This window comes from Colias philodice, chromosome 5, assembly GCF_061535455.1.
Source record: "Colias philodice isolate Cphi_HAF_F1 chromosome 5, ilColPhil1 Martin Lab GWU primary, whole genome shotgun sequence".
Lineage (NCBI taxonomy): Eukaryota > Metazoa > Arthropoda > Insecta > Lepidoptera > Pieridae > Colias > Colias philodice.
In genome coordinates, this window is record NC_143090.1 from 4,220,268 (window position 1) to 4,291,672 (window position 71,405).

Sequence of the window (71,405 nt, forward strand, 5' to 3'; positions counted from 1 at the left end):
TTTCTCGTCAAAATACCGAAACAACGTAATTATTGTATAGTAGTTGGGCGTGAAAGTAAAAAAACAAATGAAAAGTGTTTTCCATATGATTATTTATTAAATTTACGCGATTAAGAATAATTTCAACGATACAATTTAGTAACCGAGAATTCAGAGGATTAAAGAAAATACCTGCCTGATCATTTTATCAAACTCTAAAAGAATTATGGTTATTTCGCATCACTCGGTTTATTAGTTTGGTAATAATTATTAAAGGTAGTTACAACCCTAGCCATTGAGTCGAACGGTAGGCAACACAATATCGACTTTGTGCGGGTACATATGGTACATTTCTTCTTGCTGTGAAGCGTAATTATTATTATTAAGATTTTTTAGGCTATTTTGAATCAGCTGTTCTAATTTAATTCTAGAAATTTATTAAAACGTGATTTTTTTAAAAGTATATTATGAGTTTATAAATACCTCAACCAATAGTTATTGTGTCCTATCCTCATTTCTTTATATCTTGGTAGTTAACTAAAGTGTTAAATTTACATAACCTCAACAACAACATTTACACTGCCACTGCACTAAAACTAAACTAACTAGCTCTCTAGCTATAAGAACCATCCTCGTACTTCAAGGGATATAATAAAAAAAGAATTATCGAAATCGGTTCAGCCGTTCTCGAGTTATGCGCTTACCAACACATTTTGCGATTCATTTTTATATATAAGACTAGCGGTCCGCCCCGGCTTCGCCCGTGGTACATGTTTACGTTTTCTCTACATAAGAACCATCCTCGTACTTCAAGGAATATAATAAAAAAAGAATTATCGAAATCGGTTCAGCCGTTCTCGAGTTATGCGCTTACCAACACATTTTGCGATTCATTTATATATATATACTAGCGGTCCGCCCCGGCTTCGCCCGTGGTACATAATATTTACGTTTTCTCTACATAAAAACCATCCTCGTACTTCAAGGAATATAATAAAAAAAGAATGATCGAAATCGGTTCAGCCGTTCTCGAGTTATGCGCTTACCAACACATTTTGCGATTCATTTTTATATATAAGATAAGATTATGTGAAAATAACCAGGAAGGTGAAAAACATATTTACGAAAACATAGTAACATAATATGGCTGTCGCTACAATAATTATACTTCAATTTTATCTTTTTATCTTTTTATCTTTTTAGTAGAACTGGCCGACAAATAAAAAAAATCGTATTAGAATAAATACAATAAATTACGGAACAAAAAAAGGATTGTAACTGAATTAGGTATGTTTGTTTCTGGGCGCACCGTTTTCGACGACGCGACGCGCGACGTAAGCGTATAGGTATAGGTACCTACTTTGCTAAAACAAACTAATAAAATTGTGTGTCTGTCTGAAAATTCGGAAAAGCATATTTTGCAAGTTTGTAATTACTTTGATAGTTTACCGATTTATAATAATTGTAATTGTAATTGTATAATATATAATTTGCAATGTGGTGAAATTTCATAAAAATCACGGGCCAATTTTTTGTTTTGAATCCCACCGAAAATATAATTGCGTTATTAGAATAATTAATTACTATACCTACCCACGATCAATTATTACAATATAGTCTCAAATGCATACTAGAGAAATATTGCAATTTGATTCAATTAAAATGCATAGCATACAAAAATAAATTCACAACACAAGAAATTCCGCGCGCAAATCATAGCGCGTGTCAATGAAATCAAGAATGTTTTATATCAAGCCGACGCGGACGACGACGCGACGCCGAACAAAAGTACCTACGACGGACGACCACGCTTCGAGTTGCCAAACAACATGAGTAATAAATTGTTTACAAAAAAAACAAGTTTTCCATTTTTCTGTATGAGTAGACAGAACTTCAAAACGCCACCTGCTACGGTTTATATTATGAACGATTGTTATAAAATAAAAGTTATATTTGTTGGTGTAAACTATTTTATTGATCAATAATTTTGGAATTTAAAATTGTCAACATTGATTACAATAAAACGCAGTTTTATTTTATTACACTATTGTTTTTTTTATCAAAACATGTATTTGAAGTACCATATAATATTATGCTGATCCAAGCATTTTCACTCAAAACTCATATCACTAATGATTTGTAAAAGTAAATTATTTCAATATACATTTCATAACCAACAAGTAAGAATAATTATTATTATTCCTACCTACAACAACAAACCTAAAACACTATTTACTATGGGAAAATAACCAGGAAGGTGAAAAACATATTATTATTTACGATTTCGACGCACTCGACTTTTAGTAAAATATAGTAGGTAAACATAATATTATGGTTTTGATTTTTGCTACTAGTATAAGAAAACTGCGTGTTCAAACTACTTGTTTGTCTGTCTGAAAATTCGGAAGTACTTTGGTAGTTTACCGATTTATAATAATATTGTATATATCGTTGTTTAAAAAATATTCAAACACAATAAAATATGATATACTGATTTATCACTGGTTTCAGTGATGAACTGATGAGTCAATTATAGCCACTATACTTTCGTCATACGTGTGTATGATTGATGTGATTTGCAACGTGGTGATATTTCAGAAAAATCACGGGTCAAATTGTCCCACCGAAAATATAACTGCGTTATAAGAATAACTATACCTACGATAAATTATACATAATACAATATAGTCTCAAATGCATACTAGTGAAATATTTTATTTGAATCAATAAAATAAAAAAAAAATAAAAAATAATAATAATACAAAAATAAATTCACAACACAAGAAAATCCGCGCGCAAATCATAGCGCGTGACAATGAAATCAAGAACTTTCGAGCCGACGCGACGCGGACGACGAAGGAGCCTAACAAAAGTACCTACAATCATAGGCGGCTCGTGACAAAATTGTATGGCCGTGTTCACTTGAAATAAAACAACGAAAATAGGTACCTACAATAGCGTTAGCAGTACAAAAAAAATGAGCACCACATTATAAATGTCTATTTATACACTAAAAATTATAGAGTATTTCAAAACGAATTCAATTATTATTTAGCAATAATTAGAAAATCCCCGAATTTGCATTCGTGATCGTATTCATAGTGTTTGTCTACACTAATATTATAAAGAGGAAAACTTTGTTTGTTTGTTTGATTGTAATGAATAGGCTCATAAACTACTGGACATTTTACCAATGTTTGCAAGTTTGTGATTACTTTGATAGTTTACCGATTTATAATAATTGTATACTTATATCATTGTTTAAAAATATTCAAACACAATATGATATAGGTACTGATTTATCACTGGTTTCAGTGATGAACTGATGAGTCAATGTTAGCCACAATACTAATCACTTTCGTCATACATGTGTATGAACTATGATTGATGTGATTTGCAATGTGGTGAAATTTCATAAAAATCACGGGCCAATTTTTTGTTTTGAATCCCACCGAAAATACATATATTACTAATTGCGTTATTAGAATAATTAATTACTATACCCACGATCAATTATTACAATTTACAATATAGTCTCAAATGCATACTAGAGAAACATTGCAATTTGAATCAATTAAAATGCATAGCATACAAAAATAAATTCACAACACAAGAAATTCCGCGCGCAAATCATAGCGCGTGTCAATGAAATCAAGAATGTAATTTTATATCAAGCCGACGAGCGACGACGCCGAACTAAAGTACCTACAGTACCATTTACCTTCAGTGTACAATACAGTTTACAGACCTACGACGGACGAACAATAATGAGTAATAAATAAAAAAAAACATAGTTTCTAAGGTCATTAGTTTTATTTTATTTTATTGTTATTTTCTTTGAACGATTGGAAATGAAATTACTCAATTTTTACACAGAACTTTGATTTATTAGAATTATGCTCATTATGCATAAGATAACGAACGCGAATGCACGACATCTAGCGCGTCAATGTCTAAACATCGCCTTTCGTTTAGACATTGACGCGCTAGATCTGTAATAAGTATATAGTCTATGCGCTAGATGTCGTGCTTTATGTCGTGTTTCGCTTGGCAAAAGTCACGCACACTACTGTAGAAGTGTCAAATTTTTCCGGTATTTTACTGTTGTTTTTCTAAGTAAATATTGTAAATTATTGATTAAAAAGGTCGAACGCGCACACATTTCATTATAGAGAAGTGATAAAATGATTAGTTTTAAAGAAATAGTGTCTGTGTTAAGTGTTTAGAGGTAATCAAAAATGTATGGAGGGACGGTCGGAACATCAACCTTAAACAATACGTAATATTAGAAGAATGTGATCTACATGTAAGCATCATACACAAAAATACTCTCAACATAACATAAAGGCAAGGGCGGAAACGTTTGTTTTCAATATTTGACACACCCTCATATTGCCACGTCAGAAACTTGCGGTTCTGAAGTACATCTTGAAGAGCAAAGTTTATAATTGGATGTTATGTGTATGTAATATATTGAAATATATTGAAATATATTCAGAATTTTGATTCAAAGTGTCATTGTATAGCTCTATTTTGTTTAGGGCTAAAAAGTAATACCAACATAGAAAAATAGCATAGCAGTATGAAGAAGGTCATCAATTATTATTGACTAGGTAATGATTTGTATTCGAAATTAAGATTCGGATTATGCTCATATTTGATAATGGATACATACTTATTCTCAATCATGAAGCAATGCCTTAATATTAATATGCATTTAATAAAAGTAATTGCATGAAAAATTTTACATGCAAGCTCGATGTATTTATATCAAAACTCCCGTCTATATATTACATAGGTATGCACGCCTTAAGGAATGCAAATAAAAACAGGAATAGCTTGGCATATGCACATGTTCCCTATGAATTCATCGCCAAACCTCGAAGCGGGAGGGGAGCAAAAAACGGCGGCATTCCAACAAAGATAGGAAATGCAACCCGCCATCACAGAAAATTGGCTATACGCTCCCTGCCGAACGATTTAGACAAATCGATTTTTTTGTTCAAGACACAGATCAGAAATTGGGCAATATTTTAAATAAGTTTTCGATTTGATATTAATTACAAACAGATGTTAATGTCCTAAAAGATACAATAACAGTAAATAAGTCTAAAGGTAGGTATTAGATACATCGTAGAAAAGAGTCTAGATAAATTATAAAAACTTGGAATAAATTGACGTAGTTAAACTCTTAAATAAGTTCTTATTACAAAGTAGATATATTTAGAGGCAAAACAAGAAACAAATAACATGATCAAAGTCAGCTAAATAGGTTTTTCTTCTGTTGACAACTTGGAATACGAAACGCCTTAACTGTCCTGTTTGAACAGAGCAATTTATACTTTGTATTCATGGGGTAGAGTTTAAATTAGTTTCTCGGTAAAGTTAGAAAATCCAAAGTTTGATTAAGGGCCTGTCGTATTGTTCATTAAACTTGGATTAAGTTTGTGCTGAATAGAAGGAGCTAGCATCCAGTTAGCGTTTCAAAATATGCTAAGAAGGGGCGGCCTGCACTTGAACAATTCCTTATTCTTATCTTAATTAAAATTATTTTAAATCTAATTTTATATTAAATGGCGAGCTAATCGCATTCGTTATTGAGGTTTGCTATGGAAAGGCATTAGGAAAATAAGGATAGGTACCTAAGTAAAAATAAGACAAAGTTCAAACTATTTAGATACATAGTTCGCCATTGACACATTACACTGTCGTACCCATAAAATAGAGATATCAATTTAATATAATTTATAAATAAACCCATTGACTATGATATATCTTGCTCCAATGTTCATGATATTGCTAAGTGATGTAAGGACTAAGATATTTTAACTGGCTTAATTAACAAATCAGACGCTTACATTAAACTCTTGCTATCTGATTGTTGTTTGCATTGCATATTGCATTACATATCTCAATAATACCTAAATTGTTTTATTCATATTTGAAACTAGAATTTTCTGGTATGAATTACATTATATTACTTTATAGGTATATTCTTTTAATTTATAAGTGACGTAGGTCATTTGCCAAGAAATGGATGGATGCCTGTAACTTTTGTATGTACCTATGGCTGATCAGAACTGGATGCAATATTTTGGTCAGAAATAGATATCTTAGTGAACTTATTTACGTTGGTTACTAGTTATAGGGTTCCCACAAATGACTCTGCAAGTTTTTGAAATTATTTTAGGTGAGGAAAAGGTCCACATTATATATTTGTTTAAATGATTTTAAACTTCAACATAGTTTATTTTGAAAAGTTGGTGGAAGCGGTTATAATAAAGAATACCTTTTTAGAAGGCACCACTGTAAAGACTTATTTAAATTAGCAACACAATATTGATGGGTACATTAAGTTTTACCACATTTTGCAAACAAGAAAACGATATCCCTAACGACTACAAACCTGATGATGGTAACAAAACTCTGAAAATGTTCAATAGAAAAAGGACTTCGACTTTTCATAGGTACCTACAGCACCAATTAGGGCACAGTATTCATCAGTCTGGTTTACTCAACACATCGTCAAACAATTTACCGAACCAAATCAAACTTCAGAAGATACCGTCTATTGATCAAACAGCCATTGAACGGGTGTTCCCACCTTTTGTATCGCTCGTTGGGAGCTACTGACTCAGCATTTTTACCATTACAAGCATTGTGATCGTCTAATTCAATAAGAGCTGGACATTTTTGTTTATTTGCCGGCTCCCTTGACGGACTTACTGTTGTATTAGGATTACGTGAGTAGTGTTCTGTTTTGTTTTTGATGTGAAGATGATATGATAAGCGTAGGCAGTAGGTATGTAACTGATATAGTCAGTTATGGGTGCATACATGCAGGTCTCTTCTTTTTGTAGGTCAGTGTATTGCAATTTGTGTGAATTTTGTTTCACTGGTCTTATTGCGTTATTTTTGTGAGCTAAATTAGTTTGGAAATTGGTGTGAAGAAATAGGTTTTTTTTTAAACATACATTGTTAGTAAAATCATACTTATGTTGGGCAAAATATGTTGTCATTACCAAAGCAGCGATCTCATCTTACGACATGGTATATTCCTAGATATTATTGTTTCTTAACAAGAATTGTGTAGCATAATGTATTATAATATATAGGCTCTACACATTATGCTAGAGCCAATGTTTTTTTTTTATAATTTGATTGTAACAATTATAATATAGGATGGAAATTATAGGACTTACATAGGAGTAGGTAATAATATACTTACCAATAATATATTTAACAAGCGTTTCACAAGGATAATAATCAGCAGACGCTCATTCAGATGGGATAGAAGAGTAGGAAAATGGAACATTAAAATAATGCAGTCAGCTTATTGTACAGTAAGGAGGTATTTTTAAATATTACAATTAAATAACAATTTAGACAAATATACTTATAAATTAGCTGATAAACGATTTTGAAAAATTTAATATTGTTTAATCATTAAATTATTTGTTAAAAATATATTTGAATTGTCTAGCTTAACAGAATAATAATTTATTTATTATTAAATACGTTAAAGTTAAACATATTAATTAAAAATATAATTGGCGTGAATAACAATGAATCAACACAATAAAAATTATCCATGCGATAACTAGAACATATTATTACAATGCACTGACTATTAATTTACACCAAATTATAACTCACATTAAAATGACCCAAGCTGTTATAAAATAAAGGAAATTGCATATTAAATATTTAAAACGCCATGTCGCAAGGAACGAAACCATGTTCGTTCTGTATTATTATTAAGCAGCTTCTTAATCTACGCACTAAGCTTCTATAGTAAGCGCTATCCCTTTTTCGTAAGCTCAAAAGCTCTTATTAGAGAAAGAGACAGCACGACATTTAATGCGCTGTTTGCAAAATTCTCATCGATTATTCTGACTCACTCGCACGAGTCCAATTGAGATACGTGGAAGGGGGAGCAATGTTGTTACGGCTTCTTGCTCGAAGTTCAGCGTGAATTATAAATTGAGCTTTATTGTTAGACATGTAGAGTTTATAATAGTTTGTTCCGTTGTAGTATAATAGAGTTGAAAAACAGCTCCGCCTTAAAAATGGAAGGTGGTATGTAAAAATTGATGGACATGTATAGAAGTCCTTAAAGTGACAGAGTGCGCTGGCGTGTCGGGCAGTGTATATTGTCTCAAAATGTCGCGAGAGTGCGCGTTACAGAACCCATTGTTTATTATCAAAAAGTGATAAATCAAATGACTTTGCAATTATTTTCAGTACTTTGATATTGATGCTGTGAACTGTTTCAAACTTGAGTGCAAGTGAATTTAAAAAAAATTTGTGGACTAATTAATTGTAAGTGAATATAATATCTGCGTCGTGTTGTAATTTTCTTATTTTGAACAGAATTTTATGTTGTGCCGAATCATTGGTGTTATAAGTAGAGTTACTGAGTGTAACAGCAGCAGTAATAATTTATGAGTATGTATCAAATTAAGATATTCTTATTTTATTACAAAAGTAGAGATTTGATGATAAAAAATTAAAAAGTTTCAATAATAGAGAGCGATCTGTTTATTTGTATGTTTGCAAGTATAGAGTTCAGCATGAAAAAAATATTAACACATTTCAAACAGAGAATTCATTATTATATATTCAACAAATAAAACTATCAAACGAGAATTCTAGACACAGTAAAATTACATAACGGCGCAGAATAGAATTGTCACAAAAACATTATTTACAGGGAATGGGAAAAATGCGCTCACATGTACGGCGGCCATATTAGCGGGCGTGTAGTGTGATGCGCCGAACGAACCCCGCCCACCATGAGCTCCTTCCTCATGAACGGTGGATACCAACCGCAGCCGGACCCCAAGTTCCCACCATCGGAAGAGTACAGCCAAGCGGACTACATACCGCCAGGGGAGTACTACCAGCATCAGCTTCAGTATGGCTACCAGCATCAGTACCCTGTTCAGATCGGGACAGGGTATGGATACGGGGGGTACTACCACCCGATACCGCAGCATCCGCCGGTTGCTCCGCCACCGCGGCCGCCGGAGCCTTCCCATCCTTCAGACGCTGATCACGGCTACATTCCACCACACAGTGACGTCGCTCCCGGTCTAGCTGAACTAGGCTTGCGGTTAGAGAGGCATATTGAAGAAGCTGCCCCAGCAGGGAGAAAGCTCCAAGCATTAGGTCGGGAAGGCTCTCCTGTATCTGAAATGGATGATGAGAGACTCCTCCTAGATAGTCCGCCGATGGAAGACGACGACTCTTCAATATGTTCGGATAACACAGATCGGGTTATCTATCCCTGGATGAAGAAGATACATGTGGCTGGCGCGTGTAAGTTTTTTTTTTTTTAATTTTTGAGGGTAGTTTTTGAAGTAATTTAATAGATAGATAGATAATACAAAATGTTTTGAAAACCTTATGATATGTGCAACATTATATGTTGCATGACACGTTGTATCTAGAGATATGACTATATTTAGTGAATTATGCAACTGCTTATTGAGAGTTGGCCAATAACGACTGATTTTCAATTGAATCTAACCTAATCTAGACTTTTTTTTTTTTAATTCTTCCCATTAATAACGACTGTCATGAAACTTAAAGCACCTTATCGGTATAACATAACAAGCTACGTACTAGAATGAAAAGTACGTACAGTAAGTACAAGTACAAACGGTTTTTAAAAGGACAAAATATCTTATACCTAACTACAATATTTTATATAACATTCATAATATAATGGTCTTTCCACTCCTACCATTACAAACACCTAATATGAAGTTACTTACAAATTAGTAGTTTATTTAAATTCTTTCTCAACGATATTATCTCATTCTCATAGCAACTCTACACAAAAGTTTGAAAGCGCTGAAAAATTTGTTTTAAATTATAGGTACTACCTACATTTTTCTTACCTGTTCTTCTAAAAAGAAGCGAAATTCGGAATCGGTGTGAGTTTAAAATTTTTAGTCCAGTTATGTATGTTTATAATTATAAACTTTTGGCAAAAGTTTGCACGCAAAAAAATGTTTCAGTTTAGTGTTGTGATTTGAGTTTTTTAACATTTAATGACAAATTATTCATGTTTTTAACATTTAATGACAATTCATCAATTAATCATGTACCTAGTCTTATATACAGGGTGTACCAAAAAGTAGTGATGAACGGAAGCTGAGAGGTAGAGGACCTAGAGGGCTATCCGAATCACCCCCATCACCGTAAAAAGTTGTCTTTTAAATGTCTGAATGCCCTTTTATCATTTTTAATAGTTTCTTCTGCTACTATGAATTTCCGGGTTATTTCGTCCAAATTGTGGCAGTCTCTCGTCTTTGTAGTATCCCCACGGAAAAAAATCAATAGGGTTTATGTCCGGAGACCGTGCAGGCCAGGCTAAAGGGCAAAGATACCCTGAAAGATGGATTGGTCGTTGCAGCCTGCGCACGCGCCGGTGACGCCTGCCTTAAAGCCTGGCCTCTACGGTCCCTCGACCTAAACCCCATTGATTTGTTTCAATGGGAATACTAAAAAGACCTCGGCTACTTGAGAGAATGCCACAATTTGGACGAAATAACCCGGAAATTCATAGTAGCAGAAGAAACCATTAAAAATGATAAAAGGGCATTCAGACATTTAAAAGACAACTTTTTACGGTGATGTCGCACTTGCATTGAGCAACAGCGGGGTTATTTTAAAAAATTCTGGTAATTAAACACCTATTTATTGGTTTTAATGATCATCATGTTAATTCAATTTTTGCACTTACCACATTTAGATTTAAATTTTTCTATTGAAGCCTTCTGAATAAGTAAATGAAATTTTCAGGGTAGCTATCTGATAGATAGAGCAAGTTTTTAAAAGTCAAACGGAAACCTTTTTTATGTGATTTTATTTTTTTACGGGCCCTTGAAGTGGTGAACATACTGGGTAATTTTATCTTTCTTGCCATTTAATTTTCTTTTTATTCCATTCAAAGATCTAACGATAGTAAATGTTACCATACTGAATTGGCCTATCTTTCAGCTTAGCACACAAAAAAAATCAAGCATCTTCCGCAATCATTGACGTCAGCATGAGTGAAAATATCATCGTACTCGGCGATAGGTGAAAAATTGAAAAAAACGTCATAACTCCGAAAATACGAAAAATCGCATAACATACATGGGGGTGATTCGGATAGCCCTCTAGGTCCTCTACCTCTCAGCTTCCGTTCATCACTACTTTTTGGTACACCCTGTATAAAAATGAATCGCAAAATGTGTTGGTAAGCGCATAACTCGAGAACGGCTGAACCGATTTCGATAATTCTTTTTTTATTATATTCCTTGAAGTACAAGGATGGTTTTTATGTAGAGAAAACGTTAATATGTACCACGGGCGAAGCCGGGGCGGACCGCTAGTTATAAATAACTATAAAACGTTTAAAATAGGAATCATGTAATTTATTGATTCTGAATAGTTTTTTATATTGAAGCAATACAAGCACAGTAAAAATAGATAGGTAGGTACTTTGTTTATGTTGTGGTACTTTCTATTGAGTAGGTAGTTATAATATCGTATTGTATTCAAAATGTCAAGAAATGTTTATAACTGGTATTGATTGACTGCCTAATTATGTCTCTCTGTTCTCATATTGTGAGTATAATATTATTACATAAATATGACAAGAAGGAATTCTTTTCTAACACAATTATATCTCAATGAAGAAGAATATGTTTATAGAGAATGAATGAAAAAAGTCAATAATTATTTCATCTTAATCATTAGATACAATTTTGATATGAGCTCACTTTCGAAAATAAGTTTAAAATTACACCTGTTTATTGGCCCTGAAAATCATTATATAACCTGTTATTTCATTTTAAATATATTCTACTTGCGAACACATTTTCTTTACGTAGAGTCACGTAATAATATGTCAACAGGCAGTCAAATTTACATAGAAGACATGCCGTCAACTCTACAACATGTTTGTTTGCCCTATATTGGCATCTACTTTGAATAAATTTAAAATATATATATTTTATTAGCTGTTCCTCACATATATTATTTTATTTTGTTAAAGCCTAAATTTATTAAGATTCTTTTCTTTTGAATTATACTTATAGGTAGGTATCTACTAATTTGATCAATTAACTATAATAAGATATGGAACTAGATTCGTTTTTTAATTTATAACGACAACATTTCTTGTGGTTTAGGTATTTCTTATTTTTTTTTAATTTCTGTGGCATTGAGATACCTTATTCAGAAAACTCGCAGGATGTATAAAAATAATAAGATTAGTTTTTGAAATATATTCATCAAGCCATAAATATTGACAAGAAATTAATTTTATATGAATTTTTGAACTATCATTTTCTTAAAAATTGATTTAAATAGAATATGTCGTTATATATAAATATCTTCTAGTCTTCTTCTTTTCATATAAAATGTGACTTCTTCGGGTCAATTTGCGTCGGATTTTCCTTTGGATTCATTTATTTGTTTGTTGTAAATTTTTAACGATTCTGAAGAACCGTGTTTCTATATAGATCTTTCCAATTAAGCTTCTATTTTAAATCATACAGACTATTTTAAAAGTTCGTTTTAGAACGAAGAACATGAAAAAACTGTAATGCTTGCTAGTTCCGTAAGAGATTTCAAATAATAACCTAGTTTTTAATTTTTACAAAATGTTGTCAGGTCCCAGATACCTACCGGATAAAAATCGAATATTTAGGTTTACAGAGACATTTATTTTAAAGAATTTATGTTGTATGATTAGGTTTGTACATTCTGTAGTTAAGATTCATATTTCTCAAAATTTCATTAGTTACAGGAATATAGAATAGAATAATTTCGATACCTACCTAGTAAACAAAATATTTTCAACAACAATTACAAGGCGATTGATAAAACCGGATAAATTGGGGAAAATATAGTACAAGGTAAATGTCGTAAAATGTAATAAGAGTTATAATAATTTTATAAAGTACCTACCTATTTATCTTTAAATATAATTTTATCTCGATCATCTTTGATGCAGCAAAGAATTATTTTTCTTTTATTTTTTGTGTGTAGTGTGTGTTTAAAGTGTAGTACGAGCGTACTAAAGCGTTAGAATAGATAGTAAAATCTAAAATTCGTTTTTTTTTATTCTTTCACCTGCATAATACAGATTTATTTAATTTTAAAAATAGGTTACGTGCAAGTTCACAACAATAAGGGTTCCTTTTACATAAGCTAAGCAGTAACTGCAAAAATATTGGTCACACATGAAATTTTTGGCCACGACAAAGTTGCTAACTATTTTTATTTTTTGTTGTTATAGCAACAGAAATACATCATCTCTAAAAATTTAAACTTTCTATCACAGTTCATGAGATAGCCTTGTGAGTGGTGATCACGATGGTGACAGACGGACAGACAGACAGACGGACAGCGAAGTTTTAGTAATAGGATTCCGTTGCCCTTTAGGTACGGAACCCAAACTAGATTATATTATTTTGTGCTCTATTCAAACTTAAATTGGTACTGATGTTACTAAGTCGCAGTTTACGCTAGCCTCGCTAACCTAACCAAATAATATTCTTCATTAGATACCTATTAAAAATACAGGTCTCCGAAGATAACGTTCATATATTCACAATATGCATATTGTATATACCTTGTATGTGAACAGAGTAATTGGTATTATAAAAAATAAAAATTATAAGCTTGTATTTAAGTAATGCTAGAGCCAGTTTCTATTTTTAATGTGGTTACAATATTCTAGATCACTATAAATAGTACCTATCTAGTTCTTTTTTATCTAACTTTATCAATATTCTTCTAAGTAATATCCACAGGACTGATTTTGTTTTCCAAAATGCAACTCATCTTTTTGTTTACTTTCTGTAATCAGTTTTTTTTGGTTTCATTTTTATCTCCTGATTATTTTTCTTAGGTGGAATAGCAAACATTTATAAAACACAATGTAACCTATCTATTACGGTAAAAACTAAACATATAACTGATATAAAAATAATATAATTCGTAAACTCAATAATACGATTTATATCAGGCTCTACATACATAATTATGCCTGGAAAATTTATAATTAAATTATGGTAAAATATCAAATTGAATTTAAGTAAGCGTCTAATAAAAAAAGTGAAATTTATTCACATTACCTTGAAAACGAAATGGTCCGTTCAAAAAATCAGGCTTATAATTATTTTCATAAATAAAACATTTTTTGGAGACGTCTCATACACTAAGTTAAAGAGGCAAGCTTTAATGAGCTTTTTACAGAAATTAGATATCCATCTGTTCCTTTAGGGCAGCAGTCATGCGTGGGCTTTTTGAATATAGTAGTAGTTTGAAATTGGATTCGAATTAAGGTATCGACTTCTTTGCAGGCCCTTTACACTTTTAATACAGACAAATATAAGAAAAGCCCTATTATAGTGCAAAATATCATCTCTGTATATTAAATTTCGCCTTTCAATCAAAATAGAGAATGTTCTGGGCCTCCACTTAAGAATTCTCCTATTTTTTTATTTTTACACAAATATGGGTTTATCACCCGAAAAAAGAAATAAGGAAAGCGTAGGATTTTTAATGAAAATAACAGCACAGAGGTAGATTATAAACTGCATTAACATGAAGTAAAACCAGTTTTAGTATAAAATACCAAATGTGTCTTACGTGTCGATATTTCATAATGAACAACTTGGTTTCTTAATTAAATTTCATTAAATACGTATTCAATAAAACAGTAAATTGAAAAGCTAAAAGAACACACGTTACACGCCGTCGAAAAATATTAATGATTTTTAAATGAACTTAAATGTAAATACAAAAACTATTTTCAACTTCTCCAAGAGATTAATAGCTCACATTAATAATTCTGACGCTTAATTCGGCCATTGTTAGTAACACGAGTGCAAAAATCACTTTCAATAGCGTTTAAAGTGGCTCCGCGGTGCGTTTTAAAGAAATAAACAAATTGCATCCAATCAATAACGCCCAATGTTTACGAATACTTGAGTTCTTCAAGATCTTTTGATATGTTTTGACAGTTTACTAATGTGGTGTCATTAAGAAGGTCCTGTAAGACGCCAAGAGCTTTGTTACGCGACAATAGGGCATGAGGCTAATGAGTGTCATTTATTTTATAGTTTTCAAATAGATGTTTGTGGTCCGGAATTCGCCGCGGTGATTATTGGCTTTGTGTTGGTAACTTTCTGTCATTGTGTTTTTATATCAGCTGTTAAATTATTCAAGTGGCATGCAGCGGACAATGCATTTTAAGTGGTGAAAGATGCTGATCGTTTTTTTGTATTTTAATAAAAGTTTCTTTGAAAAAATTCACGACTCGATCTAAACTTAACGTCACTTACCATTTTGCAGGGAACGTGTAACTGATTTCTATGAACCCGCAAGCGTTTTTCTTCATAAATGTAAAAAAAAAAATAGAATTGTGCTCGGCCCGGTATTTTAAGGACGAAAAATATTTGCTCTTATGCCTAATTTTAACTGATCGTTTCTGTAAGGAGATCTTGGTAGTCTTTTGAATGTATTAGTGTTTAAAAAGTATTAAAATTAGCCATTTTCAATTTATGATATACAAAGCATTGGTCAACCAATTCCTCTAACCTTTCAATAAAACCATATCTCACAGGGCATTGCCTGCCACTTTGTAAACTAAACAAAACAAGTGATTTAACGATAACGTTGCAAAGTTTTCAATCCTATCGCTTATCGTGGGCTGTCAGTGGGCGAACATTTTTCACTCTATAATAGTGATACGGAGGATGTAATGAGGACCACCGAGCGGCGGAGATAGTGCCGGCCGAGATTGTTGATTAGCAGATCAGTTATGAGACCACACGGTCGCCAGGTAGCGGGTAATTCAATTCTGATTGTCATCGTCGATGACGCGTATGATATGGTTAACGAACGGCTGCTCGTTTTGCATCGGGTTGTGCACTTGTTTGAGCGTTGTTTTGTTTTAGTGGTTGTGGAATCGTACTTCCTTGGTGTGGTGACTTTCGAAGAATGAGTTGTTTGAGTTTTGAAAACTGAGATTAATTTTACATTTGGAACACTTAAATATTTGTAACATACATTTTTCGTTTCTTGTTCCAATATTTTCCAAAAAAAATAGAGGTAAATATATTTTGTTAACACACTATCTAATCACGGTTATAGGAAAAGGAAAAAGTCTTTATTCAAACTCAAACTCAAACTCAAACATTCATTTATTCAATTAGACTACTATTTAGTAGCACTTTCGAATCGTCATTACATAGTATTTTTTACATTTACCACCGATTCGGAAAGCAGTATCTATGGAGAAGAATCGGCAAGAAACTCCATAGTTGCTCTTTTAAATAAAGTCAATAAATTTACATAATATGTAACTTATATCTACCTAACTACATAATATGCCAAAGAACTGTCCTGTGGTTTTTACGCGACAACCCTCCATGGGTCTTTATCGTCCATATATTCCTGAATACTGTAGTACGCTCTCTGAACTAGTACATTTTTTATGTAAGTTTTAAATTTAGAACTACTAAACTCTTTAATATTGTGAGGAATTCTATTGTATAAGCGTATACCTTGACCCATAAATGAATTTTTAACTTTAGCTAATCGGAAAAATGGCATTTCAATTCTATTCTTGTTCCTTGTGCCATAATCGTGTCTATCTCCTACTCTTGTGTGTAAGTCAGAGCTTTTGTGTACATGCAAAATATTATTAAATATATACTGTGATGGTACAGTAAGGATACCAGTATTCTTAAAATGATCTCTTAGTGAGTCCCGAGCACGTAAATTATATATAGAGCGAATGGCTCTTTTCTGTAAGATAAATATAGTTTCTATATCTGCAGCCCTGCCCCACAGTAGAATTCCATAGGACAATATTAATATTTATACCTACATCTCTCCAATTCGTACGAGTGTAAACAGAGTTAGCTAGTTATATATAGCCAGAAACCAAAGGACTGAACCCGGATCAATGCGATGACCACTAGAAATCTCAGCCGACCGCACATACCTCGCCCAAACCGCGATCCCGAGGCATTCCACCCTGGTATTTCTGTCCCTTTCTAACGGCCAGTGTCTTATCTTTTGTGCTGAATAGGATATAGTTTGCATCTTGCTGATTTATTCTGGAAATTCCTTCGCATCCTATGTGACCTTTTTGCTATGTATGTTTAATTCGCCTACATTCATGTCTAATGTAGGTACACCATTTACCTACGGGCGTTGGAGAATATTTTATTTCTAATCGGTGAACATAATATTGTAATGGATTTAGAAGACCTTACCTATTTCTATATTTACTTCCGTTAAAGTTGGGAAAATTTTAAAGAAAAAATTGGATTACGAGGCGGGATTCGAACTCACCTCCTCTGCCAAAATAATAATAGGATAAAATTGCTTACCTTAATTTCTCATCATTCTGCCATATCATTATTTCCTATTGAATTAAAAGCTTTTCCAAAAATATGAAGCTTTTATAACTTATGAAATTAACATTTCAACAGAAACTTCTACAATGACACAATAGACTACATACAGCAGTATAATGTCTTGGAGCCTTTAATTTCCGCTCTACTTCTGTATGGGAAATTGCCTTTGTATTTATACAAAAGATCGAGGCACAATAACGAATTAATCAGTATTCACACTATTGACTTATTTGTAAGCAAAAAATTGGTTATATTCATACGCTTTCAATTATTAATTAATTATTAAATATTAATTAGTTATGAAAAATTTGTCATTGGTTGGAGTTTTGGAAGAAATCAAAGCCTCAATTAAATCATGATTGAAAGGAAGACAACCAATATTGTTTCTACTAAATTAGTCATTTATCCACAAACATTGAATTTAGTCAAAATAAGGTTTAAATCGCAAAGAATTATAAATGTAAAACCATACAGCACATGTTATCAGTAAGTTTTTTTAACCTATTTGTTTCATATAATAATACCGACGAAGCGTCGAACTTTGAAGGATCACAACACAATAACACAAAAACATGTCTGACGGGTACAATCCAAGTCTGGACCGGCAAATTTATAATATAACCTACCTTTAATTTTTAATTACCAGTGTATTGTTTGTTCTTTATCGCAAATCATGATATGACCTTTATAGTCAATGTTTGTAGAGAACATATCAAAATGTTATAGTACTTAAGTTAGTTTTGCAAAAAAATTATGCTACTTTAAATTACTCAGTATCGTTTACTAGATTTTATGTTGAGGTATAAATAAAATTTGCTAGGTACGTTTTTTAGAAGTCGATTGTCTATAAAAAGGTATAATAACGATCCATTATTTGTAATCGATAAGTTACGTAATGAGAAAACAGCTGCCAATACATTTTCCTCCATATTGTGTTATAAACAACTAATTTGCTAAGCGCAATTAATCAAAGCAAAAAGGAAGCTCATGGTACAGTAATTATTATGCACATTAATTAACAGAGTGCCCTGAGAGGTTGTTACTAACGCATACATAATTCAGTACGGTCCCTGCACGCAACCTATTTCAAGTTTTATGTTCATTATTGGTTTCATGTTTACCTACTATGGAAAAGTAATTGGTTAAAGTGTGATGGGTAAACTCGTCATATTTTGTTTGAATAATATATGTTAGTTCTGATATTTAATATGAAAAGGTATACTTTAAATTATTATAATTTAGAATGATTGTCCATTTTATTACAATGTGCATGTGCACATTTATGGTTTTCCAAGATATATGATGAAAACGATATTTTTAGAATATCTAGATGTTATGTATATTGTTGTTACCTTTAACTAACCTATTTCTGTATTTACAGCGAACGGAACCTTTCAACCTGGAATGGAGCCAAAGCGACAGCGGACGGCGTACACTAGACACCAAATATTAGAATTGGAGAAAGAATTTCACTACAATCGATATCTTACTAGGAGAAGAAGGATAGAAATAGCGCACACTCTAGTCTTATCTGAACGACAAATCAAAATTTGGTTTCAAAACAGACGGATGAAATGGAAGAAAGACAATAAACTGCCGAATACCAAAAACGTGAGAAGAAAAACTAATCCCGCTGGTATCACGACGACAACAACGAAAGGAAACACACCAAAGAGTAGATCGAATAAGAACACAAATAATAATGACAAGAAGAAGTCCAATAACAACGGAAGACCAGACAGTATAGAGAATGTAACGGACAATATAATGAACGATTTGCACTGCGTGGGGGCGCAGAACATGTCGCACGATCCCGTGATCAGCCCGATGTCGCACCCGGGGCAGATGAACCACGGGCACTCGATGACGCCGCACCACCTGCACATGATGGGCATGCACGCCGGCATGGACCCAGCGCTGGTGGCCAGCCTGTCGGCACACAGCTCGCCGGTCGGCAACGCCGGCTGCGGGACCGGAGTCTCCAACCCTCCCCCCGTCATCAAATCCGACTACGGTCTCACCGCCTTATAATCTTTAGAATTGTAAAGAAAATGATATATTTTTCATTAACAAATTTTCTTTAACTCTTACCATTCCCGCGTGTTGATAATTTGTAAAGTGATTATTTATAATTTAAGATTTGTAATAAGTTGTGTAATTAATCCTAGTGTAACCAGTCATTAATTGAATGTTTGAATAGTTAAGAGGAAAACTTTACAATGTCAAAAGTGTGATTATTTTAGGGTAGGCATAGAATCTCATGAGTGTTGATTTTTGTACTTTTCTCTTGAAGTCATTGTCATCTTTAATTTATGTCTATTTTCTCTTCTATCTTATGTGTTTTGCATTAAAAGTAGTTTTAATAAATAAAATGTATTCACTAATGTTATAAACTGCGTACCTAATTCATTATTTTATTGTAAGCAAAAGCATTATTTCTTATACCTACTTAAAAAGAGCCTATAAGTGTTGCGGTTATAATAAAAAAAATGTACCAAATTTATTTTTAATTCAATTTTCTTTGGAACCAGTATTATACTTAAATGAAATACAAATGTAACAGTATTGACTACTTGACTATTGTTTAAATAATAATTAGTGATGTATTAGAGTACGGAAATGTATAATTCTTATGAATGTTTATATAGAGTTAAAAATAGAAAAGTTGAATTTTATTATTGATGCAACAAATTGTGTAATATTTGAAAGTGTACCGTGATATTTTCTAACACTTAGACAATGACTTAAGTTTAAGTACAAACTCTGAATTAATTTTAATAAAAATTGTTTTGTAATTAAAATAGGTGACTGTGAATACAAAACCAATAAAATATAGTATAATATAGCACTTTGTTTTCTTTATTTCTCAGCCACTATAACAAAGTCCATAATAAGTATGAGCAATGCTATCTTGCAAAGATTTGGTATATAAAATATTACATTCATTATTTGACAATATTGTACTTGCACTCCACTCAGTCTTGATAGATTTATACTCATCCAAATTGAACAGAAACACAAAATAACTTTCACACTTATCGCTTCCATTTCCAACGCTCGCCTTATCGGCGAACGGTGTAAGCATTACTTCTGTATCATAACCTTGCTATTCGTATCGAATGAAATGAAAGCAAAAATCGTAATGTATTCGTTGAATGTACGGTCATCAATCTCTGTCGGCTCATTGTGTGGCCGGCACGCAACCTCTCTGGAACTACGCAAGCCTTGACGCCGTAATACACACTTTTATCATTTGATTCGAAGCCATGTTTTGTGTTTTCATAAATGAGATCGTGAGATTCGTTTTCTATTTGTGGATCGGATATTGAATTCTAGTTCGGCTAGCGCAAATTATTAGATGAGGTTTGATGTAGAAAAGATTGAATAAGATAATAGAAAAGGAAAAATAGAAACAAATTACTTAGAATGTCAAAGTTCATTCAATAAGTTCAGAATATTCCAAATATGTACCATCAATACATCTCGAAGGTGTTTTTATTTTGAACTACGTGTGCCCTGCTGATAAAACAGACACATCTTAATTTTCGTACATTAAGCTCTAACACTGCAAAGTATGGAACTTTGCATTTGATCAAAAATACCCATACCAAACACTATTACAATATTTTGACTATTACAATATTGGATTGCAATAATTTGATCAAAAATACCCATACCAAACACTAATACATTCTCATCTAAACTATTAGTACAGATTTATACTTATTAATAATTTAACAGATTATACTTAATTTTAACGATGTAGAGCCGTTGTTATTAAAATATAATATCAACTAAAGACGGCATGACTAATGTAACAAGTACTGAATATAATATTTAAATAGATCTTTCTAAAGTAACAAATTACTTTGCGCTTTGTCAGATAGCATGCGACAAAAACCCTTTTATTTCGGCGCGTCAAAGGATTAAAATTTCTTGCAAATTTTTGCAAATAAACAAAAGCGCTTTGTGCCTGAAGTTGTATGCAAATAACAGGATTTGCTACCGTTGCTTTTTGACGGATTTATTACTCATTTTTTGCATAGACTTCTTATCCTGTTCGTCTCTGGAGACAGTTTTTGTAACAACCGGTAGCTATCCGTTTACAGTTAAGTAACTTCTGAATTCCTTGTGGGATCCAATTTTTCGACGTACCGAATATTAGGTACCTATCTCTTAGAAAATATTGCTTGGTAGTAGATGTGTAATTTCATGTACAGTTTAGAATTATTTAAATAAACATCTTATAAATATACAATCAAACACGAGCATGGCTGACTATGAGTTGTCTGTCTAAATAGTTCCTAGCTTCCAAGTGATATTGTAAGTGAATATTAATACTTGATTCATACCATCGAGTATGTTATATAGAGCCGCACGAAACAACACGAAAGAAAGCTTTTATTCCCTATTGTATTGCTAACGGCGTCGCACATTTATAAACTAATAAAAAGGGCACATCATCAATCCCTAGACAGGGACCTTGAAACAAAGGCGGTAAGTAAAAGGAGCCCTCAATCTTAGCAATTGGCAGGTGGGTCCCAGGTGACCATCCCTGAGGCTATATAGAAAGTATTGCAAAGGTACGCCTGATGACTTGCCGATCCTTTCGGTAAGAAAGCTTTTGCCGCTACATTTTGCAACTCGACATTTTTGTCTAAGGATAATAAAATGGTAACCTTTTTCCAATAATAAATTTAAAGATGTGTATGTTCGTAAATCTAGATATTTATTCACTTTTTTCTGGTTTTAGTTGTAATTTAGTTTACTAGATTCTATCTCTACAAATTGTGATATTATATGAATTAGAAGTACCTACATAGTTGTTACTGGATGTATCTCTACAGTAAAAAGATATCTACATTCTGTTTGATAAAACAGTAAAAGCTATTATTTCCTTTCCTCTGCTCATTATGCCTTTGTTAGCGTATGACTTAAAAACAGGAATCGACTATAATATTAATGTAACACTTTAACAACAAAACTTGCATTATAAAATTTCCTTGATAGGACGATCAAAGCAAGAGCCAGAACACATGATATAAAAGTACCTATATAGAGTTTTTGAAGACCCTACAAAAACAAACGATATAGCTATACTTGTAAAAATGCGTATTATATGCCGTGTATGATCCAAGAGGGGGAGGTAAGTACATGTAATCCGTTCAAGTAGATTTTGAGAGGAGCGTACGTGAGGACGCGAGGGCGTTGCGAGTGGATTGCTCTGTTTCAATTGCTTTCTTCGGCTTATTGTTTGCGTTTGTATTACGAATTTAATAAAAATATGTAGCTGGTAATATTATTAATTTGTATGTTCTTTAAATGATTTATTTTTAAGTTGTAATTGTATATTTTGCTACAGCATCACAGCCTATAGCGACACATATAGGTAAGCTTAGCTCGTTATTGTGTCTACAAAATATTAATGTATCTAATACCTTTATTAAGTCACAAGAAGTTAGGCACTTAGTTGTAATTGTAAATGAAGTATCCATAGCTCAGTTTATCAGCTAAAACTTCGTATAAATTAATGCAGTATGCAATTGATTTCAAGGTATTTAGGTGTGTCGAGATGTTATAAGAGATAGATTTACAGTAATGTAGGTACACAAATCTAAAGCTAATACTCAAGGTTCTCCTTAATTAAGTATGTATATTGTATAGGCTTCATATTTAGATCTATCACGCGATGCATAATATGTAATAAAAAAGTTCATAGGTTAAAAGAAAATTGAAAGTATAGCTAGTGTGGTACAAAAACACGAGAAATCTCTATCAGAAATATAACTAGATTAATTATCAAATGAATTAACTACTTGTCTTGATTTCATATCTATTGCTTTACTACCTAGTAACTATTTATTTTTTTACTTTAAGATTGTACTGTATACACTGTCAAAACAAAACTTATAGAGTATCAAATAAGCGGCGAATTCTTCCAAGTCGCGAGTTATACATAGCTACTATGTACGATATGGCTGTAGTCAGTCGCAGTCCCTTCAGTGGGGAACCATACAGTGTTCGTGCCTGTTGATGTGTGTGTTGATTTCCCGACACCGCCCGGTACGGTTCAATAGAGTAGGGACAGCAGAACAGATGATATGTAATATGTAGTTATTTATGATTATTGTTTTTGTTTGCCTATATAGAGGAATCCAACGTTTGTTATACATCTTAAATTTTGATCAGTTAAATTGCTAAGTTCGTAATGAAATTGATAATAGCTGTTGTTAATGCCATTTTTATATAAATAATTTTATATAAATTTATATCCCAAGGAGTTGCATATCATAATATTATCAGATATTATGCGTTTTCATTATTGGATAAAAAAAAATCATTTTGATTTTACATTCATTTTGATCCTCATAATAGAGATATTATGTGTTTTCATTATTGGATAAAAGATAAATGGATTATCTATTTTGATTATATTATTTTGATCCTAATAAATGAGAAATAAAATCGAAAATTGAACCTCTTACAATTAATTTTTATTATACTCCCTGATATTTGATTTTATTTTTCAAATATGTCGATCGATAATACTGATCGATAATACTTATTATGTAGGAAGTAATGTATTTTTTTATACAAATTATAAAATGTATTATTTATCTATAACAATATCAACTAATAATGTTTATTGAAGCATTTTTGCCGACGCTACTTCAGTTCGTCTACACGACTCTACCCAGCTGTCAGCCGTTTCGACGAGGGCACTCACACACCAACCGTCTACGTACGCACACAACCACACGAGGGGTGCGTCTAAGGGTGGCGGTGGGGACTGTATTAAGTTCCTTTCTTTTCTCTAAAATAATTTTAGGGGATGGTATTACTTCGATATTTTTTCCGAGGGTCCTCGACCGCTGCGAATGCGTTCAATTTGAGAAATGGCTGTTTTCATGCAGTATACTTTCTCGAGGTTGAGATGTCGACGACCGTGATAGGTATTTGTTATTTGATCAATTTCAGAATTCCACATTAGGTACGTGGAGAGAACTTTGAACTTTACTGTTAAAGAATCAGCTTTCATTTATATGTATATCAAAAAATGTTCTGTGTAATAATCATGTCACATGAAGCACTTCATAACACTATAACACAAAAAATAATATGAAAAACAAACGCCTCTTAACCTCCATGTACCTATCAAACTCGCAAGCTTTCGCTGAAATATTTTTAATCAAAGTTTTTACCTGATACCGGCGTCCGAATGAACCGACCTGTCAATCTCTCAAATGGTAGATTAAAAACATCATCTTCACTTTTTTAGCATTCGAAGGATCAGGGAATTATGTTTCTTTAAAAAAAGAAATGATTATATAGATAGTTTTGACGAAGGTCGACACCGATTCTTCGCTATGTTTTATTACCTGCCGGTGTATTTAACAATAATATATACTTGGGAAACTGTTGGAGGTGTGGGAAATAATCGTGGGTTCTTAATTGATCTGAGGAGCAAGATATACTGGCCTCTAATTATCTTTTCAGGCAAGCTTTGTTCATAAGAAATAAGCTTACAACGGCGCTAAACAATTGCTTGTAATAAGATCGTTCTCATCGTAATTAGTTAGTATGTCACATTGTTATCTCTTCTAAACTACCATCGAAGTTCTTATCAGACTTTCGGTTGTGGAAGTATTGACCTTCTGTCGTGGGAATAAGAGTGATATTGCGTTTCCTAAGGTTCTAAGCAGGTGGTTTATAAATTGCTGAGTCAGCGCAGTGGCACCGGTAGTTTGTGGTAGCGCATTCGAACCTCCGTCCGATCACGATTTACATGTCACTCGCGCCGCTTGATATCGGATTTTGTAGTCTAGTCGATTCTATGAAAATAGGATTATAATGCGGATTTAAATGGTTTTATAGACGCGATTATAGATAAGGTATAAATAATACAAGTTGTGATTACAATCTATGAATATGTAGGGTTTATATTAAGGACACTTATTAATATTCATGTAATCAATTGAACACATACTTATACAACTATATAGTTGTTATAATTAATAGCGAGCAAGCTTATATAATAACTACCTACAGCCTTAGAATGAATGCTATTTTATTTATATAATCTCACAACAAACTTAGCTAATCGGACAAAGGAAAACTTTAATATTAGCTTTAAAAAGCTAATAAAAGTATCATTTATAATCACTATATTACCACCAAAGCATTACAAATACAAAAAAACTCTACGCAGTGATTTGCTAATTTGAAATTTAGCGTCTTTATTGTATTTACGATAATCCGACGGCTTCCGTTATACAGACGGACATGTCAATTGTACCAATAACACCCACACTTGACGCACAATTACCGTCTGAAAGGGTAGGGTAAAAATAAAAATCGTATCTTTGTACATTTATTTATAAAATATAATGTATTATTTGTTGTTTTATGCAAGTAAACTTTCGAGAAGCTGAAAAATATTGCTTATAAAAGTATTCGCACATTTTCGTATCATCTAGATAGAAATTCTATTTGAAAAATATTTCAAAAAATACAAAATAGCTGTTAAAATGGTAAATTTCTTTAGAATAAGGCCTGCAGTTTTCATGATAGGCTTCTATTAACTTTGAAACCCAAAAAGTAGATACCTACTTTGTTAAATTTACATATTATCTACTTACAAGGGGAACATGTAGAAAGCTGCTGTAGAATTATTACCATTTCACATATTCTATAAAATGATAATATCTTCTTAAATTATAATCAAAGCATAAAATAAATAAAAATTGTATTCGTATCAAATACATGTTACGATTGAAACATCTATCTACGTATAGTAGGTACCTACGCAATACTCCGAAGTTAACATTGTCCGATCTTTATTCAATTTGCCTAACATCGCTTTCTTTTTGAAAGTCACGCTATAAAATATCAGTCTTCATTCATTTGACGTCTCAATGTTAGTAAATGTGAGATGGAGCTAAATTTTGATACTGACAGTCGAGCTTCTTAATTAAATTCCGATTTGTTTTCTTTACGTAAAACGAAACGAAGTTTTGTAAAGTTTATTTTCATTCATGGAAATATTTGCTGTTGTACATATTAAAATTAGTGCACAAAATATATCATGTTATGTAGTTATTAAAGCTTAAAGATATTATTGTACTTAGTTACGACAAAAAACAGCAAAATATCATAAATAGAAATAATAAACAGAATACCATAACTCCTTACAACGATGAAATTGGCTAGACAAAAAAATAGTAAATAAACAACATACCAGCATGTAGATCTCAAATCAGCGCACTAATAAAAAGTTCCTTACCAACCCAACGCCATCTGCTGAGTTATTACCATATTAATAGGTCATGAATTACAGCGATCTTATCTTTCATCGACTAATCACGAATTAGCATCTGCCTTCAGTAAGGCAGTAGGCACGTGCTCACATGCACCGTCATCGGGCAGCCATTATCAGGGGTCAACGGCCCGTTGATTACCTTTGAGCACGCCCTGTCGTTCATCATTAGCCTAGGTTAGGATGTTGGTAAACATTACTTTTTAAAACGGGTTGTACAGATGTAGGTCACTCATGGGAATGCAACTAATTTGCAAGACATTGAAACATGAAAGTGTGATGCACTTATAATGCTATATAAATATTCAAAGAAAACAATTCTTGTTTATTTACATCTGAAAAGTCGTATTTCAGAATTTATGTCAAAAATCAACTTAAAATAATTGGCCAATATAATTAATCAAAATCCTTCAAATATAATTTATAGATCAAATATAATTAATAGACTGTCGTTTTTGCTATTTGGTTATTATAAATTTACGTTCAAAATTTCAGATTTATGTTTCGAATACTTACTGTTATATATTTATCACTAACATAAACGTGAAGCGAAGATGCACTGAATTATGCTGGTGCAAAATTTGTATCAAAATATGTTTTTAAATTGAAGTACGCTATTTTGGTCTGTATTGCATGTCGATAAACTGTACATTTGCTTGAATTTTTCTTTTATTGGTGTAATAACTTGTGTTATCTACGGCTATATAGGTATTGACAGTTAATAAATCAAAACGTAGGGACTCGGGCGCACGATTTTGCAGTACAGCATATATTAAAGCAGCTTGGTGCCTCACGACTCCATGGAGTATCTACCCTTTGTTTAACCGGCGCTTTATTTAAGTGAATTTACGATCGTTAACCTACTTACTGGCTACTAATATGAAAATCAAAATAACTCAAGCAATGTAAGCAAGTATTTCGATTTGTGTACAAAGTTAAACGCAAATAATTTGCTTAAAACATGTTAGTGTTGTATTTGAGTCAATTCTAAATTATAACTTATTAAAACTAGTCTTCTTCCGTATATACTGAGCTTCTATCTTATTTTTAGATTTCATCTTGATCCCCAATTATCATGTTTCAAACAATGGAGCTGATGCTAACGCAGATGCTGTGGGCGGCGCGTCTCTACATTTACTAATTATAAAATTATACGATAAAATGCCGTGAATCCAAATTCCCACGGCTATCTACCTATATATTATCAAAATCAAATCTATCTACGAAGTATAGATATTATTATATGTAAATCTATATTTAAGAAAATGTCTTATAGCTACGCTAATTATAACTCTAGAACGATTGGACCAATTTTAATGATGATTGGATACGTGACGTACTAGAAAATGAATATAAAACTAATAAAAAATTGAAATTGAAAAAAATTAAAAATTAAAAATAGGATACTAATAAGTCGTGTAACTGTATAGGTAATTATAATTTAGTTTCAATAGCCAATTATAGGCCACAAAAGGGCAGATCTTTGTCTAAACTGTTATAATGGATTGTAGAGTCGACCTAGTCTTCTTGACTGTTTATAACTTATCGGTCAATCGACTTTTTCATCTGTTTGACTGTTTAATCGACTGCGCAAAATGACGGTGGTCGTCATGCCGTATCTATAATATGGTGTATATTTTTGTATCGAACGTAGAATCGCTTTTCAAAAACATATATAATACATCCGTATACCCGAATTTACCCGAATGTAAGTAGCGATTTCAGGATGCAAGGAAGAGATCGCTTCGTGATTGCTCACTTTGTTTCAGTCAATTTTAGTTAGTGATATTCTTTGTGAGTTATTAAACTGATGTACCTACAATAAAGAGGTTTTCTTTCTTCCAATCAATTTACATTGCCACCTATGCACCTTACCTCACACACCTCTCTTGTTTTTACTGTTAATCAACGCTCAAGTGCGAAATCAGCTATCCGTGTCGCATCATAATAACTATAGTCGAAATTCTTAGAACCGATAGCTCGTAGGTTTTAGATAAGTTATATATCATTCAGCTAGTGTTGCGCATACGCACGGCCGCTTTGATCTCCGTTACAATCGGCCATAATTGATGATTGCACACCGCTCCATACACGGCGAGACCAATCGAGAGCGCGTTTCTATGTCTAAAACCTTCGTGTAGGTATTTAATCAATTTATGATACATAGTTTATGACCTGAATGTTTCAGCATAGATGTAAAAATAATGTAGATTAAATAGTCAAGTAACTAATAGGTACTAAATATAAGTAACTAATCTTTCGGTGTAGAGCAAACGGGGATACCTACACAATTTTTTTTTTCAAAAGATCAGAATCACGGCATCTGTCTTTTAGTTTCTCTCATTGATTATTCTGAATTTTTTGAGAAGTAAATAGACGTAGCTAAATGGAAAAAAGTAGAAGTAAATGTCCTTAGAGTAACTAAATGTAAGTATGATTAGTAAGAGCGAACTAATTTAGTAAGATGTCGTCATATTCACCTAAAGCAATCACGGGACACAAATACCAAACAAAATTAACAATTTGCACAAAAAGTATAGTAAAATATTCGCTTATAAATACATTTTAATGAGTCCATTGAATTCATAATAAGATATGAGTACGCGATGATTACGTGTCGTAAGTGGATGATATAAAAACCTATAATTTTCAATTTTCTTGCGAAGTTTTACCGCGGTAATAATGCAGTCCTTGTGGTGGGTAATGAAGTCATAGCCTGCGCCATCAGCGTAATGGATAAACGCTTTTAAAACTTAATCGATCTTCGTAATAATGTGTTCGTAGTTACTTCAATAAAAAACACATTATTGATTTTTTCTCCAGCGTGTGGAAAGACTGGTGGCCGAGCATTTACGACATAAGTGTGCTAGTTATTGCTTCTTATTGCAAGTTTTTATGCTCCCTCTGTATTAGTGTCTTTCAGTGGTAATACACTTTGATTGATGTTATTGTTGTAGGAAAAACGAAGAATGTGTTATTGTCATTACATTTTTTTGGATTATAGACAACCGAGGACACAGAAGCTTTAATCTCATCAAATTATGAACAATGTACATAAATTATGTAACTAATGGTAGAATTTAAATCATAATAAAAATGTAAAGTCTGTTGTAATTGAAATAAAACATTATAGTATTGTTTCATGTTGGTAATTGAAGTTTGTCTGTCGTGTTGTGGGTCCGCTCGATGTTACCAAAAGTCGAGCACCAAAAATGTAATAGCTGTCACTGGTTATGATTAATGCAATTAATGCCACAATACCCGCAACGTTTGTAGCTACACTGCGGGACATACTTTAAAATGTTGGTACGTTTTTTAAAAATATTTTTAGACGTTGTCTGACTAACTGTGAAAAGGTAGATATAAGTTCTAATTAACTGAAATATATCTGTGTTCATCATATTAAACGCAAAAGTTTGTAAGAATGAACAGAATAAAGTATCACTATCTACATAGTATAAGTCACTTTCTCTGTCCCTATAATATGTAGGTATGCTTAAATCTTTAAAACTACGCAACGAATGTTGCTGCGTTTTTTTAATAGATAGAGTGATTCACGAGGAAGGTTTGAGTATATAATTTATTAGGTTTTAGAGAAAGCGGGCGAAGCCACGGGCGGAAAGCTAGTTAAGTATACGAGCGGCACAGCTAGTGATCAATGGGTTCAATTTTAATATATTTATAATAATCCATATTTATATTCAAATATCGGCAGTCAACTTTTATAAATATCTAACGCAACTTCAACTTAAGATGAGAAAAACAAATGCAATGTTCTTAGTGATGTTGAATTATTTATCCAAAAATTGATTCACAGAGTCTATATTATAGGCTCGACGCTTTCTCCTAAAATTATAATTAAACCTCGTGATGTGCTCACATTAATGCACGGCATTGTAATCAGATAGTTCGGGCTCGTACAGATAGATTTCATAAATAACGTGTAGAATTTTTGTACATAGATTTATTACGTTCGGCGAGCGAAAATGGTGGGAGATTGTTTTTCAATTTAACCAGGGGTCTCCTGCTGTGCGCCTGGCGGGGTCTGGCGGTACGGATTGGTACATACGAATGCGCTTGTACATGTAGATGTAGCTTTATACTATGGTAATGTCTGTTGTTCTAACGAACGCCGACTTAAGGGATTTAATTTATTGATTCTTTGAGAAATGCTAGCTGATTTATAGAAGGGAAGTTGTGATCGGTGAAATTCTTATTGTGTTGGTGTTTGTGTATGAGAATTGTAGGAATAATATAGCCTGGTAGCCACGTATTTACTCCCAAAATAACATATATTGTTATGTTAGAGGTACCAACATATATAAATATAGAAACTGATATAAATAATTTATAGTTAGTTAGAATTACTTGTCTTGATGACTAAGTACTAACTATTATAACGTATTAGTTTGACGGGTATCTAATTTATTCACTCAGTGGATTTACATCTGTTTCTCAACTATATTTATTTGACTAGGTACTGAAATGAATGTTAATAAGATATTACATTTTATTTAATGTAAACGGTTCTTTATACTCTACTTATTATTCATTTCGCACGGCTTCCGTTCAACTTGAAGTATTTTAATTATGAATGCAAAACTAGTTATTAACCAAGGGGAAAGGCGTGACCTTTGCTAAGTGAGAACAATTTTGAACCAAAATCTAATTACATTTAACCTGATATGAGTAACTAGATTTCAAACAACATACATTTAAAATATTCATAGATGAGCGAACGATAAATTGCTACTATTAGAACCAAATTAAACCTACCACCTATATTATGTAAAACTTGCAGTTTTTACTTTAGGATTAAAGACATTTATTCTCATTAAGACATTAAAAAATAACACGCTACAAGCACAGAACTTCCGCTGCAAAAGTTAAAAAGAAATGCTAGTTATATTACGTCAAATGTAATATAATAGAGTATATACTGTGGTATAATTTAATGTACAATTATTTGATAGCTGATAAGCGCTATAAGGGGCATCCGTGGAAAATCAATAGCTTTTCCTGTAATGAAATGTCACTTGGTAATGCGCACGGATTAAAACCCCTTATCAACAATCTTTAATCCAATTAACAGCTCTCTGGACGCAAGCCTTCCTGAATAATACAGGAGTCGTGGTCACACAACCAGTTTAGAAACAACCTGGCTATCAAACATTCTCTTACCTGTAAGGGGTCATTCGTAGTGGTCATTTAGGATTTCGATCAGAGGGTGTGGAAATGACCATTCCAACTCAAAGCCAGGGCTTAATGGACTCTCTGGGAAAATCTAACAATTAATTAATGCCTTGACCCGAGGGTTAGGCTTCATCCATTATTACCTGGCTAGTGTTAAAAGTTTGTGAGTTAAACTAAGGGCGCTTGTGCACTACAAGGAAATTTACTGTCCGGCATTCCGATTTTTTACGGTCCGGTATGGCATGAAAAAACCGATGAATTGCTTGTGCACCTGTCCGTCTTTACTCGGATCAGTGCGGTACAGTTCAAGGAAGTTTGGCGGTAGGTATAATGCTATCATAAATGATTGTTTTTGCATTTTACAAGAAACGAGTAATAAATATAGAAGATGAAATATTATATTACTTCGTTATAAAAAAAGTAAAGTTCCGACAGAGATTTAAAATGCGTGTTTCACTTATTTATTTTAATCGGTGACGAGGAGCTAAAGCTATTCCCACTTGAACTTTAGCTTACCAACACTTACTTAGATAATAATTATAGTTCAATGCTTGGTCAATGTATATAAAAATAACAATACCGACTTCTCAAATCACATTGCCAGCTAAAAGAAAGTAAAACAAGAGCTTGCTTTTAATTGGCATATGCAGTGAAAACAGTAAAATCCAAGCAAGTGGGCATTCGAAAACAATTATACCTACAGCGACTCGTAGACACAAAAAACCATCCGGAATAGGGAAAAGTAAAATGTCGGACAGTAAAATTACGTATAGTGCACAAGCTAGTATATAGATTAATGGCGTGCCATACCGGACCGTAAAAAATCGGAATGCCGGACCGTAAAATTCCTTGTAGTGGACAAACGCCCTAAGTTTGCTGTTTCGATTAATTTATAGCTTTGTTAATCTTGGTTAGAATTACATTCCTTTTCCAGCAATCAATTTGTAGGTGGTTGTTTTCTTTCAAGTACTTTATTAAAAGGTTCTATATTCACATGTAATGTTGTTATCAGTAGTTTTTTAGGTAGGTATATTTCAGAACAAGTTTATTTATCAGACCTTCCTGCATACACATTATAATCAAATGTTTAATAATAATTAGCGTTATGCCTTCATAAGCACAACAAAACCCAATTCTCAATATCTTACCTCTATATGACTGTAACGTTTCATACGTTATATATAAATGAAATACATTACAAAAAACGTTGTCAGTCCCTCATGTATGTTGAAATCTTCCCCAATCCCTGCGGCATTATCCTCGAAGGGGTGTTGATTGGTCCAGCTACACTGGATTACAGATGCGTTATGGCAGTTTTCCTTTAGGATTAGGATTGGTATTGGGTTTCTTATCAGTTTTGTTGATGATAAATAATAAGTATGACTTCACGTATTAATCAATGTGAATTGTAGATACCTACAGTTGAAAAAAGAATGCGTTTTAGTAATTTAAGAATTTTAGAATAGAAAATTTTAATTACTCATATGTTTATGATTACGTTTTGGTGTGAGGAATCTATAATTACACAAGCTTTTCTTATTTTATAAAGTTTAGGTACCTGGTATGACTGTGCACCACTAAAATAAAAAATAAAATGTACGATGTAGACATTTCGATAAACACACAATACCCTGTTTATTTATCTGTAAAATGTATCTTTCAATGCTCGTATAAAAAAACTTAGGTACTAACAATAATGGAAACGATGTGTTTTTTAAAAAAGAACACAGATATCATATCAAGAAACAAATCGATTAATAACATTCGCAACGGACGCCAGCCGATCGACGTTATTCCATCTCGCCTCGAAAATTTCTCGAATGCCCTGGCAATACTTTATGACGCGTGAAATTGTTCCATTCAATACATTCCGACACACGGACCGACAGTTTTTCCATTTTCACACCGACAATACAATTCAGTTTAGACATTCGTTGTTAATGATTGCGTTGACGTGGCTCTGAGGGGCTTTATTTGGTGGATTTTCAACAATCTATTGTCATATTGCGATTTAAAGTTTTTTAGAAAGAACTGATGAGGGCGCGTTTTTAATAAAAATGTAAGAGACGATGTGGGAATATATGGTAAAATACGTACTATAATATGTTTCGCTAAGGTTTTGGGGTAATCAATGTAATTCAAAAACTCTATATTAAACTCTACATTAGTAAATGTAATCATATGTCACAAGATGTAGCGATAGGATCTATGAGTATTATAATTGAAAAAGGTAAAAGAAATATGACTACTGTTTGAAAAAACTCAAACTACTAGGAAGTTTGTAACCTGAGTAAAGGAATTATAAGTATGTACCACAAAATATGTATTCCCTTTACACTAACTCTACATCTTACAGTAAATCTTATTTCAAGATTTTTGTATGGAATTGTTCGTAACAGCTCTTCTTACCTTGGCCGGGCAAAATAGGGAAACAGTATATTTTTCAAAGTTTTGTAACAACAAATATAATCCTTGAAAATACCATCTAACCTTTTTGACAGTTACCAAAAAACAATACACCATACAAATTCTCAAATCTGCAAACACAACTCAAACCGCGCATTGTGTAAAAATAAATAATTAACGTATATTTAGTATCCAAGATATAAAAAGTTAATGAGGCAAAATAAAGCAGAGTTTCGTAATTCTAATTATATTTATCCCTCTACGAAACCTGACGTGGCTTGAGTTTGTGATTAATAGATCTTTGTGTCACATGTCTTGAACTATGTACACTGTATAGTATAAATATATATTGTACGTATTTTGCTTTCATAGTCGACATACCTATGTGAGCATTATTGTCATTTGTTTAGCTATTTTGGTACTAATTCAAGATTAATTGTAGGTATTCTGTTGCTGTATGGACTAGGTTTTGCCTGTTATAATGTTATTATATTATGTATTGATTAATAAACTTTTTATTTACTCAAAATTTTATGGCATAAATACAGTATTTACTTAATGTACATATATTGTTTTGTTAAATCTCATGTTATTTGGAGACGTAAAATATTAAAATATAGCTAAATATAAGAAAAAGAACATGGGAATAATAATATTATATAGTTGTAAATGCACAAGATTTATTTATTTAAGCTGTAATTATATGGTTTGTATTAAAATTGTTACCTATTAAGTATCTATAAATATGCTTTTGGGTATATTATAGCAGTATTTTTTCATGCTGTTATGATGGATCGTCTGTACAATTAAAAGAAATCAATATACGCACTTTTATCATTGTTTTATTGCTTTCCATAATAAATTTACAGTTCTTGTACAGTATGATCCATTGTGCTAAACATTGCACAGCAACTTCTTTCGTACATTCACAAAAATTGGGGCTAAAATCGTGTGTATGTGTAGCCGTTGATTAAACTCATTACGTAGGTGTGTACGACTCATTCAAGAGGCAACTCATGACCTACATCCTTCAATCATTTGCGTGCGTTTTGTATTTAGTCTCTTGTATCGTGCTGGTTGAAAAATAGCTTTTGCGAATGAAAAACTTTGAGTTTTTGGAGACAAAAGGCGTGCGTGGGTGATTTGAATGCTAAGACGATCATTAGCCGGCTATTGTCGAAAATGCCAGGAGTTCGCAAGCAGCGGTGCTCAAACTGTTTTTGGTCATTGCGCCGATATCGCTGTGTGTCATTGTTAGAATACTATGACGTATAGTTTCAAATATTATATTACATCCATACACCTATAAACAAACTCTATCAACGCTATGAAGTATATATTACCTCCATTACCTATAACTAATTATAAAACTGTAAGTTTTGAAAGCTTACGGTTTTACAATTAGATTTTACTACTATCCAATCGCCAATGTTACTATAATCGCTTCATACTTAAGAGCCCATTATACTGAAAGTTTAGGCATTTTAGGCACTGCGAGACGGCTCGCGCCCGCGTTGCGCAGGAGCCGGCGCGGCATGAACTCCGGTGACCTATGAAGGCGGGCGAATACGCCACAGTATAAATAAATCAGTAGTTCGATTTTATTTGCTATCGTAGGAATGTATTTGATAAATAAATTTACTACTTATCCTATACCATTAAACGAGCAATATTTGCATTTTTATATATTTGTTTGTATATATACAGTGTGGAAGTTTTCGATGTGCCCTGAATGGAAAGTACTTGAAATACAGGGATAGCAAATTTTTCTGAAAGGTAACATTCCTTTTTCAAATTTTACTTTATTATTCAAATCGATAGAAACAATATAAAAGATAATTTATTGTTAATTTCTCGTAAAAATATTTGCTCTTAGAAATAAAAATATCATGGAATCTAACATTTTTATTGTAGAATCAACATCATCTCAACATAAAGAACGCTTCTGGTTTATTGGTCTATTTTATACATACATTTAAAGTTTAAAATTAAACTCTCGTTCTGGATACATTAATTTATTTTCTTCTGAAAATATTGGTAATAATAATTAAAAGTAAAACAAATAAAAAAGGCAAAATAATATGTAATTGAATATAAGCATGTAATAAGTATGTTAGTGTATTCAACCAACTTAAAAAAGTGTGACTATTTTACAACAAGGTAATTTTTAAAACATTTTACAAGGTAATTTTTTTAAATCACTACATAGTATAAAACAAAGTCGGTTTCACTGTCCCTATGTCTCTATGTCCCTTTGTACGCTTAAATCTTTGAAACTACGCAACGGATTTTATAGTTCTTTCGATTCCCGGTCGAAGAAAATGAATTTTTGAAAATCTTTGAATGCAGTTCTATTTCTCTTTAAAAATAAAGGAAATTTGCTATCTCCAGTATTTCTAGTACTTTCACCCAGGGCCCATCGAAAATTTCCACACTGTATTTACAAACAAATATATTAATATGCAAATATTGCTCGTTTAATAGAATAAGAAGTTAATTTATATTTACAACAATAATCCTAGGATAACAAACAAAATCAAACTACTGATTTATTTATACCGTGACGTGCTCGCCGTTTTACTCGCCGCTCGGTTCTAATACGCGAGCGGCGACTACAACGTGGTCGGGAGCAAAACTAGCACAGGTCCTCCTTCGATGACGTCCGGCTGGACTCTGGCGGCACTGACGTGGTGCGCGCGAGTCGCATTTTACGTATTATATTTTATATAGAAAAAAATAAGGGCTAAATTATAAATCTATCCAAAAATTTCCCTGTAAAACCTGATTAGTAAATGAAATGTAAAATTTTCATAAACATAGCGTTCCCCTAATTCTCATAAAACTGATTATGCTTTCAAAATCGATGTTACTTCTGATTTTTTTTTGATCGAGTTAAATGTTTAATATTGTGTTTTTATCCAAAAAAGTCACTAGATCAAACGTTTATCTGTGCTATATATTTTTTTAGGATTTTAAATATGATGATTTATATCCAAAAACCATGATTTAGAAACATACATTTTGAACAAGGGCCCCTTAATTTAATATTAGTAAATTACTTCTACAAACAAACTAAATAGAGTTCAAAGTGCGACTAAAAACAGACATGGCTGCGAAAATAGCATATACAAATTTATAATTCTAATTTCATTACATTTTTAGATTTTTCTCATTTCACAGATACGGAACAATCAAGTATTAATATACCTACAAGTAAAGGCAGGCAGTTCAGGGAATTTACAGGGCTGGAAGTTTGAGAAGCACAGACAGCTGTATGCCAATAAACACAATATCTGAAAGGGGCTCCAATAACTGACCTACAAAAGCGCATGACTTGCCAAAACAGCTACCAAAGACCACCAGTACACCCCATAAATTACAAGCCAGTAAAATTGTATCATTTGAAAACGGTAGTAAATTCGCAAAAGGGTTATTCCTTAACTGTATTGGCAATAAATCAATTTCTTTTGTCTAAATTTAACAAAACTGCGACAATGGCTTTGGAACAAACATGTCTACCGTTCAGGAGCTAATCCAATTTTGTAAACAGTTTTGCAATTTTTTTATGATGGTAGACTAGTTTTAATACATAGAATATGGAACTACAAAAAAGTCGGAGTTGTTTTGAAAATTCGTACACGTTAGCCCTTTCCCATACTATTTTCCATCCACTAGAAACTTTACCAATTATAATATTGATTGAGTAGAAGTTGAATAGTATAATATTAAAATACTTGTATCTATGTTTGTAGATATAATATGTAGAAATAAAGCATGAACCATTTTATAAATAAGTTAAGCGGCTGGGACGGGAAAACTGAAAAATCACATTTTTATGATAGGTATTATGCTTTATGTAAAAATATGTGGTATATCACATAATTTAATTATTGATCAACATCAAGCAAGCATTCAATTAACCCAAGTAAACTTATTCAATTATAATATAATACCTAAATATAGCGGTTATAATTATAATTAATAATGAATAGATATTTCGTACCAAAGAACATCTGACACTAGTCTAGGCTATGGAATTAGGCTTGTAAATTGTTCGTTCAATGTAATTGAACCTGATATGGATCTAGCTACTGTTGGGTGTTAATTCCGAACCAATGATGACTCAGCAAAACGAACAATATGACACGCTGGGGCGGATTATCGACAAATACGTTGTTTGTGCTCGTATCTTGATGATATTGTTTGAAATATTTTAGGTAAAATAATAAAGATAAGAGAGATATGTTATAAACAAAACCAAGTCAATTTTGTTAATCATACGAGCTTTATTGAAATTAGTTATAACACAATCACAAAATATATTTGTATTATTAAAATAGAGTTTTCATCTCTATAATTAAAGCTGAAAATGAAAAGTAACAAGTTACGCTTACTGAAGGAAAAAAAATGTTGTGTGGTTTTATGAAACCACGGTAAAAGTGAAACTGTTCGAACGGTTCCGAACACTGCTTTGTGTAGCGCATGTCGCGTGTCGGTCGGCTGCCGAGTAGGTATACCTACTCGGCAGCCGCGATACACGCGACATGCGCTACACAGACCAAAAAGTTTGAGACGATGTAATAAAAGTTTCACTTTAAAAATAAACTTTTGGTTTATGAAAAACCTTAATATTTTTTTGTTGCCAGCCATAGGTAGGTACATATTAAGGGAATCATGGAAAAAGACGGAATAGATTAAATGTATTTTCAGAACTCATTACTACAGGTAATTATTATATATTTTACATTTTGCATAAAGGTAGATAATTGAGAATGTAATTTGTATGTTTATTCTTACGATTCTGCAGAATTGAATCATCATGTGTTAGATTGTGGGGATTCTTGAAATCTAGTAATGATTGCATAATTAAAGTAGAACTTTATTCACTTTTGAAATACATTCTTACAATAAAACCAATGAAGATTCTTCTAATATGAATTTAATTTTAATTCATACTTGATGTAAATTTTATTATTTAACCTTTATTAATTATTATTAAGGAGGAACATAGGTATACAGACTAGCCAAACGAGGAGTCTAAAGAGCATTTTGTATACTGCATATTTGTATACATTTTATCACTATTTCATAGTATCATTGTCTCTATGTTTATTTTGTAAATTCATGAATTTTCACGTAAGAAAACTTCCGAGGTATATTCAACATCAACAGTATAACGAACAGTCTTTCCTATAACAAATCCATCTTGTAGGTAGCAAGTATGTAGCTACTTAATTGAAAACTTTGTATGTTTTATTAAATTTAAAATTAATCGGAAATAGAAGTAGGTATTAGTTAATTTCCGATGTTATCTAAAATCATCCACTTAATTCATTCGGTTCTAACCGTTAGATACACATTCATAAAGTTCTTAATATTAAACAGCTAGCCTAGCCAAAGTTTAAACCATCGTTTCCAAGATATCCCGATTTATAAGAAGCGTAGGATATACTCGTAGCAGTATAGTGCAGCGAAATGTAGTGATTAATGGAGAGCTGCCCACGGTGGGCGCCGGCCGACGACTGCGGACGATTGCTATAGATGCGGTAAGGTTTAGAGCGGTACGTGTTTCAAAATATATTTTTTTTAATACCATTTTAATAAGGTATTCATGATTACAAGAGAATGTGGCTGTAAACATTGAACAGTTAAATGTTAGTCTTACTGAAAATATCCTTCAAATTTTGCAAACATTATAAATGCCAATGAATCTTAGATTTTTGTTTTGCCTTGTTGGAGCCAAATGGTATCTGAAATTTCATTTCTTAATTCACAAATTAATTGTAACATACGTTTATAGGTAACGTACGTAACGGTAACAATTGTATAAGTTAATAATGTACCTATGGTTTTCTACGTGCAATTAGGGAACAACCTTCTTCTTACTTTTATTTAGATCTATCCCATCTAACTTAATATTAACAGAGTAGCACCACTACGGTTCTACTTACGTGGCACATCCACGTAAGTAGATGTAGGGACAAGCGATAATACATAACTAGCGATAACAATAGGGATAACTATATGACCGAAATACATAATTCTTACATTAGTGTCCTATTAATTCTTTTAGTATTAAGATTTCACCAACGTCGTAGAACTTACCAAATAAAAACATTTTCGTCTTCTCTGTCGCTTTATAAGTCTATGGTCATAGTAAATCGTTTCTCCAGGACTTGATTAAAAGTTCGCTGTGCAATGTTGCAATGGGATTTCGATATGGCAACTGCATTATTATAAGTTTCAAGACGGACCCCTTGGAACAATATCTCTCTAACTATTATCTTTTGTTTTGTATGGAACACTGGAATAGTGGTTATAAAACTGTTTGGTTATGTTATAACACTACTGTTCGTAGACTAGGTGTTCTCAATTTTATTGCAAATAATATTAAAGTGAAACTTTTATTACATCGTCTCAAACTTTTTGGTCTGTGTAGCGCATGTCGCGTGACGGTCGAACCGTACGATAATTATCGTACAAATACGATAATTTTGTGCCTAAGTTTCACTTTTACCGTGGTTTCATAAAACCACACAACATTTTTGTATCTATAAGCTTTATTTTTATTAATTAGATTTTTCTGATAAGGTATAAATAAATTTATTAGCTATACGCTATAATGTTTTAATTTAGGTACATTATAATGTTTTTATTTAGGTACATTAAAAAGCTGCCAGTATAAAACTTTCCTCTCTAAGCTATTGTAAACTTAATATTTTAAGGTAAATAAAACAAGAGTACCTATTCCATTTTCTTTACATTTACATACCTAGTTTACATTCAGCTAAAATTATGTTAGAAAATATTATATTTATTCACCGTACAATGTTAGATACCTACTTACTGATTTCAGTATAAAAAATGTAGTAAGAAAAATTTTAAAGATAATGGATAAAGACTATTGTACATCAAAATATTAATTAAATTAGCTTATAGAATTTCATCCCAATACATAATAGAGAGTTACAAAAAATATTTACGCCTTAAATTCGTTACGCCTTTCCTAAGCGGTATTTAAAAAATTGCATTTAGTAAAATTTTTAATTAATTCTCTAAAGAAGCCCTTTCATAGAAATCGTCGGAACTTTTCAAACGTAAACGGTATGAATAATAGTTTTAAATGTATTTGAATAAGCAGTTCATTAATTATGTGTCGGGGGTATAATAGTAATTTTTGACGTGGCCCTTCCTGCTTTCAATGCAGTTGGCTCAGTTACACAATTTTTGAGCGGGGACTATTTTTGCAAGCGTTCGATAAAATGGCGAAGTGCGAAATATTATCGAATGTTGTTGTATAAAATTGGATGTGATCGAAATTGTATAAAATATTGTTCATAAGAGAATGAAATGCAGGACCATTAAAAACTTTTTTATTTTAATTAATAGCTTTTTGGCTTCAATCTCGTTAATCATATTATTAAGTTCGAAAACGACTACCTATTAAAATTAAAATAGGTAGATACCAAAACCAACATAATTTTGAGAAGTGTCTCATGTTATTTTTATCTCATAAAAATCATTACAGAAACTTCGTGCAGAATTTTTTGTAAATGTATGTCGTATATATAATCCCTGTAAAAGCCATACGTGATAAACCACCCAATATATCGAGTACGTTCAGAATAACCACCAGTTTCGTTTTTTTAATGCACAGGTCGTTAGTTTTGGCACACATGCAGTAGATCCTTATGTCAAGGAGTGCTTATGTAAGAACAAGAAGGTCGCCACTATAGGTATGATTAATAGTGCTCATTACTTAGAAAGGTACCCTGGATACGGCAGATTTACATGTTCTAAATAGCATTAGTTAGTACGTACTTGGATCTCGTTTACGGATCTTTTTGGGTAATTAATTATGCTAGTTTAGTCAAGGGTTTGTGTATAGAATCTTTGGGAAATCTTCGACTGACTTATACCTACCCTGATAGTGTGCTTTTTAATTTCAGGTTTAATGAAATGAGGGTGAAGCATTCTGAGTAGGATAGGATGTGGAAATAATGGAACTGAAAATTAATAATTAAAAATGTTACCGCTTATCATATTTCCTACCGCCTTTCGTAGGCAGGTATCTACAGTATGCTACTGTAGATACCTGCCTACGAAACTTTTCCCTCATTTCAGACCATATAATCCTATTTAAGATAATCCTTTCAGCAACTTTCTGGATGCATGATAGGACTGTGTTTTGCCTACCACCGATTTCCCTTGCTTTACAGAGGTAAATATTTATAATTATAGGAATACAGAATAATTTTAAACAAACATTGTATATTTTTAAGAAATTTAATTTTGGATATAAATAGGTACATGGTGCTTGCATGAATTCATGATACTCAAATAAAATTTGCCTATTCGTTAATGATTGTTTTTGTTTATTCTACAGCTATATTCCCGATAGTCTTCCAACTATACCCCACTATTTAATACGGCTATAAAAGTTCCTGAAAGAAGCTGAAAGGGCGCGTACAGCGGGTCGGGCCAATTATGAAAATAGCGCACCTGCGCTTGTCAAACACCGCCGCGCTTGTCGACCGGCCTGCACTAATCATTAATCTTCTTCGCTCCTTATGTATTCCTGGTACCCGCTCCTTCGCCGATATGAAAATTATAAGTTTAGAAAATAATTGGATTTGCAATTATAGAAATTTTTCATAAATAAAGCTTTGTTTTCGGTGTATTTTCCTATTCAAAACCTGGAAAACATAGATTAATAAATAATATTGCAACCCATTGATCTGTATTTATTTTTTTATTCCTTCTGTGCCCTATTTCTTATGGTATAATTTTTTTAGTCACATCAAATAGCTTCCTAAGCTGCTGCAGTTCAAAACATTTTTAAAACAATTCCATATAGTCGATACTATCGCTATCTCTTGGTGAAAAGCTTTAGTTTTTGTTTGCTCGTGACCATAGAATATAGACGACACAAAAATGAATATGAAACAGCGCCATCTTGTGTTCAGTAGCTCGATATGAAATGTAGAGCAAAGCGTTACCGTATTGATTTTTTAAATAATATTGCTACTAATACATATTTTATGTACTTTTAACTTGTATTTTTATATATTCTTAGAAACAACAGAAATTTCCATAATGGCTCCATCTTTGAGAGCTTACACATAACTACTATTAAACTATAAATTTATATTTTACTATTAAACTCCTTTTTCTCTTAATTTTCCTTTATGATAGGGTACATAAGACTAAAATATTCTCTTTATATGTATTTTCCAAGTATTTATCACATATAGTACGTGAGCATTATGTAAAATTACAGTAAGCAGGCGCCTTAACTTTTAAGCATACGACACGGACTACGGTTTTGATACAAAATTTTTATTGACTTTTGCATACGATTAATTACTTCTGTATTTATTAAAACACAGTTGATATTGTATTTCTTAGAAGAAAATTTTAAAATTCAAAATAAAATGGCAAGCTAGGATTACCTTGCACCTTGTAGTATCTATTTCCATTCAAACTACATAAATTATTCAGATATTATTTTGTGAAAGTGATGCTTTTAGTATGATGGAATCTTTAAAAAAAGTATGAAAAGTAACTGTGAAATTATGGGAAAAATTACCTTTGAGCAGAATGTATAATTAAAATTCATTGAAATTAACACTTTTTGCAAAAGACTGGAAATTATTGATAGATCGTTGCTTTATTGGCTGGTTTAGTTCGAAATCTTATCATATTTTAATATGCAATCTAATGAAGGTTTAATGCGAAAGAAATGAAACAAAAAGATTGTGATGGTATTTTTTATTATTTTATGTAAAAAAAATCAAGAATGTATATGAAGACTTATAATATGTATTAGAAACAGACAATCACATAATAATTTGTAGGAAGCTTAAATTTACCCGCTAGAATATGGACAATTTTACCAAATAAACCTATAAGTAATACAATGTTTACAATATGATATAAAGGAACATTCAATTATTAACTCTAAATATTTGTAGGTAAATGATACATTTTTATAAGAAGGTACATATCTGTAAGTTAATATTGTTAATATTTTATTAAAAAATACCTACCCGTTCAATTCAATATAATACACAGTTAGGTACACTAATTCGTATCGTTATTATTCGTATAGGTATTATAACATAGTTGATATAAAAACCACGTAAATAGATAATCAAAATACCACGTAAACACATTTAAGGGCACATAATATATAATCTAAAAAAGAAATAATAATATAATAATTGTAGAAGGAGATGTTTTTTTATGTCTAGTACATTTTCTATAATAATAACATGAAGAAGTAAAGAAAAAAAATACTTAACGAGTTCAAGTACCTATCATTGAAGTTAATTATAATATTTGTATCTGTGATTTGTATATTGCTAGTCTTCCAAACATTATTAGTGTATTAATGAGATCATTTTAATTTTAGATTTAGTGTATTTTCTCGTATTAATATTGTATTGTATCTCGTATTATACTTTAAGCTCGAAGAACGGAATATTTCGTGTGAATAAAACAAGACAACAAACAATAACACTTAACACTTCATAGAGCAAACTTTACTTAGGTACATGCAGTTTTATAGGTACTGCTTTCAACAACTGTTAAGTTATTTTTCGTACTTTCTTTGCAAGAAAATAAATGATTCATTTGTTGCTTCGTACATATTCTTCGAAAATATGACTGATAAAATATTCAACCTTAGTATTCCTTAACTATATGTTACATTATCTATATGAAACACCCACATATACCTAAGTGTTGTTTCAATACAATACACAGTTTCATTAATACAAATGAAACTGTGTATACCTTGATGGCATTTATAAAGATTGAATTCTTTATAAATTTCATATAGGTAGAGTGTTACCTCACACATTACACATACATTTTATGAAACATACAAGAACAATAGACACAAACATATTTTTCTTACATCTATATCAATGTAAAACTGTACTTAAAAATAAAGTACCAATACACAACTCCATGGTTTTTTTCTTCCAGTCACCCCACATTGTCTTGAAGGACGCAGTGCATGCACCACACAAACCTCTCTAGAACCGAATTTGTCGCCTCACTTCAAACAAATTCGGATCTACAGGGTAGATGTAGGGCACTAATATTGATGCCGTAGGGCACCAACTTCCTTCCTTGATCTTCTGAATCTTCGAATATCTAGATAATATAAGCTACAGGGGTATGTAATGTAAACATTTGTGTTATAAATAATATACAAATATATGCAACAGTTACATAAGTGTTATATTATCAATAAGTACTATTATGTATGATAATAAAGAGTTATATACTCTACATAGAGTTTAAAATATTATAATATTCAACGTCTCGATTTCAACAAATTAGAATGTTAATAGGTATACACAAGAAAAAATAATGTATAATATTATATAGCATGATATAGAGAGAAAAATGGGGAATATCGAGAATACGCACAATTAAAAATTTATATCAACTTGAGACTTTAGTAACATTTTGATAGAATAAATTTATAATGAAATGAAATTACAATAATAAAAATATTAGGACCGTTTCATACAAAAAGGAAATAAATAAATAGCATAATACTTGATTGAACTTAAATTAATTATAATTTTTTGAACCAATTATTCTAAATTTAGGTAGTTAAATTACATTACCAACCCAGAGCGCCTTGATGCGTGCCCCACCCGGCGACGAAATCACATCTGAAAACTATAAAAAATGAATTTATAACGCTGATCTATTTCACGAATGATTCATCATGTGCTAATATAACACGTCATAACACCTATCCATCATAATTAAAAGTGGTGATGTCAAACAGTGGAACAATTTTGTCGATGTTAGCGTTAATATACAATAAACGTTACATAGTAGCCGCTTTCTGTCGTCATCAATCAATATGAGGAGTACAAAAAATCCCAATAGGTTATAGTTACGACATCGTGTAAGCAATTCGACAACACCGAGTGAATAAATACCTATTTTGTAAAACGTGACTAAAATTTGCATTAAGACGATACACAAAAAAAAAATCCACTGCTTGGCGGGCGGAGTCTAATAGCTCGCTATCGCGAACGCGGGTGTGCGCGAAGTCATTCTTGCATACTCGCCGCGCTGCCGCTGGCCGACTCGGGACAAACATGTATAGAGTCGTCATACAGTTATAATATTGTTATACATATATTTAATTGTTGATTTATTGGTTTTATTTTCTTGCTTATAAACACAAAATTATCTTCTTTTTAACAACTACTTAGACATTATTAATAATTATTAATTATTATTATTTTGTAATGTTTACTTTATTACAAAATAATAAAGGTTATAAATAATCTTTAAAATAACAAAAAATATTGTTATTCTGAAAAAATGAAATGGTACCTAATTACGCGGACTACTGAATTGATTTAGATAGAATTTGATGCTGACGTAGATATTACATCATGCCCAGAAATGAAAGGTACTATTTCTGAAAGAAGTTATAAACCCTAATTCTTCTCAGTCAAAGTCAAGAGTGGAAGATATCGCTAATACAGTAAAACTGATGCGAAACTTTGGATGTTAATTTGTATATTTTTTTGTTAGTTGTTACTTAATCACGTCAAGACTACATTACCAATTTTGATAAAATATAGCTAATTGCCTGGATTTACACATAGGATACTTTTTATCCGAACTGAACACTTCTGTGGGATAAAACAGGATTCACGATATAACCTAATTCCACGCGGGCAAAGTCGCGGTCGGAATGATATTTTTTTAAATAAAAAAATTGTTTAAAAAAAACACAAAATATATTGACGCATGTATTTATTTTTTGCACTCTATTATAATTGTAATTATTCATTACAAATAATCAAAATAAAATAGCCAGAACAAAGTTAGGCCCTGGTAGGATAGGTAGGCAGGTACAGCAATGTGAGACGAACACTGGCTTATTTATACCAATAGTAATGTATTATAAACATTAAATTAAGTTTACTTTCTAACAACAAAAATACATAATATTAGCTAATGTGAAAACGAATCAACCAATCATCCCACAACAATGAAATGTGCACACAAATATTCATCCAAATCGGTTCATGTGATTAGGAGGAGTGACTGCAGCGCCATCCTTCGGGCCCAATTGTGTTTCCAGATCACCCAGGAACTCAATTTAATATACTTACACAAAATTTTTCGAAATGAAAACTCACATTACTATGTAAATATGAATATAAACCTGTTTTAGTACTAAGCAATTTCCCGCACAGGTGTAGTAAGTATAAATGAAATAAATATCAACATCAAATTCTTTATACAACATACTTATCTACCACCTACTAAGAAATTCTTGAAATTTTTTCGTATTTTTTTAAAATATAATACTACTCCAACGAGCTCCTGTTCCATAATTCCATATTACGTCCACCATACTTCCACTAAGTTCACCATGATTTTTTATTTCTTTGCACTTTGTTGCTTTTTGCTAAAAATGGAATCATGCGATAAAACCAGTAGAGCGTTGATAACATACATTTTTGACTGAATAAAGGTACTTACGAAGGAGTGGGTTCACATTGTGAACAATCAGTGGGTTTATTTTCCTTCTGGATTCCGGATTTCTGAAAAGATTATTTATGCTATAAATGAAAAAATCTTACACATTCGTTATGTACTTAAAACAGGGGTACATATCAAACATCTTCTATAATACAATTATCATCAAATTTAAAATAAAACCAACTTACTTCATTAATTTGTTCCAATTGTAAGCATTCTTTTTCCTCCAACCTTTATGTTTCTTCTTCTTATTTTCTTTATTGTCCCCATTTGTCTCATTTTGTCTTATCGTGTTGTCACCCTTTTTTACGATTGCGCGAGCGACACAAGTTCCCCGTGTGACGGCCGTAGCGGGAATGACTCGTGCAGCGATCGGGGTAGGAAGGTACAGGGCGGCTCTCGCTATATTGGCTGGTCAGGCGCTAATTTCAAGTATTTCTTGTTTATTTCAAAACCATCGCATATTTCAAAATTCTAACACGGTAGACGTATAGGTTGTATATTTTATAGTTAATATCCAAAAAGTCGTAACTTTACGTTTGTTATTTTGAAGATGCCAGAGATTAAAAAAAAATAACAATGAGAACTTTGTATTTTTTTTCTATCGAGAAAATATCATGGAATCATGTTTCTAAAACGGTAGACGTATTGTGTTACTATTGAACTTTCTTGTCAAGAATTTTCATCACGACAACTTTAATAATATAAAAATTACGAAGGTTTAAAAAGGGCCGTAAATGTTAGAAAAATTAATTCATCACCTTAATATCTTGCATTTCAACGTCCGACACCGGAAGGGAAGCGCCAGCAGGCGAAGGAATGTATTTTAGACGGCACATGCTAATTAATATTCAACAATGAACGTACATATGCCTGATGATATTCCACAAGTATTGCATCACAGTGACTCACGATACAGTAAATACAAAGAAAGGAGATTATATCAATTTTGATATTGTAAAGCAAGTTTTTTAGGAATATTTTAATTAACAAATTTTAAATTAGAACGATTTAAATTAATCAGAATTTTCTTAAAAATCTAATTTAAATTATAAAGAATGCAGAAACAAAGACAGTAACAGTACGTAGCTAATGTACTGCAAATTTAACAGAAACAATTGATGCGCCAACGAATTTAAAAATAAAACTACACGCTACCAGACGTACCTGTACCTATCAGACTGCTAGACAAAATACAAAACGGGTTTAATACAAGCAACAATTAGTAGCGCGTCACAAAGTCTGCGCGGGCCGGCGGTTCCACGATTCGCCAAGGCTGGATCGGGGCCGTTCCTCACAAGTGGGTCAGAGGACGCGCATGCGTACTCCGGACGTAGGCAATGAGCGCCGCCCCCGCCCTATCGAATGAATGGCTCAGACCCCCACTTCGCATCTCCAGGATAACTTGACCCACCCTTTTATGAATCTTTGTTATATCGGAAACCGGGGAACTAACTCGAATCGGCCGTTATAGCCAGCTGTTGTTCAGCTCGATACACGTTCAGTTAAATTTAGAATCGATAATGCAGTTTTGAAATTGAAATTTTTCGAGACGCAACTATTTCAAGATAGGAAATGAAATGTAAAAATTAAAACACGATTGGTTTCTTTTCCAATATAATATGTATCTATAAAAATAAAATGAAACGAAATTAATAAAATATTTATGACACGCGTATTAAAAAAAACACTAAACGTTAAAGTACACGATAAATCAAAGGTCGACTCACCTAAATATCCGGAAAGTCAGTCGTAAAAACTACAAGGCAACTATTTGAACGCAACCTAATTTAAAATCGAACGATAAAAAATTAGAATATCGAACTCCACAACCGAAATCTGATGCGATCACAGCGAGAGACGATCTCGATCTGATGGAGCTCCCACACGGCGCGTAGCATGAAACTATTGGTGATGAAAGCTATTAGCAAGCCACTAATTGTACGGCAGCCTACATAGCCAGCGGTAATTGCCCCATTTACACGTTTTGTTAGTTCTCTCTGCATAATTCTGTGCCTCCAGTGAATAAGGGAGTAAGACGAGTTATTCCCTTTGGTTTTTATTGCACCATTGGATTCAGCTCGTCAAAATACACAACATATCAAAAGGTCATATCTCTAGCTGCGTCCTAACCCATTTTTTCGAATGACCCAAACGGTATAAGTAGGGTGTGATTAACGGTATAAGTTACCTTATCCATCATTTTAGGCAATCGCAAAGGAACTATTCGTCTCGAGTCAAAAGTACCCACGAACACAAAGACGTATGTGTAGTTATACTTTTTGAATAAAGACTTAATTCATTTTGTTCCATCAGTCCTAACACTATTTTAGTATAAACGCATTTGTGTCATTTTTCTAACATGAGCATAAAGGAACAACTCTTTTAGTGTCATTGGTTCAAGTGACGACATGAGACAGTTTGACATTAATGCCGTGTTGCTATTGGTCTATTAATTGAATACTGCACGGAAACAACACACCATACCTATTCCTTATTATTTTTAAATCGTTTTTTTCAATAAATCTCCAACAACAAATCTTTATATTTTTTAAAAAAGGTATTTATCAGTTAACTTGGGATACTAATATATTTCTATGGAAATTAACTATTTTTTGCAATAGATATTAAAAATACAGTTAACACATTAAGTGCATTTAATGATATTATACTCTTTGTTTATATAAATATAGAACGATAATTGAATCATCTAAAAAAATCCAACAAAAATGTTAAACTTATATTTTCTTCTTAAATAATTGGGTAAGTTTTTTAAAAAAAAAACTCGTTTTTAATTTTTTTTTTAAATTATCTAACTACAATAATCAAGACAATAATAATATTATAGTCTATAATAGTCGCATAAAAAAAAGTATTTATAACCAGGCTTGACAATAATAATTATGAATATTGTTTTCTCCGCATAGCGTTTTAGCCACTGTGCTTTGGTAATTTGCCTTTTTTATAGGAAAAAAATCCGCAATATCGATACTTCTTTGGTCCTGCATTTTCGTAAACATTTTATGGATACTCCGGTACCACATATTTTGAAAAAATTGGGCTATTGTCACGTAGAGTCTCTTCAAAGTGCGTGCCACAAGTCGTATATTTGCATCCAAGGCACCTTCAAATCTGAGCTTAATTTTTTCATAAAATCTTTGCGGCTCATTGTATTTTCTTTATTTATCTACATTATTTTGATATTATATGATATAGAAATTGTTAAAATTCTATATCATGCCGTAAAAAATCGCCACTGACCACCTATAACTTTTCCTGTATTAACTGAACATACAGGAATATGGTTTTCGGTCTTCTCTTATCTCTTTATAGTGCTTGTATCCTCAATGTATACCACCATGACATTGTGGCGTTGCCACTTTTATTATCTATATTTTACGAAACGGAACGCACTTGATCAAATTTTAAGTTGATTCGACGATTAATTTTCACTAGGACAATAGTTAATACGCAAAACGCAATACGCAGTTGATACGTATTTAATACCAATACTCAATGATTGTCTCCTGCTAACCTGTACAGACTAGGCTCATTGTGGTGACTGGTGAAACATTGTATAGCATTAACAACATAGTACTGTATTATTGAAAGATCGATTAAACGTTTATTTTACAATCTACGACTTTCATTATACATGGGTAACAAAACCCCATAACATATTCGGTTTTACTCCGGACAACATCTTCAGCCACCCGGAATCCCCTTGCTTGAAGTCCAAATCCAGCGGAGGACAATAATCGTCATTTACTAAAATTGAAGGTTTTTCGTCCTAGTATAAAAGTTGTCTGGATCCCATTTTATACACAATCTATAGTATAATACTATAGATATCATGTGAAACGTGACTTGGAAAAAAATTATTCAAATAAATCACAAAATAAAAATTTGAAACAATCTTAAAAGTTACGAAAAGCCCAATTATACGTCAAAATGACGCACAACATCCTCTTTACAACCAAATGGCGGAATTTACCTGGATGAGCCAACTATGTACTGCTAGGTCTCGACGGCTAATAAGTTGGTTCTGGATTTTGCAGCGATTCGATGGTAAATATAGAAGAGTTCATACGTCAAATTTACGTAGATTGGACTTCTAGGGTTAAATGCATAAATACCTAAATGTTGCTTTGTTTTTATTATCTAATAACGAAAAAAAAACCCGTTGATTTCATTCGTTTTTCAAGCTACGTGCATAGTTTTTCCACTAAAATGCCTCAATTGAGTCATAAAGTACACAAATTTCAAGCATAATAAGTCACATCATTTCTATAAAACCAAAACTGGCAATAATATAAGTCGTGTTGTGCGATTATGAACATAGTGCATAAGGGCATAAGTCGTTATATTGCAAAGAGTAAAAAAAAATTTATGTGAATACATTGAGTTATTCCATGAAGTACTCGTTCATAAGGCCACAACTACAAAAAAACACGAAAAAAGTATATTTATGGGGTTGTTACAATATGAGTTCCTATGTAAAAATATAGTCTAACATCATATCTTACACATACAAGCTTAAAATTTTGAATTACTAAAGATTTAGTATTGATATACAGTTTTTTGTCTCTCCTGAAAAGTGCTGTTTTTGAGTTATTCCCTTATTCACTGGAGGCACAGAATTGTTGTCTGTTTACACCGGAGATGATACGAATGTGCCAACCACGAAACGGAATATTATATTAGAAATTATTCCCGCATCGGTCACTAATGAAACGCCTGATGAAACTGAACGTGTTAATAGGTTCGTTTATAGCTTTTATTAGTTGCGTGCTGTTTTATCAATACCGGAGTAATGAATGACTCATGAAGTAACATTCCATATAAACCCAACGGCCTGGTAAAAACGTACATTCAAATTGACAGGAATAGTACCGCACGTGTTGAACTTAAATTATTTTGAGTAGGTACCTACTCTAGTATTATGAGTTAGATATGTAATATATAAATACGGTCAAAGCCGTACGTACGACCGGTTAGCTGTCATTTGCATTTCTACTATTGAATACGAGACAATAGCGATAGATCACCTACTGATTGCAAAGCCATGAATGATGACGAACAAAAGCATTATGCAGAATTTGAATCAGACTGGTAATCAATGCAAACATAATTGATTAGAACTAATGGAATTCTTATCGATCATCTAATATGTAGGAAGGTATATAAGGCATTATGAAATTTAAACGAGTACTTTTAAAGATCATGTCTGAGAAAAACTGAGACGCTAATGAATGATTAGAAAGTCCATTTCTGTATTGCGAGCATTATCAAAGAAGCTTTGTTAACAAAATTTACAGATGCTATTATACAGATCTATTGTTAGAAAATTTTACGGTGTTACTTATACAATTTCTTTATATTGCTTCTTTTGCCTCTAGGGATTTTAACTCGAAGCCAAATAATATAAGCTTAATATTTCTAGGAGCTACTATTTCAATTATAATACTTCTTATTTAATAAGGTATCATAAATAGATTGACATCACGTTTGAATCTTAATATTTGTATTAAAATACAATTAATTATTTCAAATTATTTTTTGTTAAATTATGAATCGGATGTGTTAACCTAGATGACATTTTTTTATTAAAAACAGATGGTGGCTACTTACGAAATTAACGACGATTGTCTTCCTCAATAGCTCTGACAGGTCGCGGCACCTGAAAATTTTCGAAGACTTCATATTAATATTGTTCTAAAAATAAAGCGTCATCGATACAAGGGTACCGCTAGATTAATTCATTAAAAGCTTCCACTGATGGAAACTGACCTTGTTCATCCTGCTTGATACGCGCCAAACTGGCGTTGACTTGTCAGTCCCGCCAAACATGGCTGCCGGTCGTGTGGGAAGCGGAAATACACGAATTACTACGAGTCAAAAAGGATGGAGCAATCCATGCGCGTGTGCAAAAACGAGACAGGCGACAGGTCCTGGTTGCTCCAGTATGTAGAGAGAGACGGCGATATCGCCCCCGATTGGGGAGTGAAGAGAATAGAAATCTCATCTAAACGGTTTTTAGGGTGGAGCTGTCTGGACTATCGGGTCGGTTCGGCGCGCAGATGGCAACAAAAAGGGACCCAGTCAGGAATAAATTTTGGGCATAAATTGAACGACATTTTTGCCACATTGCTTCGAAGCCCTCTCAACATTTCGTCTGGCCTTTCCTTTTTAGGAAATCATGTTAGTTCTAACCTTTAGATTTGACACTGAATTCTTCGACAGTCTGGATCTTGCAGTATTTAATAAATACCTACCTTTTTTATTTGTTGTAATAATACTGTGTACCTAGTTATTTTAAGCGAAACAAAACGCATTTGCCTAACGGAATTAACCATATTCAAATAACGGGGTCATTGACATGGGATTTATTGTGTTCTTCCTGTCATTTTATTAAAGTTCATTTTTAGACAAACGCGAATATGTAATCGTGACAATAATACTAACGAGTCCAAATGAAACTTGTGTCTATAGATAGAAAAACATCGTATCTAAAAATTTCATATATTATTTCATACCGTCGTCTGTATAAAATATAGACGGTATGAAATAATTCTTGCTCAAAATAAATTCTCTGTGGATATTGTTTTGTAGTCAGCACACAATGGCTTCACATCTTAATTAAGTTTTAACTAGATCAGGCCCCTGAGGAGATTCTCCGTATAAGGAATCCATCAGTCCTTAAGATTAAGGGCGCGTACACATTGAGCAATGTAAAAGAAACAAAAATGGTACGATAAGATAATAAACACAGGGGTCCGTTTAAATGTCGCCAAATCCCTATGGAGTAAGTGTGCGTCTGTCTGCATTGCGTATTTATGCGAATATTGATTTGATTTAAGGAGAATACATATACAAGATACATAGTCATATTAAACCAAAAATATGTTCGAAAAAATAAATTCGTGACGCATTAATTACGATTTTTAACTTTCTGATCGCATAAAGCATTGAATCTATTAACACAGTTAACACAGTTTAGTTCGAATATGAAGCACATATTAAAGTGTAAAAATAATAAACACCGCTTCTATGAATATAATCCTAACTTTCCACGCGTTGATTAAAAACCATAGGTAAGCCTTGATTATGTTAGTCTAGTACATTTGCTCTATAATAAAATGCGCTAGATAAGAGATTAGAGCAACGGAAGCTGCCGTATCTCTGTTTACCATCCAATGTAATATCATATCAAATGAGATTAAGGCTGCATATTGTTTATCATCTATTTAACAGGTAGCTGCTGATAAAACTTTGTTTAACTAAGATAGCCCGGATTATCTGGAGAGTGAATTACGGCACTCTTGTTTTATAAAGTTAAATGAAAAAAGTTAAAAATTACGTGGAGAAGTTTCTAGAAGAATTCACGCGGGTTATACCTACGTAGATTACTTTTAAAGTAGGTACCTACGGATCTACTCTAGGTATAGTAGATCCGTAGGTACCTACTTTACGTTGCTCTACGTTCAGTTGATACAATTTACGCGAAATAATTATTTCTTTAGGGTGTACTTAATACCTACTAGGGTATAATTTATGAAAACATAATTATTTAAACAGTTTTACAAAACATAAGTGTATGGGATGTTTCATAAACATTTTAATCATGAAAAACACAATTTATGTTATGATAGAGCCCTATTTGGTATTGACTACTTTACGTTTATATTGTCATTGTCATACAATTTGTTCATTCATGTCTATACAATAATAAACTAAATATGTAATATCATTTACTTCATGTTAAACAGAATATTATGCTTTATATTTGTTTTCCGATCAAATATAAAAGCATAATATTATCTCTACTATCTTGCCTCGTTTGCTTGGGTGAGTATTTCTAGTAGGTACCTTAGAAGTGAGTGTTTACGAAACTAAATGTAACTGAATAGGTGATATAATTTCTTATTATAGGATTATTTTAATAACTCTATAAATCAAAAACATTGCCTATCAAAGGATCTTATCAGTTATTGCGTCTCAAGGAGCCAGGATTAAAGGCTTGTAATTCATAAAGTTAAATCCTCAAGTAGATGACAAGGCATGCAAGCCATGGACAAATTATTTATTTACAGGCCTGTTTATGAACTTTGGAAGTTTAATGACGGTAGATATAACTTTGCTGAGTAATAAAATACATTAATTTTGATATAAGTTTGTCACGCGAGTGACAATTTTAAGGAGAAGTTGGGCTCAAAGTTGTTCATAAAATATTATCATGCGTATGTAACAATACATCAATACCTACTTATATATAATTTATTATTCATGAATACACTGGTAAAAAGAAAATGATATAAGTAACTTAATAGGTAATTTTGTAGTGGAATGGTTACTTACTTACTTAAGAACTTTTAAAATGAATACTCATTGCAGGATTGCTTCGAGTCTCTCCCCTCGCGGTAGATCGATAGCGAGAAGCCGTGTGTTAATTCTTATTTATTTCGTTTTATTTCAAGACTCCTATTTATCATAATATTGTAACTTTTAATTATATATTTCATCATTTATTTATTGTTTCGTAACTTTAATATGATAGGTATCTACCTTCTAGATAGGTACCTAATCTACGTTCGATAGAGCCTTTATGTGTCGAATAATAATGCTGTTATTAAATCTTTGTGATAAATAATATTCTTTTTTACTATTAGCTTTAATAATTCAGCATATGCAAGAATATTTAATAGTAATAATAAAAATGTAATCAGTACTTACTGATGACGGAAGGCAAATTCACAAATTGCAAAAATTATTTTTTAGTATCTAAGGATACTAAAAAATAATATAACGTCTATCAGTCTTAACTTCTTTACTTCATCCTACTTTAATTATAATATGAAGTACCTATGATATTTTATATAGTTATAAACTTATACATAAAGAACTCTACATTTCAACGTTGAAGCTTACAAAATTTCAAAGAATTTCTTAATATAACACTGTTGTCTTCATACGAAGATATTTTTAACATACAATATGAAAATATGGAATATGAAAAATGAGAAATGACTACTTAGGTAGGAAATGAATAAATTGTCTACTTATGCTTTCCGATTGTATCTACAGAATGAGGTAATGATAATTTTAAATGAGTCTATAAGGCTTACACTTTTCAAATTAATAATTTTTATATCCTATTTAATATAATTATATATTTTAACTTCTAATCGAAAATAATAATTAGAGTAGTTCTTAACTGTAGATATGTGTAAACGGCATTATAGATAGTAATTTATTATCTATAATAAAAATACCTACTTATAAAACATTATATGATTTATGTTTGGCGCTGAATAACTAGTCCATTTAATTAAAGTTGGCCTTGATATTATTTATGCTCATAAGCAATATCAAATAGACGCTATTACAATAAAAAACAAGTGAATGCTAAAAATATTTTCCCCTATTCAAATATACCAAGATTGGTCTGATTTTCATATTATACATTAGCATACATAATAGGAAGAATCAGAATATAATCAAAGTATGTACCTACAAGTTTCCGCACATGCGTACAAGGGGTCCCTTTATCGACAGGCGTTGTAGGCGTCACTGCGCAAACTCATAGCCGTCCAATAATTTAATACAATAAAAAATGACAAAATTATATCCAAATGTCTTGGTACTGAGCTCTATACTCTGTCCATTATATTATTTGCTTTTTGACAGCTTCACGCCTATGAAGGATTGTATTGTCTATGTTAAAATGTCATACAAATAATTATCGTTCTTCATGGACAGGTCCCGCCCACTTAGTGATGTCTACACAGAATTATTCAATGATGGGTCGATAGATTATAATAATCGATAGAAATACTCTGTAAAATACATCCGATGCAGAAAAACTCTTCTATTATGTTATATAATTTAAACGTAAAGACAACCAAATTGTAAGATAGAAACCAATAAATAATAAAATATTAGTTTAGTTTAGTTTTAACATACAATGCATAGATATGTGGTCTTATTATTACATATCTTATTAGTACGTTTACGTTGTAATTATTATTTACGTACCTGATTCGATTTATGATAATATTTTTAATTTATAATTGAAATGATATCACAATCGATAATCTTTTGAACATCACTTCTGGTATCACCCGTCGAGCTGTCAAAAAGCAATTCTTATAGTGGACAGACTATAGTAACAAAAGATTCCCCGAACGCCCTAATTTAAGAAACGATGGTATTCAGTTGAATTTCTGATGCTGATGGATGTAAGAACAAATATTGGCCGAAAGATAGTATAAGATTAGTTAGATTAATTATCTTGATGACTTTTCAAGGATTTAGTAAATGGATTTCACCCATATATTAATGAAATAACCTTTCATAGCTAGTTCATTCCTATGTTGGAGATATCCGGGAAAATAATCGTTCTCTATGTAGGTATCCATGGAAAAAAAGATGAAATTGTTTGTTAAATATTGAATAAATATTTGGAAAGTTATTTGATTCTAATCAAAATCTAATCTCAATCGGAATTATTAATGACAAAAGAAAATTAGTTTACACTTCCATTGAAACATCATTAGTGCTTCACACATGTAAAATACAATTACATAGACAACAATCTGAATTCTAAATAGTATACTGCAGCTCATATAGGTACCTTTAAAATCTAGGATTCAGCATGAATCAACAACTATCGCACTGTTAAATTCGAACTGTTAATTTACAAAAAAATCGAATAGAATCTATGAGTATAAACGAGCACAATACGAGCTATTTATAGTGAAGGTAAACGAACGAATGGTTTATCTTTACCCAAATTGAGATTTGATTATTTTGTCCTCAATACTTACATCACTCATTCATTAAACACTTATTTACATGAAACACAAACTAAGCGCCGCATATAGTATTGAATAACAGATTTGTGTCCAATTAAAGCATCGATTTTAATAAGATTACCATTTTAGTAGTTAGTCTACGAACAGTATTGAATAGACCTACATTTTATAAATATTTTAACAAGATGTAGGCTGTCGTATTTACCTATAGTGCCTACACTTTCCGTATATAGAGTGACAGGATAACGTATTACATTGATTTAAAGGCATCGATAGAAATTGTTTTTAATATGGAATATGTGAATTGGTCCTTAATCTGTTACAAGGATTCGGAATCTGTTTGACTAAAAGCGGCTGTTCATGAACTTGTGGCGTGAATTAACTAAACGTTTATTAATACGAATACAATATTTTATAAGATTTTACATTCTTAGAAAATAAGGTAGAGCCGATTTTATTCCCAAGGTATAGTTTGATAAGTAATAAAGGTATCAGCTTAATATTGGTTTTTGTTGATAGCTTTAGTAGGTACATAATGTTTTGAATTTTTATACTTAATCCAAAAATACCTACCTAGGTGGGTATTTCAATATTTAGAAGATATAATCAACAATAAGATTGAATTAGCTCTCAGGAAAATCTCAAAAAATGGACGAGCCCTAAAACCTTACTTTTAAAAATCCTTAATCTATACATATAATAAAATCGTAGGAAAGTCAAAACTGTACATTGAATATTTTTTTAAAAGAATACATAATCCATGATCTATAATCGATATAGAAGCCAAAAATATAGTTTTTAGAATTTTTGTCTGTTTGTCTGTTTGTCTGTTTGTCTGTTTGTCTGTATGTTTGTCCGAGCTAATCTCGAAAAGTACTGCATAGATTGACTTCAAATTTTGCATGAATATTACTAACAGGTCGTGTAAGGTTTTTTTAAACATATTATCATGCTATCACCTCCGGGGGAGGAGCTGTGAACCTTTACTTTTCTTACGTATTCCGTGAACTACGACAGCGTACAATCTAAAGACTCATGTTTAAATGTTGTTTTTGAGTAAGCCATGCTATTATCTAGCTTTACACTATAAAAACTACGTCATTTACGTAATTTGGGCAGAGAAACTGTTTAATGAATCTTAGTACTATAAAGACAAATTTGATTCAGCGCCATCTATGAGATTTCGTAAAAATCAAATCAATTTACATGTTAACACTACTGAACACAATGTTAAAAATTAATAATTTTAATATAATTATGTTATTTATTTATTTAACTCTTTAACCCATAATAAATCTTCCCTTCCCTATAAGGTGCGCTTATATAATTCGTGTGAATATACTACATTTTTAAAAGTGAGGGTAGATGTATATTATTTTAAGTCAAACTAGACACCATTACAGTTAATCTAATATTGATTGTGTTCATTGGTTACATTTTTAAAAATCTTCGTGTTTTAATGATTCGATCACGAGGCGGGACTCAAAAGGTTAGTTGATAATTATTATTCCTTCATCATTTACATGTTGTTAGTAAAAATATACTTTGACTGTTAATACTTTTGTTCAGTATTTATCTGTATGATTAATACTTGGTAATTAATATATTTTCATGTCGTATACCTAATTATAAACATAAGTGTGATGTGAAACTAGCTGGATTTATTTTTACACACTCATAGTCTTATATTTTGTGTTAATGTTAAAATAGTATTAATAGTGTAAATCATAATATTTTTTCAAAGTTAAAAATATTTCCTTTTTTCTGATGGTGTTGCCATCGAATTAAACCGCGCTGTCGTTTCGTTCACAAAAAGTCATGTTATTAGGACCGAATATGTAGCCGCCTCAACTTACGGAAACGAGAGTAACCTGCGTTGTCTGTTAGTTATTATATAGTCGAATTTAACGTTACATGGAAATTGGAATCTAAATATATGTATACCTACTTATATTAAATCTGTAGAGGTCAATTCTGCACATGAAATATATTTCCTAAATAACTATCACGAGGTGATTAGAGATCGACATCGACGTCAAAAATGTTTGTCCGTCTGTCTGTCTGTATAACCGTTATAGAAACAAAAACTACTCGACGGATTTAAACGAAACTTGGTACAATTATTTTTCATATTCGTGAGCAGAGCAGCAACTCCATTTTTAAGCTTTCGTCGCGTGTGCGTTCTTAATGCGTGTATCTTAATGGTTAAAGCTACACAGAAATCAAGTATGAAAGAAATGTTCTCCATATTATATAAAAAATATCTCCCGACATCATAAATGTCTATCTTTTATGGTTGAGCTTAGCTTTCTGATTATATTTGTCTACTAGCTGTCCCCGCGACTTCGTTCGCGTGGAATAGTGACTATGGGACCTATGACCATGGGCTCAGGGTGGGGCAACAATAAAAAATCATTTTTATTTTCATGCTCCCACTCCCGCGCCCACTCGCACTCCCACGCCATATGCCACGTTCAGTCCCAATCCCACGCCCACGCCCACTCCCCTTCACAATTAGTACCTACCAGATCAAAGCCAGGGTAAGCGCCCCACCCAGCCCCACCGTGGCTACGCCCATGCTGAATTACTATTTAACATATAATTATTGAGTAAATACGTACAACCATACTGTACTGTTGTACTACCATAAATAATTAAAAGAATTGTTATTAAAATTTCTTACTAAACTGAGCTAAAAAACTTACGTACCAAATTATTAAAGAAAATCAAGAAATGAAATGCCTAACCTATACCAAATAGTTACTACATATTGTAATTAAAAATTATGATTAGTATATAATATCGAAAATCAAAAAAGAAATGCCTAACTAATTCTACGTAAAATTTCTTTTAAATTATGTCATATTATTTTTTAGGAACCAGGGGGGGGGAGAGGAGCAAATTCTATTTCCTTCCTTTCTTAAACGGATGTTTTTAATAATCTATGGTGTAGCCAGTAGCCACTGATCAGCTTAATCGATACTCAGTTTTTATCAAATCCAGAAACAAATCCAAATTAGATCTTTCCTGTCTCACGCACGTAACTAAAGGCTGAAGAGAGAGAGAGCACGTAACTAAACCGTTTAGACGAAGAAAAGTGTATAGAAAAAGGAATAAATAATTTCATAAACTTCCCGACGATCTTTAAAAATAAATTATAACTTTCATTTTTTTCATTCCCACTTTTACCCCTATGTAGGTATAATAAGTGGATGAACCAATTTTGATACACTTTATCTAAGAACCAGCGTCGGAAAATATTCTGCCTAACAAAAAAAACCGCATCTAATTCGGTATACCTGTTAGCCAGCTACGGTGCCATAGACAGACACACACACACACACACAGAAATACATAGCGGTCAAACACATAACACCAGTCTTTTTGCGTCGGGGGTTAAAAATATAATACGACATAATTTAAAGGACATTTTATGTGGAAAATTTACCTATACACCAGGGTAGATAATTTTTGAAACAAAAAAAAATCGCAGTAGGATGAAACCCATTAGAAAAGGATATGATAAAAATGTAAGGAAAAATAAATTACGGTCAATCGGAGTTCGGGAAGTGGGAGGGGGGGAGCTTTTAAGAGAAAAAAATGGTTTCTCTCGATTTCTCGATAATAATAACACCTGCTAATTTTTTTCTACATATTTTAATTGTACAGACATCACTTTTCCACAATTTTATTATATGTATTGATGATGATGATTGAGATTATAACACTCTTAGTCCGTTTTAATTTTTATTCACCCGCATATAGTGCCACCTAAAAAATCTTTATATATCGAAATTCGAGCAAAGTTAAGAAAATGAGAAATAAGAGTTCTCAAGGATCGTTAGAGATAAGAGGCTTACTATTGACCGAAAACAACATGTGTTATGCCGAACCTGAAACCGCTTCACAACGAGAATTGCGGCTCACAGCTGACCGCGAACGGCATGTACTATCCTGTGAGACCGAAACCTTCACTGAGGGTATATATAACGTCTCACAGCTGATCGCAAATGGCATATTGTACTATCCCGTGAGACCGAAACCCTCACTGAGAGGGAATTACGTCTCACAGCTGATCACGATCGTCATATTTTATCTCGAGAATTCTGAAACTTTTACTCAATATGAAGACCGTTTGACAAATAATAGGGTGCACCATAATATTATTCGATCTCTCGAAGATGAACATGAGCATAAGCAATGACTAGAGTAGGGACGCGAATATTACCATTATTTGAGACAAGAACGATTAATAAGTTTGTTTAATGAAAGATTAAGAATTGAAACTATTGGTCTCTTTAAACGGACGAATAGCGAGAGGCCCGTCTTATTGCAGATAGATTTCGACATAGTCTTAATGACTTAGAGGTAAACATAGAAGATCAATCTACAAATTCGGTGGTGTGGTCCGACAAAATAATATAAAAGTGGGTTTGCTTATAACCTCACAATTGATTACAGATCATCTTCTGTATAGGCGATATTAACGTAGTATGTTCTTTTTGTAATGCTTTAAAGTGGAGTAAGGAGTCGGCTTTCGTTTGAAGATACGCCGGAACCTTTGAAATTACTACTTTTAAGTTTTAGAGGAACATGTGCAATCTAAACAGTTCTTAGACAATATTAGCTCTTATAGTATTGCGTTTTAAATGATCCTTTGGTGCTCAACAATTATTAGATGCTCCTTTCATTCTTACTTTTAAGATACAAGGTCAAGTTTATCATTTGATAGGATCCCTTTTGCCTGAAGGCCAACCTAAGTTTTTTTAAATATATTTTGTATTCGACTACGACGAATAATCGAATACAAGAAATCAATATTTCTCGAATTTAAAACTGAACTCATTTCACAATTTTAGAACATGTTAATTCATCAGGTTAATCCGTATATATGCGTTTTAAATCGACATTAGAAGCTTTTCCTCAAGATGGTGATATTAATATAAAATTGGTATAAATGCCGATAGACGGAAGTCTATCAGCACTCAGGAATTCCCTGAGCGTGTTATAACGCCCAGGCCGCAGTATTACAATTTTTCCTACAGTAGAGCGACGAATGTATTTTCGCATAGCAACGGAGGGGAACTCGTGGGGGGTAAAGTGACGCGGGCCACGTACCACAAACATGTTTAGTTTGTGGTACCGAGCGCGAAAGAAAGTCATCGTGTTTTTAGTAAAGTTACTATGTAAACTAACGTAATTTATTACTTAGGTACATATTCTATAATGGTGCGCTCAAACTGTTAATCTACATTTAATTTAGATTATTATTTTAATTACTAAGAAATGTAGAATTTAAATCACATTCATTCATGTTTTCCTCAGATATTCGATGTCTATGATTTTCGATGATTTTAAGATTTTCTTATCAGAGTATTCAATTTTAATGTAGTTAAATTTTATAAGAGACAATTAAGAACATTCAAAAATAAAGTGTCACGTATTTTTTTTAAACGACGAATGACGAAAAACGACCGAATCGCGGACGAAGTCGCGGGCAACAGCTAGTATATAATATTAAGTCATTCAAAATTTCGACAGTAACTTCCAAGAATAATTCCTACCTCCCAAGGAATAAAACACAAGCTCATAAAGATGGGCGATTCGATAAGTTTCAAAAGCATCGTAAAATTATAAAACAAGTCACGATACAACAATACTAACAATACTTCCTATGTAACTAAACAGAGGCCGGTATCTATTTAAAATAAGTGATTAACTTGTACTATAAATATTTGAAGGCCGGAAGAAGTACGACATCGTTGGATTTTTACATATCGCGTACACGTAGCAATTACGTAATAAAAAACAATGTTTAATTAACATTTTGAAGTACCTACAGAAAATAACTGACTTGCAATAAATTTTATCAATAAGTATAGAATTAACGTAATAAAATGTGAAAACTATATTCAATATTTATACTTCTTCGTTGTTAAGGCCCATGCAATAGAAACATTAAAAAACATTGAATTTAAAAAAATGAAACTACCTACACACAAAACAATATAAGTACATGTCTGCTTACCTAAATCAGGAAGGCGTGGGGTATCTGCGCAGGGCAAACTGCGACTCCGACGAGAACCACCCTTGCCGCCGCCCCACCCCGCACCGTACCTACTGCCTACCCCTCGATAGAGACGCTATGATAATATCCGTTAATTGCTTTTGAGCTTCCAGTTATATTTGCTTTCATGTCTTAAAATTTTGAATTTTGTTATAGAGAAGAATAAGTTTTTATTTCATGTAGAGCAAAAAAAAATTTTAAGTGCCTTTTTTACTAGGTACTTTTATTACCTTTTTTCATTCATTGTAAAAAAAAAAATACTCGAGTAAAAAAAAACAAAGTAACAAATAATTGGTCCTATAACTACCTATAGATATCTAATATTAGATATTCTTGCACACGATGCCTAGATTAGCTTTGAAAAAGATACAATCTCTAGTATTCGAGAAAGACTAATCATTTTATTATATATAAACGATTTATTACATCAATATACAATCGATAAAAAACGTGAACTTTCCTCTCAATAAACACGCGCAAAACCAACATTGGCAACGCAATAAAAACGAAAATAAACTTTAAGATTTCGTGGCTATCAAATCTATTGTTGCTAATTGATTGTTTTAGGTATTGGACAAAATATATGTGACGATAAAAATTACGCAAATATTACGCGTACAAAGTGCCAATTGACAGTGAAACCGTTACGGTAACCGGCCGTATGTGAGCTGTGACGTAATGCTCAGCCAGTTCGCGTAGCGGCTAGGGCGTGTGCATACTGGATACGCGACTTTGCGATTCTTGCAGTTAAACTATTATTTTGTTCAATACCAGCTTTTTAGATAAAGCTTTGAATTTAGTGCATGGAAAACTACGTAAATTTTGACTAGGTATCGAAAAAAATAGTTACATACCTAATTTAATATAACAGATTTCCGTTAGTAGTAATTAATGAATGAGTAACAATACGAATTAATTTTGACTTTTTGAATATCATAATATAGCACAGTTTGTAAATTGTAATAAGTATATGGGAGACTGCAGTAAAAAAGTAGGCAACAAACAGTTTTGTGTAAGATGTGAAGCCTTTCGTAATATAGCTACTTTTTTTTACTACAATTATTATAGAACTAAGTATCCAAAATTTTTATTTGACGACGAAAGTCAACGAAAATTTAAAAGTATTAGTAAATGTAAAAGTATAAAGTATTTGTTTTTTATCCGAATTTTGAATATATGTTACCAACAGAAAAAACGCCTGTTTGATGTTTGTGTGATATTTTTTACGCAGTTATGCAGTTTATTCTGATCGGGTATTTTTTATATGCCCCTGATGTTGGTTTTACAATAAAAAAAGTCTGTTAAAGCTAGACTGATTCACAATAGCTGATACTGTTATGTTTATTAATGGTGCCTTCAAAAATAGTTAAGTAATTTAATTATTATAATATTACGTCCATTTCAAAATGCATTATTTTTTATTCTGAATTTTACCTAATTTTTTTTTTAAAAACATAACAACAATAATACCTAATGATGGTGGACTTAATGAATATTAAATAACCATAATATTTTAACCCATTCAACAATAATATCCTATTAAACCTACAAATAGAAAAAAAGTACTGATAATATGTGATGAAATTAAATGCACTAAGCATTTCTCTGAATATAATGACTCTGTAGATAGGTATTTTCTTTTTAAAAGCAAACATGCTCTATGTGTGTCTATGTTGACATTTTTAGTTAGCGTTTTAATTTTTGCGACATTGACTTATGCTTTTTAGCCTTGAACAATGAGTTTGCTATATTAAAGTCATGAAAGCAGTTTCATGGTATATAATATAGATTATAGAGAATTTGTGATTATAATTAAAATATGTATTAAAAATCGGTCAAGTGCGAGTCGGACTTGCAACACTAAGGATTCGTGTAAGTACACATACCTAAGCTAAGAGCAACTGCAAAAAAGCGCGCTAACCGTTGCTTTACCTCGATTTTTTTATTATTTGTGGTTTAAGCGGCAACAGAAATACATCATATCTGAAAATTTCAACTTTAACTAGGTATGTATCACGGTTCGTGACGCCGGACGTCGACGGACAGACTGACAGACAGCGAAATCTCAGTTCAATATCAACATGTTCAAACTTTCGAGTTACGAAGGAATCTAAACAAAGCGAAATAATATGGCCTTTGTATAAAGATTAAAAAAACTGATGTTTTTTTTTTATTTTTAATTGGATTAAGAGACATTTACCTACACCTATAGGTAAGACATTATCGTTTTTTTAACTTTAATTTAGAGCGTTGCGATTTATATAATTTAAAACATTGTAGGTATTCGAGACTCGGGTGCGGATGATTGACTAGCATGACATCATAATTTTTTTTTAAGATAGATTTTTGCCATATTTTTGTAGGCCACATTAAAAATTAAATTTTTTCTTTCAAAAAATTCATTAAACTGTACCTATTGTTAATAATTATAAAATCATCATTTTTAAAATCAGCATAATAAGTAGATAAGTTGTGATTAATCTAGTTATTACAAATTGAGGCGGTTAATATTTTTCAAATCTAGATAACGATCGACCTCCACTATCCTATATTAAATATTATAAAAATTAAAAAAAACAAGTAGCAAGGTTCACGTCAATCAATCCAAGGATTACTTACGAGTGAGCCAATCCGACGTTACCCTTCCCCCTATTGGTGAATTTAAAGGAATTCCAATTTAATCCGCTCCCCTTCGTACAGCTGACAGGCGGGTTTGAACCGAGCTGTTGCTAACGGACTTTTATGCTATTGTAAAATTATAGGGCATTTTATACGAACACTTTTTAGTTACAGAGCAATATTCCGTAGTTCCAATTGGTTTGAAGCTTTATAATGGTGAGAAAGATTTTGAGAGGATAAAAAAAAATGAAAATATATTTTACAAAAAAAATGACTTTTCACTGAAATCTGTCTATTTTATAATACATAATTTGAAAGCACATTTTTTATAAATAAATAAGATATTATTTTGAAAATATTGTCCATGGGCAAAAATGCAATATAAAATACGACCATACATTCAGAATAATACCTAAAGAAAACTATTTCAAATATGGTGTTTGTTGTAATATTATATGAAAGAAAAATATAAACTGAATAAATTTTTCGTTAAAGTAAAAACGTGTCCATGCCGCATGCGCATTGCGCATTGGTCTTAACTCTTACCATAGCGTTATGCTTGTATGCAAGAATACAATAGTGATTTTTTAAACGAAATCTTTTAATATCACATAACAAATTGAAAAGTTATAAAGTTTTTATATTTATAGTATCTACAATTTTTTTCATATTGATCTCTACTTTTTTCTATACCTAGGCGTTTTTAAGAATTATGCTCTACATAATAAAATTGAAATATAATTTATATTCATTGATATCGATAATTAAATATTAATTTGTATTCTTATAGCTTTTTTACGATCTCATTAAGTATTTATTAAATTATAGATACCTAGTTCTAATAATATATGTATATTTCATAATAATCTTTCATCTAAAAAAGGTAGGTAAGTAATTTACTTTTAGTTCGGTAATATAATATTTATAGTATCCACATTTTTTTTCTATGTAGGTATGTAATTTAATTTAATATGCACAAAAAAGTACTGAATGAATCCCTCAAACCGCTTTATTTTCGTCGTTTATAATAACAAACAATTTACATTTCAAATTAAAAAAAAAAATCATAAATGCACTGTTGTAATAATATGTATGTATGATGTAGTAGGTATAGCAAGATATGCGTAGCTGTATGTATACTTTTGATCGAATGACAGTTACCGCGCATCTCTTTGACAAGTTGTCTGCGCATGCTTGGGTATTGATTTTCGAACAAGGTTCGCGTTAAAAGGTTTACGCAACGTTCTGAAATTTTATTAAAACTACAACAGCAAAATAAAGAAATATTTTGTTATGCCAATTATAAAATATTAAGATTGATTTTAAAAGCTATCAATTTAGAAACCTTAGTTATAATGTAGGAATGTTTTAACTCATTTCGCGCATTCCTTTGACAAGCGGTCGCGCAGCTCATTACTATTGTTTCTCGATTCAAAAATTTCTGAACGCTTCGAGTTTTATATGAAAATCGCAGTATCGATTAGTGGATATTATGTTAAATTTTTGTAAGGGGGCATGTTTTTTTGACTACGCCAAAGATGAGAAATAATTTTTACAACTGAAGATTAGAATTTATTTTTACTATACACCTTTGCTTTATGCTTAAGTTATATTTTATAATAATGCAGAGTGCAGAGAGATGACTTAAATAACGTTACTGAATGAAATTAATATTTTACCCTTCTGGATAAACTAAGAATGAAACATTTTAACGTAGTCATAATTTCTTAATTCGTAGCATAAAATATTTTTATCTGCAAAATCTTGTACAAACAGATAATTCAAAAGCAACTCGATTGAGAACGTATCGGTTCGAGAACCACTAGTATCCCCGATACTCAAAATGCGCAAGTCTGGAGACGGCACAGGCGCACCAGAGGTGCCTTTGCGGCGGCCATATTTTATCGCTTCTCTTTTTTCGGACAGGGTTTGAACAAAAATAACGCCATTCATGGAAGCCAGGTATAAATTTCACGTCAACAGTTTTTGTATAATGGATTTTATCGTCGGCTGCAGACCCGCACAATTGGCTTTACTCGGAAATATTTTTATGGCTTAAGCGTATTATTTACTCACTCTAAATGGATTACAGAATATCTGTAACACCCTTTACAATGGATTTTGTACGAATTATTCATAAGCTTTTGTAAGGATTGGAAAACGGATTGTATGCCAAGACGTGTCTTTAGCTCCTATTATGTAATTAAGAACTATTAATAACAAATAAGTAGCCCAGAAAATAGAAATATATTCGCTATTGATATTAATGATGCCATGGACGCAGTATGGATTATGCAAATTAGAGCTCTAACAATGACCCGACACATTTTGAGTAGACAAAAGTCTATTATAAAGAAAAATTCAATATCTAGAAAAACGACAATATTCGTCATTTACTTTTGTTGAGATTAATTTTCCTGCCTTCTGTTCTGATGCAATTTAATTCTGATGCAATTTAATTTTTGTAAAAACCAATTGAAGCGAGTTGATTAGAAACTAGGCGGTATTGATTATTTTCATACAACCCGCATATCATCTGCTTTGATCGTTTAATAAAAACAAAAGAAATTTTTGACATTTTTTACAATAAGCAAATGACATTAATGTCGTAGAATAAAGTCTACGATTTTCCTCATAGTAGTGTAAATAAAACGCTTAACCCAGTTTATTTTTCGATGAATTCTCTTCTATTATAAATAAAATGAAATTTTTCTTACCCTCAAAATCCCATTGTCTTGTATCTGGATAAGAGAAAAGCGATTGAAAATACGGACATGATGCGTCCCTTCCCGACGCACGAACTGGAGCTTTCAAAGCTCACTCGATATCTCCGAAAACTCTATAAAACTGTTTTACCTACATTAGCCAACGGAAAAGCGCCATCTATATGTTCAGAAAGGAAACAGTTCAAGATAATTTATGACTATACTGCTTAGTACTATGTAAAATAAATATTTTTAAATGGTAATATAGATACAATTTGAAATTAATTTATAAAAGCTAAAATTGCGTTCATATAAAATTATTATAAATATAAAATATTTTCTTATTAGACTTCTTCGCTCAACGGTAAATATTGATATCACTGCCATCTATGAACAGCAGCAGAAATGAAGAAACGACACTAATTTTTGAACTAGCAGGAATTCCGACCTTAATTATTATAGACGTTAAGGACTTGACGTAGTTACCATGTAAACACATAGATGGCGGTAAATTAAATAACTAGAAACTTAATTTTCTGGTTTCACTTGCATATAAGTCCATTAAAGTTTTGTTGTACTGGATTGGCTCAAATTATTTAAATATATACATCACATAGATATGATATTAAATAAACATTTTAATATAAATGTCTCGAGGGAAATTTAAAGTATGATTTTAAATTTTAATGATTATAAATTTAAGCCGGATAAAGGAAAGTACTACAAAATGAAATTGTTAGGTATTTTATAATAATTTCTCATTGTAGATACTTAATATTCTGATAATAGAACCTGATCATTTATATATGATTAATTTTATATGATTTTGCACGCCTCATAAGCGAAGCGTTGAGGTGGGTACTACTGTCACTTCGCGCAAAACATCTGATTTTTCAAACTTAAAATGTCTTTATGTATCATACATTGCACTTGTAAGATAATACATACACACACATATTAAGAAAAAACACTATTTTTAACGTTCATGATATTTTTGATGTCATTTTTGTTATTTAAACTAGTTAAAAAACAGTTTAAAAAAGTTCTGTCTTGGACGTCCGTGTGTCTGTATGTGCGGATCCTTTTTCTTGTTAACACGATAGCGACCGAAATACTTTACTAATCGAGTCTTTTTTTTTCTCTTACGCTTGAGTATGCTCAGGAATAGAACCCTTTCATTTTTCAGGGTCTGATTCGATGTGGTTTAATTGTTATTAAATAAACAAAAATAATAATTAATAAATATTTATTAAAAAAAAATTATGAGGCGTGCACTTTTGGATTTTCCAAATTATTTATTTATATGATTAATTAGGTTTAAGACAAAGCGGG

At 32.0% G+C, this 71,405-nt stretch overlaps 1 protein-coding gene and 1 long non-coding RNA gene across 2 annotated transcripts; one reads left to right on the plus strand and one right to left on the minus strand.

Annotated features, from left to right (window-relative positions):
- The first annotated feature begins 8,689 nt into the window (after nucleotides 1-8,689).
- Dfd (homeotic protein deformed) lies at nucleotides 8,690-20,176 on the plus strand. Its single transcript, XM_089695033.1, has 2 exons — nucleotides 8,690-9,300; nucleotides 18,799-20,176. Exons 1-2 carry the CDS (start codon nucleotides 8,775-8,777, stop codon nucleotides 19,446-19,448), a joined length of 1,176 nt encoding a protein of 391 aa, XP_089551159.1. The 5' UTR covers nucleotides 8,690-8,774; the 3' UTR covers nucleotides 19,449-20,176.
- Nucleotides 20,177-47,455: 27,279 nt separating this feature from the next.
- Nucleotides 47,456-48,629, minus strand: LOC149488401 (uncharacterized). The gene is made up of 3 exons (XR_016315651.1): nucleotides 48,057-48,629; nucleotides 47,869-47,930; nucleotides 47,456-47,794 (listed from the first exon to the last, which is right to left on the minus strand). It is a non-coding gene; the product is annotated as an uncharacterized LOC149488401 (long non-coding RNA).
- Nucleotides 48,630-71,405: the final 22,776 nt, after the last annotated feature.

Coding starts and splice junctions, on each gene's coding strand:
- Dfd (XM_089695033.1), top strand. CDS start 8,775: ATGAGCTCCTTCCTCATGAACGGTGGATACCAACCGCAGCCGGACCCC. Junction 9,301..18,798: donor GATACATGTGGCTGGCGCGT/GTAAGTTTTTTT, acceptor CTGTATTTACAG/CGAACGGAACCTTTCAACCT.